This window comes from Myotis lucifugus, unplaced genomic scaffold, assembly GCF_000147115.1.
Source record: "Myotis lucifugus unplaced genomic scaffold, Myoluc2.0 scaffold_7, whole genome shotgun sequence".
Classification (NCBI taxonomy): domain Eukaryota; kingdom Metazoa; phylum Chordata; class Mammalia; order Chiroptera; family Vespertilionidae; genus Myotis; species Myotis lucifugus.
In genome coordinates, this window is record NW_005871055.1 from 9,667,581 (window position 1) to 9,739,669 (window position 72,089).

The following is a 72,089-nucleotide window of genomic DNA, read 5'->3' on the forward strand; positions in this document are numbered from 1 at the left end:
ATTAGGCTAGTTCACTGTAGACAAATTTAGTTAGGGTATAATTTGCCTTATGCATCAATAGACACTTTTGGCCTAAAAGTTCTAGGCTTCACTAGTGAAAGTTAAACAACTGTAACTCAGTATGCTACTGGTCACCAACATGTGTTCTCCTCTTTCTTAGCACACCACCAGCTTACATGTTCCACTTGGGAGTGGTTTCGTAACTGAGTTCTGGTCAATGGAATGTGAATAGAAGTTCCACTACCAGAATGTGTCATTGCCAGTCCTGCTCATGAAAATCTCCTATGTCCAGTCCTTGTTCTAACACCATCTTCTGGTTGAATGATGAGGTCTGTGAAGACTTAGAGCAGGGTAGAGCCACCTGATGAAAGGAAAATGTGTCCCTGAGAGACTACATGGAGCAATGTTCCAACTCCCTTTGCTAACCTGCATTAAATTATGTTGTGAGCAAGAAGTAAAATATATTGTATTAAGTCACTATAAATTTGGGGTGGGTTGTTAAGGCAGTTAAACCTTCCTGACTAATACTTTGAACAAAATGTGTTACAGACAAGCAGAAAAAAAATTCTGTAATTGAAGACAGGAATCCATTACAGGTTTTGAAACAGACCCAGTACATGATCAAGTTTGAGAGGATGTAAGATCAGAACTTGGAGCACGTTGGATGGAGTTGGTTGTTCTGGGACAAGCAGGAAGGCATATGGGTCCAGAGAGTAGGTCTAGAACCTGGATTCAACCCAAGGGAAGCAATTAGCATTAAAAAGGGTACAGGGACTCATTCTCCTGGAAACCAGGACTCCATGCTGAGAATCCTAGCCTGGAGCCCAGGACAGGAAGCTGGGGGAGTGGGATGTGAGGGAGGAAACTCTGCCAAAGAGAATCTTGAGAGAAATCTAATCTTTTTCTGAAATATGTTAATATAATAAGAGTTCCAGACACAGGGGCCTTGTATCATGTTTTCAAGGCTGTAATCATAGAGCAACACTCAAATAAGAGGGGTTTTTTGCAAGTTCTTACATTTTCAAAAATATGCAGAAAGATTTTTGAAGTAGGAATGGGAAATGGAAAAAGATGGGTGTTAGTTTCTTCTTTGTTCTATTTTTAAAAGATTTTTGTGTTTTGTGAAGTCAGGTTTACTCTCAGGGCAGGAAAATATATAAAAAGATCTTTAGACATTTAACTAAGGCAACTGGGCATAGATACAGATTCACTTTTCTTTGGAAAGTGCTGAGGATATTGATGTCACATATTTTATCTCTCTTTTTATATTTTTGGTTATTCACTTTAACTTATAAATTAAGTCCCTTTTAGCTAGTGAGACATAAACTAAAACCTAGGCAATTTGCTATATAATATAATTTCAGGGCAGCATGAAGCAGGCAAAGGGGTCCAGTGCAATGTCAGAGTTCTCACCGGGCACCCACCTAAACAAAAAGCTCACCCCTGTCTAAGCTCTCCTCACTTCTCCAATTACTCTCTTTCACCCAAGCTGGGGAAGTTTCATCTTTCTCCTAGAAGTTGGAATCTTTGCTTTTAATCTTCCTTGCTTCTTTCTGGTCTCCCCTTTCTCTGCTTTTGATTAACACATCCTTTCCCTGAGTCAGTAAACCACAGTCATTGAGCTTTGCCTGGCTGGGGGCAGGGCAGCAAACAGGTCAAGATGTCACAACATTATTCTGCTACACACATATGCACACGTGCACGTACTCCAGGCTCCAAATTACACAGAGATAACTACGGTCTGGATTCTCTAAATGCCCCTCTTCACTCGTCCCTTTCTGGATTCTACTCTTTGGTTTCACTGCTTTGTGTTATGTGCTGATGCTGTTTTATTCCACTTTTATCCATGTCCCAGCTTAACCCAGTAGATTGGTCAAATTAGTTACTATCAGAGTGATTTTATTGAGTACAGAGAATTCTGTCTCTCTGCAATTGTAAAAAGTTCTGACATTACAGTTTGGATTCTAAACGTTTTTTTCTTCTTTATTTTATTTCTTTCCATCACCACTTATCCTCACTATACCCTCTTCCACCTCCACCCATCCACTCACACACCCCCCCATTCAATCACCAACGCTGTCCATGAGTTCTTTCTTTCTTTTTTTTCTTTTTGTCAATCCCTCCACACCCCCAACCATCTTTCCCCTGACAGCTGTCAGCCTTCTCTTCAACTATGAGTCTGTCTCTATTTTGCATGTTTGTTCATTAGATTTTACATATGAGTGAAATCATATGGTACTTGTCTTTTTCTGACTGGCTTATTTCACTTAGCATGATGTTCTCCAGGTCCATTCATGCTGTCCCAAAGTGTAAAATTTCCTTCTTTTTTACAGCTGTTTAATATTCTGTTATGTAAAGGTACCACAGATTTTTTTATCCACTCATCAATTGATGGACACTTGGACTGCTTCCAAGTTTAGAATCTTTAAAAACTACATTTCTGTAACACCAGCTAGTTCCATTTCTAGTTGACACTGCACATATCTGGGCAAATGCAGAAACTTAGGAAGACTTGGGTCTCCTATAAATAGACTATATAAAATGACTATAAAATGTCTTCTCCTCTCTGCACTATTGTGGAGGGCAGTGATATTATAGGCCCCTTTGATTTGGGGACAGCAATTGAAAATTTTTCTGTTTAGAAACTGTCTAGAAAGGCCATCTTCTCTTTCCTCCACTTATTTGGAGATGCTTACTTTGTGATTACTGCCTATATTGTGTTGTCTTCATTCTCCCCATGACAACACAGGTTTTTTTTAATGATCTCTCTCCTCCATTAGTGAAGTTTAGCTATTTAACTATTTGATGCACACACATATGTGGGTATACACTATCAAAATGTATGCAATAGTCCAGAGGAATTATTGGGGGTGGAAAAAAGAATGATTAATTTTGCCTGAGGAAAAAGGATCAGCAAGAGATATTAAAGGCTTTATGCAGAAGGTGACATTTGAAATAGGTTTGAAGTATAAATAGAATTTCACCATTGGGGGAAGACATCTACCTTGGAGGTAGCAGATATCATAAGGAAAAGAGGGTGACAAATAGAAAGTAGAGTGAGCAAAGGCATAGGAGTGTGCTATGAAAAGAACAGAGGCAATTTCTAATAACTGAAGTGCATGGTACTTGAGTCAATAGAGAAATATCTATGGCCATTGTTTAGCCCTGTTTGAATGAGTGTAAAGAATCTGAAAATCTTCAAAAAATAAACACAAAAATCTAAAGAAAATACCAAATTCATAAACCAAGAAAACACTCCTTCTTCCATTTCAAAAAAATGTCTTTTGCTTATTGGAACTTTGAACAGGAATCGCAGGCTCTGAAGAGTAAAGAGCACTACATTACGTATAACTTTATGTTTATAACCAGTGGCCCAGTGCACAAAATTTGTGTAGGGGTAGGGGGTGTCCCTTAGCCCAGCCCGCACCCTCTCCAATCTGGGACTCCTGAGGGGATGTGGGATTGGGCCTAAACTGGCAGTTGGACATCCCTCTCACAATCCTGGACCGCTGGCTCCTAACCGTTCACCTGCCTGCCTGCCTGATCATCCCTAACAACTCTGCCTACTGGCCCTCTCGCCCCCAACTGCCCCCCCCAGCTGCTTGCCCCCAACTGTCCCACCACCAGACTGCTCGCCCCCAACTGCCCTCCCATCCTGGCCTGATCGCCCCTTACCGCCTCTGCCTCGGCCCCGCCATCATGGCTTTGTCCGGAAGGACATCCAGAAGGTCTCCCGGAAGGTCTCCTGGTCTAATTAGCATATTACCCTTTTATTAGTATAGATTGCTACCTACACCCCCAGGCATTAACAAACACAAAGAGCTGCCCTTTGATGAAAAACAAAAGCACCTGAAAATATAACCACTATCAACAAATGTGTAAAAGCCATATAAAGTGGGGGCTTTCCTGCATTTCTGCCCATCCCCGCTCTACCCCAATCACTTTAATAATGAAGACCCAAATACTAGTGCTGAATGAACCTCTGAGAGTCTAAGCATTTGATTTGGATCACTACTTTACTCCATTCTTTATACCCTCAAATTCTCAAAATATGGAGAGAAAATGTGTGACCCTTAAGGAAGAGAGAAGAAAGGTGAGATGAGGAGAGATGAGATCTGTCAATAGCCCTTTGGCATTTTCTGTCTCCTGATGCCCTCCTGATGTTAGTGAAAGCTTACAGCCCCAGCTCCTCCCTCACACTGTGAAATTCTCCACGAGTGCAGTTATCTAGGGATTAATACAGCAGGCCCACCCAGAGAGTGAACACCAGCAAGCCAGGGGTTGGCTCTGTTTGGAATGAATGTTTGAGGAGGCTTTGAAAACTTCATAGAAATAAGGATTGTGACCCTGAAGAAGATATTGGCTGCAAGAAGTTCCCTTTACTCTTGGGAAGCAAATTCCAGCCTCTCCTTGCTCTTAAAAACTCACATGGATAATGAGGAGACCAGCACACTCCCTTTGGATGCCAGAACCTCTCAGCAGACGGGATCGGGGAAGGTGTCAGTTTAACAGATAGGTCCAGCTCTCTGTGGCTGAAGCTGCGAGGACACACAGTCACCCCTCCATCCACCTTCTCGCTATGCAGCATGTGTTTTACGAGGTTGCTCCAAATGTTATCAGCTACTCCGGCAATCACTCTTAGCATCACAGAGCTGCTGCTTACACTTCAAAGGGTGTCACAGCCCCACATTTGCCATCTTCTAGTGTCCTTTCTCTGTTTCAGGAGCAAGGACTTATCTGATGTGTTAACTTCTGCATCCAGTTAGAACAAGAGATCAGTGACTCAACACTGACCTCCACTGGTTTGTGTAAAAATACCTCATCCCTTTCTCTCCAAACCTTGCACATTTTCACAGGTTGGGCAGGGGGCCCATAGCACTTTGCATTGCTACATTAGCATTTTGCTATTGATTGAAATGTAAAATGATAATAAATCCACCTTCCAGGGTACCTATATACATTCTGAAAAACTGGTACAACATAGATCTGTGGGACCACAGACCCTGGCGGGCCTCAAGCCACCCACCCCCACTGCCACAAACCAAAACAGGATGTGGTACCATTTTGCCTATGGCAGGTTTGGATGATCAAGGTAGAATTCACAGGGATCTGAAAAATCGAGGTCAACCTATTCCCATGGTGGTATCAATGACTACTCAGTTGCCAATTGACTTAATATCTTTCAAATGCCTCAAACTCAAATTGGCATTTATAACCATATTTTCAACTAGTGTAATAACCTCACCTACAGACTCAATCTGCACAAGATACCAAGTTGCCAATGCCTTCGTTGTTTGTCAGGAGGTAGGCAGGGAAGGCCTACTTAGATCAGTGCCACCGAGGGTGGGCTGTGATTCTCCCCATAGCAGTGGTCAGGATTTGGAACCAGCCAGGGTTTTCTGGTGAGGTGGTGTGCAAAGTGCACCCTGAAAAAAATGCAAGCCCATTTCTTTCCCGGAAATATTTTAGGAAATATTTACTGTAGCCCTTCAGGAATTTGAGTCCTTATTGGTTATAAATGGAAGCCTACTGAGGCTCCCCACTCAGGAGTTTACATGAGATTCAAGGAGCAATTGATAGAGGAGATTCTGACTTGGAAATAATTACCATTTGGTCCCACTGAACAGAGGAGGTCAGAAAAGTCTAAGCAAACACGGTAACAGGTGTTTCTGACTATTGAAAAACCAGGACCCAAAAAAACAAACTCTTGGAGACCAGACCTGTGAGAGGAGACACCTGGAAACCATGTATTTCTTGATACAGGAAATTACACACACACACACACACACACACACACACACACACACACACACACTTCAGAGTGTTCCAAGTGTGTGCTATAACTCCTGTACTCTTTAGCTATATTCAGAGCTAGTGTGACATATGCAGGAGGGGATGGGGTTGGTAAAACCTCATCTCTTCTCTTTGTAGCAACTAAGCCAACACTGTTTTATACTTATTTTAAGGATCATTTTGAATTTATTTTTCCACCAGAAATACTCTTTATGCTCCACAGACATTTCATAATGCTTTAAATGAAGCCATGAAGGTTATTATCAAAGCAAGAGGAATTAATTAGTGTTGACTCTGTATAGGGAAAGATTTATGCCAACCATGAAAGTGTCTCCTGACTTATGACTATAAGCATGGGGCAGATATGAGCTTGTCTATAAGCAGAGAAATTTATAAACTATGGTTCTGCTTTAAATATCACTTCTATTGAGCAAAGCATTAAACAAGTCACATCAGACAAAGATAAGCTCTCCGGTAACACACATCAAGGCTATAACTGCTGAGTGAAACCAGGACTGTGGTCACTTTGGGCTATAGAATGGACCACTGGGATCCCGATGAGGATACCTAGATTATAAAAAAAAAAAAAAAACACTTATTTGAAGCTCTGCTGAATTAAATGTCTTGAAACTCATGGATGACAGAGTTTATACTCCTCTCAGATTTATAGTCCTCTCAGATTTATCACATAAGTGATAAAGAGCATGAAGAACAATAGAAAATGGGTCCAACTTTTAGAAAGAATTTTTAGACAGGAAAGACTTAATTCTTGAAGTACTGTGTTCTGTATGAAATAAGTATCTAAATGATTTCCTACTCTCCAAAGGTTTTCATTGAAACCAAGGAAGGGAATCCACTTTGAGGAAAAACTGTGTCAGATATGTTAGGAAAGCATTTAAATGGAGGGAGAGAACTGGTTCTGAAGACATAAAAGAAAAATTATGAAAATGTATATTAAAAAGTATAACATGTGATCCCTGGCCAGTGTGGCTCAGTTGGTTGGAAGTCCTTCCATACACCAAAAGGTGGAAGGTTCAATTCCCAGTAGTTAGGGCACATACCCAGGTTGTGGGTTTGATCCCCAGTCAGGGTATATGGGAGGCAACCGATCAATGTTTCTTTCACCTCTCTCTCCTCTCTCTCTCTCTCTCTCTCTCTCTCTCTCTCTCTCTCTCTCTTTCTCTCTCTCTCTCTCTCTCCCCCTCTATATAAAGGTCAATTAAAACATTTTTTAAAATGTAGAAAGTGTGTAGTCAAGAAGATGTAGGATCAGGCTGACCTGGGAGCTCTTAGGGCTTTCAGAAAGTACAGAAGGTAGTGAGGATGAGGAAAACATCTAAAGACAAGAGAAAGGGTGGAGGCACTACTTTGTCACTTGCTTGTCAGCTCTACTTAGAAAGTTTCTGTATGGCCACTACCTTTATTCTACCACCCAGAAATCATTGTTATAGATCATTCAAACATGAGTCCAGGGCAATGGGAGGGTGAAATATCCAAGGAAGTTCAGCAGGAAAAAAATCACATGACTCAAATTTTCTCAACACCATGAAGAGACATCCACAAAGTGTACTCATGCTACTGCTCTGGACACTATATGGTTTTACATTTAAATCCGTGGCCTGACTCCAAGATGACCAAATCTCCCCAAAACACTTCTGGAACCACAAAAATTTAAGAATTTTCATTACTATTATTTTTGTTGTGATGATGATGATATATATGGCTGTGGACTAAAGCAGCCCACAATATTAAAGCTTAAAATGTTCCTTTTTAAACCTATATATATGCAGTCTTTGAGGTAAGAGAAAAGAGAAAATGTACTCTTTAGCGTGGCCTGGACAGTCATTGTTACAATGGTTACCATAATAATCTCTTATTAAATAATAGCTACATAATTATTCTTAACTCAAAACTTGACCAAAATGTGCTGATTAGTTTAACTTTTAAAATTGTCAGACTTTTTCTTTGAGTTTAGTTATTTATGAAAATATATAAGACTTGGGAAATTTCTAAAGGAATCAAATCCCAAGGTTTAAAAAAGCTTCAATGACTAACCACATGACTTGTATGTTTTTATTCATCAAATATTGATTGAGTTGCTGCTCTGGCCAGATGTTTCTACAGTACTGATGAAACAGCCACAGACAATAGCCTGTGCTTATATTCTAATAAGGAAAACAGGTGTATTTAGTTTCTTATGGCTGCTGCAACAAATGATCACAAACGGGTATCTTAAAAGCAGGAATTCTCTCACAGTTGTGGAGACCAGAAGTCCAAAACCCAGTAATCAGCAGGCAGCTCCTGTGGAGGCTGGAGGGGAGGATCCATTCTTTGCCTCTTCCAGCTTCTGTTTGATGTCAGCATTCCTTGACTTGTAGATACATCATTCCAACCTATGTCTCTGTCACATTGCTGTATCCTCTTCTGCCTATATTGTTTCCCTTTGCCTCTTCCTCATAAGGACACTTATGATGCCATATATTATAATCCCAAATCATCTCATCTCAATATCCCTAGTGTAATTATGTCTGTTACTATTTAAGGGTATATTCACCTTTGTCATATTTGGTAATTTTCCCATTTCTTCTTACCTTTTAAGGTGGCTACTAAAAACTTGGAGTTTTATATGTGGCTTGCATTATAATTCTATAGAATAGTACTATCCTAGAACGTCTACTAGACAATTCAATGCTGTCCTTGACAATTTACTCTTTAATGGGGTTGTTCCATACCTTCTCAAAATTGGTTCTTCTCCATCCTCCTCATTCTTAGCTGACAACCTTGCTTCTGATTGCACAGGGAAAATAAAAGCCATCAGAAGTGCATGTTCATCTTCACACAAGCAGATGTGCCTTATATCTGTGTTCCCTTTTGTTGTAAGGAAGACCTTTCCTGCTCCTGCTCCTACCTAAGGCTACTTCCTCTCTCTGAAATCAATAAAACAACAACAGCAACAACAAAAAGATATTACTCAGACTGATGTCAAATAATTTACTAGGAGTTTGTGGTTTCAGACCGTATATTTAAATCTTTAATTCATTTTGAGTTTATTCTTGTATGTGGTGTAATAAAGTGGTCAGGTACCATTTTTTTCATGTATCTGTCCAGTTTTTCCAATACCATTTGAAGAGATTGTAGGTGTCTATCGCTAGATAAATAGATTTTAAAAAGGTGTGGTAATATACAACACAATGGAATATTACACAGCAATAAAAAATCAGAGGAAACCAAGATGGTGGCATAGGTAAACACCTGAAATTGCTGCCTCGCACAACCACTTCAAAAATACAACTAAAAGACAAAACAGACATCATCCAGAACCACAGGAAAGCTGGCTGAGTGGAAATTCTACAACTAGAAGGAAAGAGAAAAGCACACTGAGACTCAAGGGAGGTGCGGAAGTAAAGTGCAGAGGTACGGAGGCGCACGTGGAAAGGGCTGGCAACTGAGGACATGGTTGTCTTTTTCAATCAGGAGGGAGTCTCAAGCTCCCGACTGCTCTGAACTCCAGTTCCAGGCGAGTCTCTGGGGACCCAGACTCATACGGGGAGAAACTGGACTGTCTGGCAGCGGGCAGAACTCAAGGGCAGCTTTCTCTCAGAGGTGCTTGCAGCAATTACTGGGACACTGAGATCCAGGGCCTCTTAGGGCAGGGCTGAGGATCAGTCATAGCTGTTTGCTCCACCCTGTTGATTCCCTGAGACCCCGCCCCACCCAAGCTGTGCGCAGAGGCTTTTGCATATGAAAGGCCTGGCCCTTTGCAAGCTGAAAATTACCTAACAACCTGCAGCTGGGTCAGAGAGACCCAGAACTTCCAAAAGAAGGCCCAAGGCCCCACAGCAGACTGCATTGCTTCACAGCTGGGACTCATCTGGGCACCTTCAAACCCCAAACAAAGAAGAGGAATCTGCAGATCTCTCCATAGCTCCTGCTGGGTAGCCTCAGGCAGAGGCTAAATTAGCACCTCCTTAGAGATCCAAGAGCCAGTGTACCCAGTGGTCAGAGTGGGACCATCCAGATTACAACTCTTCAGATCCATAAGGGACACACTCAGGGGGAAGACTCAGAGAGCACCAAAGCCCCACTGAAGCAAGTCTTGCCCCAGAAGGGTGTCTCCAGCACTGAAGTTCTCCCACTGTAGACACAGCTGATTCTCACAGACAATTGGCTTGGAGGTCAATTCCTCCCAGGGATACCTACAACAATCAAGGCTTAATTACAACAAGACAGTGCACAAAGCCCACAAAGGAGTGCACCAAGAGTGTCCACCTCAGGTAATTGGGGAGGCTGAGCCACTGGGCGCTATAGGACACCTAGCACAGAAAGCCACTCTATCAACACAGGGAAGCATAAAAAATGCGGAGACAAAGAAACAGGTCACAAATGACAGAAATGGAGGAAAGCAAACTACTGGATATAGAGTTGAAAATCACGGTTATAAGGTTTTTCAAGAATTTTCTAGAAACCGCCGATAAATTTAGTAACTCCCTCAATAAGTCTAGTGAGACCGCCGATAAATTTAGTGAGACCCTCAAGAAATCCAGTGAGACCCTCAAGGATATGAAAAAGGACCAACTAGAAATTAAGCATACACTGACTGAAATAAAGAATATTATACAGAGTTCCAACAGCAGACTAGAGGATTGCAAGAATAAAGTTAAAGACTTGAAATACGAAGAAGAAAAAACACCCAACTGGAAAAACAAAAAGAAAAAAGAATCCAAAAATATGAAGATAGTGTAAGGAGCCTCTGGGACATCTTCAAGCACACCAACATCCGAATTATGGGGGTGCCAGAAGAAGGGAGAGAGCAAGATATTGAAAACCTATTTGAAGAAATAATGACAGCAAACTTCCCCTACCTGGTGAAAGAAATAGACTTACAAGTCCAGGAAGCGCAGAGAACCCCCCAAAAAAAAGGAATCCAAAGAGGACCACAACAAGACACATCATAATTAAAATGCCAAGAGCAAAAGACAAATAGAGAATCTTAAAAGCAGCAAGAGAAAAACAGTTAGTTACCTACAAGGGAGTACCCATACGATTGTCAGCTGATTTCTCAACAGAAACTATGCAGGCCAGAAGGGAGTGGCAAGAAATATTCAAAGTGATGAATAGCAAGAACCTACAACCAAGATTACTTTATCCAGCAAAGCTATCATTCAGAATTGAAGGGCAGATAAAGAGCTTCACAGATAAGAAAAAGCTAAAGGAGTTCATCACCACCAAACCAGTATTATATGAAATGCTGAAAGGTATCCTTTAAGAAGAGGAAGAAGAAGAAAAAGGTAAAGATACAAATTATGAACAACAAGAGGAGAAACCAAGATGGCGGCATAGGTTTATGCGGGAGTTTGCTGCCTCGAACAACCACTTCAAAAATACAACTAAAATAGCCCGAACCAATATGCTCAATTAATTTTTGACAAAGGAGGCATGAACATACAATGGAGCCAAGATAGTCTCTTCAATAAATGGTGTTGGGAAAATTGGACAGATATATGCAAGAAAATGAAACTAGACCACCAACTTACACCATACACAAGAATAAACTCAAAATGGATAAAGGACTTAAATGTACGACAGGAAACCATAAAAATTCTAGAAGAATACAAAGGCAACAAAATCTCAGACATATGCCAAAACAATTTCTTCACTGATACAGCTCCTAGGGCAGTTGAAACTAAAGAGAAAATGAACAAATGGGACTACATCAAAATAAAAAGCTTCTGCACAGCAAAAGAAACCATCAACAAAACAACAAGAAAACCCACCTCTTGGGAAAACATATTTGCCAACGTCATATCTGATAAGGGCTTAATCTCCAAAATTTATAGGGAACTCATACAACTTAACAAAAAGAAGATAAACAATCCAATCAAAAAATGGGCAAAGGATCTAAATAGACACCTTTCAAAAGAGGACATTCAGAAAGCCAAGAGACATATGAAAACATGCTCAAAGTCACTAATCATCCGAGAGATGCAAATCAAAACAACAATGAGGTACCATCTCACACCTGTCAGAATGGCCATCATCAACAAATCAACAAACGACAAGTGCTGGAGAGGATGTGGAGAAAAAGGAACACTTGTGCACTGCTGGTGGGAATGCAGACTGGTGCAGCCACTATGGAAGGCAGTATGGAGGTTCCTCAAAAAATTGGAAATGGAACTCCCATTTGACCCTGTGATCCCACTTCTAGGAATATATCCCAAGAAACCAGAAACACCAATCAGAAAGGATATATGCACCCTATGTTCATAGCAGCACAATTCACCATAGCTAAGATCTGGAAACAGCCTAAGTGCCCATCAGTAGATGAATGGATTAGAAAACTGTGGTACATCTACACGATGGAATACTATGCTGCTGTTAAAAAGAAGGAACTCTTGCCATTTGCAACAGCATGGATGGAACTGGAGAGCATTATGCTAAGTGAAACAAGCCAGTCAATGAAGGAAAAATACCACATGATCTCACTCTTTCATGGATAATTAAGACCATTATAAACTTTCGAACAATAATAAATACAGTGGCAGAGCTGCCTCAAACCGATTGTCGGACTGCAGTGGGAAGGCCAGGGAGGGTTGGGGGACAGGAGGGAGGGGAGTAAGAGATCAACCGAAGGACTTGTATGCATCCATATAACCATAACTACTGTACATAAGACACTGGGGGGTAAGGGAGGGCAGGGGCTTGTCAAGGGTGGGGGGGAAAAAAGGACACTTATGTAATACCCTTTGTAATACTTTTAGCGAAAAATAAAAAAATAAAAAAAAATACAACTAAAAGACAGAACGGACATCATCCAGAACCACAGGAAGGCTGGCTGAGTGGAAGTTCTACAACTAGGAGGAACCGAGAATCAGAGGAGGCGCAGTGCTGAAGTAAAATACTAAGGTGCGGAGTGCGCGCAGCGCGGGCTGGTGGCTGAGGGCGCGGTTGTCTGTTTCAATCCGGAGGGAGCCTCAGACTCTGAGCTCCAGATCCGGGTGAGTCTCTAGGGAACCAGACTCAAACGGGAGAAGCGAGACTGTCTGGCTTCGGTCCCTCCAAGGTTTGCAGCGGTTGCTGGGACAGAGAGGCAGAGCCCCTGGGGACGGACTGAGAGCAACCATAACTGCTCCCTCCTCCGCCCTGTTGATCCTGTGGGACCCGCCCCGCCCAAGCCCTGCACAGAGCCATTTGCCAGATAGCCTCAGGCAAAGGCTAGATTAGCACCTCCCTAGAGGACAGAAGTTCTCCCACTGCAAACACAGCTGATTCTCACAGCCAGTTGGCCTGGAGGTCAAGTAGTAATTACCTACAACAATCAAGGCTTGACTACAAGACTGCTCACAGAGACCACAAGGGGGTGCACCAAGAGTGTCTACCTCAGGTAATTGGGACACTTAACACGGAAAGCCACTCTATCGACACAGCGAAGCATAAAAAAAATGCCAAGACAAAGAAACAGGCCACAAAGTACAGAACCGGAGGAAAGCAGGCTACTGGATATAGAATTCAAAACCACACTTTTGAGGTCTCTCAAGAGGCTTCTAGAGGCTGTCGATAAACTTGATGAGATGTACAGGAAATCTAATGAGACCCTCGATGGTGTGATAAAGGACCGACTAGAAAGTAAGCATACACTGACTGAAATAAAGAATATTATACAGACTCCCAACAGCAGACCAGAGGAGCGCAAGAATCAAGTCAAAGATTTGAAATGCGAGGAAGCAAAAAACACCCAACCGGAAAAGCAAAATGAAAAAAGAATCCGAAAGTGTGAAGATAGTGTAAGGAGCCTCTGGGACAGCTACAAGCGTACCAACATCAGAATAATAGGGGTGCCAGAAGATGAGAGAGAGCAAGATATTGAAAACCTATTTGAAGAAATAATGACAGCAAACTTCCCCTACTTGGTGAAAGAAATAGATTTACAAGTCCAGGAAGCGCAGAGAACCCCCAAAAAAAGGAATCCAAAGAGGACTACACCAAGACACATCATAATTAAAATGCCAAGAGCAAAAGACAAAGAGAGAATCTTAAAAGCAGCAAGAGAAAGAAACTCAGTTACCTACAAGGGAATACCCATACGACTGTCAGCTGATTTCTCAACAGAAACTTTGCAGGCCAGAAGGGAATGGCAAGAAATATTCAAAGTGATGAATAGCAAGAACCTACAACCAAGAGTACTTTATCCAGCAAAGCTATCATTCAGAATTGAAGGTCAGATAAAGAGCTTCACAGATAAGGAAAAGCTAAAGGAGTTCATCACCACCAAACCAGTATTATATGAAATGCTGAAAGGTATCCTTTAAGAAGAGGAAGAAGAAGAAAAAGGTAAAGATACAAATTATGAACAACAAATATGCATCTATCAACAAGTGAATCTAAGAATCAAGTGAATAAATAATCTGATGAGCAGAATGAACTGGTGATTATAATAGAATCAGGGACATAGAAAGGGAATGGACTGACTATGCTTGGGTGGGGGAGGGGTGTGGGAAATGCGGGAAGAGACTGGACAAAAATCATGCACCTATGGATGAGGACAGTGGGTGGGGAGTGAGGGCGGAGGGTGGGGTGGGAACTGGGAGGAGGGGAGTTATGGGAGGAAAAAAGAGGAACAAATGTAATAATCTGAACAATAAAGATTTAATTATTAAAAAACAAAAACAAATTATGAACAACAAATGAATATCTAACAACAAGTGAATCTAAAAATCAAGTGAATAAATAATCTGATGAACAGAATAAACTGGTGAATATAATAGAATCAGGGGCATAGAAAGGGAGTGGACTGACTATTCTCAGGGGGGAAAGGGGTGTGGGGGATGCGGGAAGAGACTGAACAAAAATCGTACACCTATTGATGAGGACAGTGGGGGTGCGGGGGTAAGGTCCGAGAGTGAGGTGGGAACCAGGTGGAGGGGAGCTATGGGGGGGAAAAAAGGAACAACTGTAATAATCTGAACAATAAAGATTTAATTTAAAAAAAAAGAAAGAAAGAAAGTCAGAGCTCCAAAGTAGTAAACCCCTATTTGACTGGGATAAAAAGCTAAAGCAAAGAGTTATTAAAAAATAAACAACCAAAAAAGAAGAGGTTTGGGAAAAAATGGGGAGTGACTACTAATGGGCACTGGGTATCTTTTTGGAGTAATGAAAATGTTCTAACATTGATTGTGATAATGGTTGCACTATTCTGTGTATATACTAAAAACCACTGAATTATACATTTTAAATGGGTGAACTGTATGGTATATGAATTATATTTTAATAAAGCTGCTATAAAATAGAAAAAATCATGAAATTTTGCCATCTGCAACAACATGAATGGACCTAGAGAATATCATGCTAAGTGAAATAAGTCAGACAGAGAAAGACAAATACTGTATGGTCTCAGTTATATGTGGAATCTGAAAAACAAAACAAAAACAGACCCATAAAAACAGAGACTAAATGGATGGTTACCAGAGAGGAAGGAGTGGAGCGGTGGGTGAAAAATATGATGGGAATATAGTCAATAATATTGTGATAAGTTTGCACTGTGATCATATTTAAGGTATAAAAATGTCAAATCATTATTTTGTACAGCTGAAACTAATATTATATATCAACTGTACTTAAATAAAAAGAGAAATTTTAAAAATTAAAAAAATAATAAAGTTTCCTTCACCAATTAAACAAAATAAACCCATGTGCAGACATGGAGTAGGCAGAGTTGGTCTTGATCAGGAATGGAGTTTACCATAGCATTCAACCAAAGGAAAATAACAGAAGGAAATTGGTGGCATATACAATCAAATGTTATACAGACTGACCATAGAAAGTAAGCTACAAAAGTAAGAATTGGGGTGGGGGGTGCAAAAAGGTGGTAAGGGCAATGGAAATTATAGTAAGGTCTAAGAACTTTTAGAACTGTAGCTGCTGTATAATATACAAAATGTCAAGATGCCTGCCCTCACCAAGCCAATCTTGGACAGCCTTGCTATAAGATAGTATATGATAAATGCCTGCTCGGTATCACAAAATGTACTTCATGTGAGTTCACAGAAGGAAGAGCCCAAGTCCTAGTAGGATGTCCCAGGAGGGTTCATGGAGGTTGGGGGTGGGCAAATAAGGTCTAGAAAGATACATGATATTTTAATTGGTCTATGGGAAACACACTGCAAAGTGGGGGGAAAGCACAAGCATGAATAAAAAAACAAAAACACTCAACATTTCTTGAGGTAAGAGAAAAAAACCTTAATATTGATGTTGATTGAGAAAGCTACAGTTCACAATTGGGAAAGCGGCCTACAAATAATGACAGGTCTTTAGCGAAGAGTCCTGGGTAATTTCCCTAGAGAAAGACTGAGCAATAAAAGACAGTAATACTCTCAGGACATGAAGTGTCCTAGGAGTAGGAGAACTAAAAGGCAAAAACTATTCCCAAGAAATAAATGCTCTTCCTTTCTGACCCACTTTCCCTCCAGTGGTTCTCAACCTTCTGGCCCTTTAAATACAGTTCCTCATGTTGTGACCCAACCATAAAATTATTTTTGTTGCTACTTCATAACTGTAATGTTGCTACTGTTATGAATCATAATGTAAATATCTGATATGCAGGATGGTCTTAGGTGACCCCTGTGAAAGGGTCGTTCGACCGCCAAAGGGGTCGCGACCCCCAGGTTGAGAACCACTGCCTTACACACACTCACACACACACACCTTTCATCTTTCATTTAGAATTGTTTCGTATATTTAATTTTCTGCTATGAAAATGGTCAGCTACATTTACAGAAAAGCAATATATTTACCTTTCATCCTCAGATTCTGGAAGAAAATATTTGGAAGCAATAGGATTAGAGTATGTGGGATTTAAAAGGCTTTGATTACTATTGTTAACGTAAAAAAAAAACATTGAAACCTGTAAAGAATTTTTGGTGAGTTTATTTGAGCCAAACTGTCGACATATGCCGGGAAGCAGAACCTCAATGAATTGAGATAGTGCTCTGGAGAATGGCGGGATTACATTTGTATTTATACATTTCAATCAAAGGAGGTACATAGGTGGGTTACATGAAATTCATTGGTGATAGATTAAGGAGGAGGGATAAAGCAAAGCAGGGAAACCCCTGGGATTGGATAAAAAGTAAAATGATGGACACATATTTAGGTGGGTGCAGGAACAATTAACATGATGATGAAGGAATTTGTGGTATCTGTCCTGGTACCTAGCGCATTTGGTTGTGCCCTAGGGGCTCCAGATACAGGGAAGTCACAAGTTACCCAGACATTTCAAGGGTATGTTATCATAGATGCAAAAAGACAGATAGGCTCAGTTAAGGTAAAGGTTGACCTTGTCAGTGAAGATACTGGCCTAGGACGTAACTGCCCACCATAACTGCTTTTAGTTAAAGTTTAATTTCAGACCATCCTTTGTGGTTACTTTAGGGCTCTGAGTTTGCAAGACTGCCATGCAGGCCTCCCCTGAGCTTGTCAGGTCAGCATGTGGCCCCTTTCGTACACACTATTAACACTTTCTTTTTTAATAGTAGATGTACTCTCACCATACAGACCCAGTTTTTCATTCCTCTAGGAAACAAGATGCACAAATACATTGTACTCTTTTTTTTCTAAATCTGATGTCATTTCTATTTTATTTTTAAGGGGAAAGTAGCATTTCAATGTACTTTGGTTTTCAACATAGTCATCATTAAACAACAAGAAATGTAGTTTCTCCTAAGCTTGTGCAGATCATTGTTGTGGAAATAGTCACCCTCTTTTTGCATAACTATAAATATTTAGGGAAACCTGCCAGTATATTCAACCCCTCCTATTTTTCACAAGAATTTCCTACTTCAAGTGGAATATTTAGAAACAGTAAGAAGGGCTAGATGTTTCCATATGACTTTAATAATACTGTAGTATTTGTATTCACATACCATATAATCCTGGTACTTCATAGCTCATTATCATTCAAAATTTACAAAGCAGTATATGAAAGCACAAGGTTTAGAAGCAGCTCTCCTCCTGCCCAACAGTAAGTTATTAATGCCAGGACTGGGACTCATAATTACCAACATATGTGGTCCTACAATAGCTCGAAATCAGTCTCATAACAAAAAATAAAGTGCTCAGTAAGTACAATTATCAATTACCAACACCCCATTTATTCAAGATAATTGAAGAAACATGTATCTTTAATCATATGAATAACCACCATATTAAACCTCATAGGTCTACATGAATATAAATATAGATTCATGTATCATTCAATTAAAGTGAATACTTAATATGGATTAATAAATATTTATATACATATAGAATCCAATTAGTTCCACAAAGTAGAATATGTTTCCATCAAAGAAAGTCATCAAATATGACAACATATTTAAAAATGTGAAGTACTGTTTCAAAAATTCTTCACCAACATGCTATAAGGGCACAGATGCCACTGGTCAGATTGCTATATATTGTATCAAGTGTCTCTTTAGTGAGAATCAAAACAGCCATTGTTTGCTGATTCAATTAGGAAGGTAAGGTCCCTAGTTTTCTTAGCAGTGCTTAGCTGTGGTTTTGATTCCAGTGTCCTGAGCACTCATATGTCTGGGAGATTCTGTAAGATCTGTCTCAACGAAGCACAGGCTACCACATGAGCATCAGAAGGAAGGTTAGCAAGTGACTGAATCAACTTCTTAACTATCGTCTTCAAACACTGGTGAGCAGCATTCAAATCTCTGTCAAACTGCTGTCCTTCGATCTGTAGAGCCAGATGACTGCAGATGTTTCTGAACTCAACACTGTCCTGAAAGGAACAGCAAAAACCAACAAGCAATTAGACAGATTGTTGAGGACATTTGTTTTATACTTTGTGTACCCAGCTTCCATCCCCATCTCTTCTGATGACAGCACTCTGACTTTTCTCCCAGAGAACTGCTCTCCTCCATTCTCAGCCTGTGTGGTTTGACCAAAGCTGACTCCACGCCACAACTCCAGGGACCAGGCTAATCAGAGCATATCACTTCTCAGCCACTTGGATTCGTTAGGGATGGACAGGTGACTCAACACAGGCCAATAAGCCACAGTCCCAGAATATTTGCGAGACTGGGAAAGAGAAACACTTTTTAACTGAAGCTGTTGGAAAATATCTTGCTACCACAGGAGAGAATCCAAATTACAATGATGCCAACACAGAGAAAACTAGACCCAAGAAATTTAAAAAGACTGATTCTAATTACATTTTCTGAACATGTCAACTTAGTCGTATATAAATAAACTCCAGGATTTTTTGTTTATCTGAGTCAACAATTATCCCTTTTTACTTAAGCCATTTGAAGTTGAATTTCTGTTACTTGTTCCTAACAGAGCTTTGACAAATACACAAATAGCCTCTGTTCCTGTTATTCTGTACTCACTTTCTTCAAGTTTCCAATAAAGGATTTAGGATTGAACAGGGTCTCAAGAAATTTCCAGTGCAAATTTAGAAAAAATAGTTCCTAGGTGGCTTAAAACAAGGAAGTAAGTGAATAGATTTTTAATCCCAAAATGTTTCATATTCTAAAATACATTGCATGTAAATGGTACACTGAAATTACTCCACATTACATGGTTTATTTTAAAATCAATGGAAGTGATTTCCCACAGACTTCTGGGTCTGGCAACATGGCATGTTTATTTTCTTCAAAACCTCTTGCTACTAAATGAATGCTAAATAAAATAGAACAAACATCCTTTTTGCACTTGCAGGAAAGTAATGGAAATCCCCCAGGGCCAGAAATAAAAGTAGATTATTTTAACTGCCCGCCAATACCCATCAGAAAAAGAAAATCAGTCTCTCTCTTAAACTGAGTTTAGGATGAGGGTAAAGTTTTCCCAAGAATGTGTAACTATGGGCCTGTAGTACACAGAAGTTTAAGTTTGGAGTTGCCCTCTACATCATATACATGTTCTGGGAACATTCATGCTAAGAAATTAACTTCAAAATTGGAACTGGGCTGAAATATCCATGGACACAAGGAAAAGCAAACAAAAACCTATTCCACAGAACGTGTCCACAACCCACGCCCCACTGTGGTATTCCCATAAAGCTCTGTCAAAGACATGCTCTGTATATGAAACTTAAAATACAATTCACCATGATATAGCAGATACAATGCAGGGCGATATTAAATTACAAAAGTTTCAAATATAAACTATAAAATATGCTTAAAATGATTAAAGATATAAAAGAAGGAATAAAAAACTTTTTAAGAAAAATCAGGCCCTAACCGGTTTGGCTCAGTGGATAGAGCGGTGGCCTGCGGACTGAAGGGTTTCAGGTTCGATTCCAGTCGAGGGCATGTACCTTGGTTGTGGGCACATCCCCAGAAGGGGGTGTGCAGGAGGCAGCTGATGGATGTTTCTCTCTCATCCATGTTTCTTACTCTCTATCCCTCTCCCATCCTCTCTGTAAAAAAAATCAATAAAATATAGTTTTTTTAAAAAAAGAAAGAAAAATCAGGCTTGAAAAAGAACCAAATACAACTTCTAGAAATGACAACTATCATGACAAATTAAATACTCAATGGACAGTTTAAACACTTGAATAAATACATCTGAAGTGAAAAATAGTAAACAGGATGATAAATGTGAGAAAATTGCCCAGAATAAAAAATAAACAGAGGGAAGATGGGGTGGAGGAATAGGGAAAGATTAACCAGGGAATTTGTATGCATATATATATAGCCCATGGACACAGACAATAGTGTGGTGAAGAACCAGAAGGGGTGGGTACAGGGTGGAAGGGGTCAATGGAAAAAAAAAGGGGGACATCTGTAATACTTTCAATAAAGATAAATTTTAAAAAAGAAAAATAACAAAACTCCACAACTCAAAAAAAAATAAGAAAAGTTAAAGACATGGGAAATATGAATGAGAGGTTAAGCAACATGGATGACAGAATGCCGAAGTACAACAAATGCATACCCAGAGAGACAAGAGAATCATGAATAATATTATCCAATTCTGATCCAAAACATGAATCCTTAGATTCAGGAAATAAAACAAGCCTTGTACAGAGTAAGTTAAATGATACACAAATCTAAACTCAATAAGGCAAAACTACTCTTAAAAGTAACCAGAGAAAATAGACAAACAGGTTTTAAGGGATGACAAGACAGACAATGAACTTCTAAGCTACAATTGAACATAGAAAAAATAGAATAATATTGCCAAATAACTTTCAACCTAGAATTTTTTTAAATCTAAGTAAACTATTAGGGCAAAATAAATATATCTTCATTTAGAAGGACAAAGGAGTTACCACAAATAGACTCTCACTGTCAGATCTTCCTCAAGATATAATTCAGAAAGAGGAAATTCAATGCAAAAGGAAAGAATGAGATACAAGAAGCAACAGTGAATGAAGAAACTTAAAAATATGTTATAAATCTAAAGAATTGATTGTTCAAAACAAAAATCATAACAACTAACTTGGAGTTTACAAAAGCAAGATGATTCAAAAATGCTGAATGGTAGTAATATGTAGGATGAAGAGATATTTTAAGGCATTGCATTTATTCAAGAGAAAGGTGGCAGATTTTTAAATTATGTACATGAGAAATGTAAGCATTATTATTAAAGTAGAGAAATAATATATACAACTTCAGAATTAGCAGAGGGAAGGTACATTAAAACTTTATTGATCCTATCTATAAAGGTAAAAATGAAAAAATACACAAACATAAAGCAAGGTGAATAGAAAGCACCAAATAAGACACCTTTGAAATATATAGTGGTAACCAGACTGTATTTTAAAAATCTATATGCTTTTAAAAATTTTTTTAAACTAAAAGTACCTAAATATTGAAAGTAAATGAATACTAACATATATACCAAGCAGAGAAGACAAAATAAAGCCAGAAAAATCATTATTAAGTATAAAATAAACCTCAATTAATAGAATAAATTATTCCCCTAAGGAGATATAACAATTTTGTACTTGTGTGTGCTTACTATGATAACCTCAATTTACATTCAATCCACAAACATAGAGACATTTTAGTTCAGCTTTCTCAGAACCTGACAGATCAAACAACATAACAATCAGCTTGGAGAGAAAAGATAGAAACACTAATCACAACCTTGGTCCAATGGAGATAAACAAAGATACATTATTCTCAAAAATATATAAAATATCTATGAATGCTGACTATATTATAATATGTCACAACGCAAATCTCAATGAATATAAAAAGTCTGTGTTATACAAATCACAATGCAATAAATGAGAAATCAATAACATAGATAACCTTCCCCAAACATGTATTACTTAACAAGCTACTTGTAAATAATTCATGGTTCAGTGAAAAAAATTTAAAATTTTAAAATACTTTATACTGAACAATTATGAAAATACTATAACACAAATTTATGGGATATGGCTACAGTGAGAAATGCTAGACTTAAATGCTTATATAACTAAAGAATAATCCCTGAAAAACCATGAGCTAAGAATTCAACTCAGTAATTCAGGAAAAGAAAATAAATAATTCAAAATAAAATAAAATAAAAGGTAGAACTAAAATTGAACCAATGTTTGATGAAGAACTAGAGTTTTCTTCCTAATTCTTAATAGAAAAACAAAGCTATTCTTCTCCCTAATAAAGACTTTGTCATGATGCTCTGATCAGGTAGCTCGGTTGGAGCATCATCCTGCACACCAAAAAAGTTGCAGGTTCAATTCCTGAGTGAGGCACACGCAGGAGGCAACTGATAGATATTTCTCTCTCACATCAATGTTTCTTTCTTTCTTTCTCTCTCCTCTGTCTCTCTTCCTCTGTCTAAAATCAAAACCATATCCTTGGGTAAAGATTTTAAAAAAAATAAAGCTTTCCCTCCCCCTAAAAAACAATAACAAAAAATAGAAAAACAAACAAACACTGTCACTTAGGTGAGAAGAACCTGGGTTTCTGGCAAAATGTTTAATAGAGAACATCTTCCAAGAAGCAAAACAAACATCCATTTCTTCAATTCAGCAAACAGTGGCAGTAGGACCCCAGTGTGAGCTAGGCGTAGGATAGAAAACTAAACATGTACAGGCCCTTTACTCAAGGCTTCACAGGCTACCACACGCTTCGGTTTCTTCTCTTTAAAGCATTCTTGCTTCCCTGCCGGTGTGTGTTACTCACTTTTCCTCAGAAGGTATCAAGGGGCTACTTAGATGATCTGCCCCATAGTTTATAGGCCAATCTATACTGCTGGAGCACATTGCTTGGGAATGGGAAAGTCTGGGGAAAATGACTCTGGACTACTTGCCATAGATCCACATCAAGCAAAATGGTCCACTTGCTTTACAGAAGTGATCCAACTCTAAGTACAAAGTGGGAGGATCAAAGACAACTTGTAAAGGGAAATTCAAAATAGAAGGAACCACTGAGATGTGTGCGGACACGTGCCTATTAGCCAGTCTGCAAAGGCATTCGTCACTCAGAGAAGATGAAAATGCCCTTACAATATATTTGTGGGCCTAATATCTGTAGTCAATGTCACACTTACTATAAAGAATCAAAGAAGGCAACGTTTGGAGAAATTATACTTAACATAAAATTCTATTGCTTGGCTGTACTGATCCCTGAGGCCCTAGGTAAACTTCAGATCTCTGGCAAACTTTGCAAAGTCTCTTTATTTTACTATTTTAATACAGTATTTCCTTTTAATCCTTTCTCAAATATATTAACAGTCAAAGAAAACAAATTAATAGGAATAGCTTTCCATGGACTCTTAAGCCAGGGAAGGGAAAAATAAAGCAAGTGGTTGCTTCTCTTCCTTTCTGGAAGGTCTGAAGGCCAACTATGGATCCAGTCACAATGGCCTCCACCCAAACCTCTAATGATTCTGCTGTATAAGGTGGGGCCACAAGTCACAGTGTTGAGGCAACAGCATATTCAGTGGCCCATGGGCTTTCAGTAGCAATTCACATGATCAATATTGGTGATGATTTCACTTATGTGCTTTCTATTCAATGGTAGAGCACATCCTCCCAGCAAGTTCTTTTATTTAGCAAGTTCCAGGTGCTTTCAGAAATGATGTAATACCCTACACTGGGATGTGGGTGCATTGCCAGAATTAGAACACGCAGCTGAGCAAACTAAAAGCGCTTTTGGAACTTCTAAAGCCTTACGTAATTTCAGAGTCTGGATATGAAATGTATTGATTGCTACAGTGGTCCAAACTGATGGCCAGCAATTACATTGTAAAGTGAGGTGGTAACTCAACTCACATACTGGGATAATGGCCTCTGCTTGTTTGATTCAGTTAATGAATCAGCTAATTTTATATCAAGTCTCCACTATCTGATTGACTACACTGAATAAAAGGCAGTAAGATATGTATTTCTTTGGATAAATACCCCAGAAGTAAAATTGCTGGGTCATAAGGTAGTTCTATTTTTAATTTATTGAGGAACCTCTGGACTGTTTTCCACAGTGGCTACACCTATTGGCAATTACATCAACAATACATGAGTGTTCCCTTTCCTCCACACCCTCACCAATACTTGTTGTTTGTTGATTTACTGATGATAGCCATTTTGACAGGTATGAGGTGAAAACACTAACTTGAAAAGATATATGGGTCCCTGTGTTCATTGTGGCATTATTTATAATAGCCAAGATGTGGAAGCAACCTAAGTGTCCATCAATAGACAATTGGAAATAGAAGATGTGGTACATATATACAATGGAATATTACTCAGCCATAAAAAAGAATGAAATCTTATCATTTGTAACAGCATCAATGGACCTAGAGGGTATTATGCCAAGTGAAATAAGTCAGAGAAAAAAATACCATATGATTTCACTTACATGTGGAATCTAAAGAATAAAATGAGTGAACTAACAAACAAAACAGAAATAAACACATAGATACAGAGAATAAATTGATGGTTGCCAGATGGGAGGGGGAAGTGAGGGAATGAGTACAAAAGGTCAATGGATTAAGAAATACAAATTGGTAGTTACAAAATAGTCATAGGGATATAAAGTACAGCACAGAGAATATAGTTGATAATACTGTAATAACTGTGTAGAGGGATCATTTCATAACATATATAAATGTCTAACCACTATGCTGTATACCTAAAACTAATATAAAATAATATTAAATGCCAACTGTAATTGAAAAATAAATAAATAAATAAAAGTAAAGGCAGTATGATATGGTACTTGTTCTCTAAAGAGTTTGTAAACTAGTAAGGAGAATGAGACACATAGAGCATATATACCAACGTCCAATGAAATGTGATGAGGGCTATAGTAAAAAACACAAAAACCCAATCCTATATAGAAACAGACATTTCTAGACTCATAATCTAAGCAATGCACTAGGTTCATACAGAGCTCCTTCGAATGTGTGAATCCTCTCTATAGCATACCTGATGTGTGGTTGTCCAAAATGATCTTGGTTACACTAGAGAAACTCACGTGCTTAGGAGGCAACCCATGGCTCTAGTTTTTAGAACATTTCTTCCAATGTTTAGCTGAAATATGCCATGTGGCTTCCCAAATATGCCCATGTCCTGGTCCTCAGAACCCGGGAGCATATTACCCTACATGGCCAAAGGGACGTTATAGGTGTTAGGTAGGACATGCAGCCTCAGGCAGCTACAAAGACCCTGAGGAAGCAGAGCTTATTCCCGCACAAGCACTGGACTTGCTATCAGAGCCCTGTTCTGTGCCTTTGATGGGCCATCTGTGGACAAGACATTTTATCTATGGGATATTCAGTTTTCTCATCTGTAAAATGGAAACAGTAATAACTGCCACATGGAGAGATGTGAATATCAAATTAGCCCATGGATTTGCAAACTCATTGTATTTATAAAGCACTCATCAGTCTAAGGTTATAAGTGAAGCACTCTGCTAGATGGAAGGTCAGTAAGAAGGAAAGGAGGGGAAGGAAGGGGAGAAAAGAAAAATATGTTCCACAGAAACTTGGAATCTAGTTGGTGATATGAAACTATTTAAATTGTTCAGTAGAGCTGTCACAATTAAATTTAGGCTCAGAAAGAGTGGTGGAGCTCACCTCACATCCATTAGGCTGGCTACCATAAAAAGAAACTGAAACTAAATTTTGGTAAGAATGTGAAAAAAGTGGAACCCTTGTGCACTGCTGGTGGGAAGGTAATATCAAGCAACCATTATAGAGAGAATGGAGATTCCTCAATAAAAGTAAAAATGAAATTAACATATGGTCCAACAATTCCATTTCTGGGTATATATCCAAAGGAACTAAAAGCAAGATCTCTAAGAGCTATTTGCAAACCCATGTTCATAGCAGCACTATTCTCAATAGCCAAGAGGTGGAAGCAGTTCAAGTATCCATGAATGGATAAACAAAATGTGGTATATACATACAATGGAATACTATTCAACCTTAAAAAGGAATGCAATTCTGACTTATGCTACAACATGAATTAACCTTGAGGACATAATGCTAAATGAAACAAATCACACTGAAAAAAGACAAATACCATATGATTCCACTTGCATGTGGTATCTAGAGTAGTCAAACACATAGAAACAGAAAGTAGAATGGGAGTTGCCAGGGCTGGGGGGAGAGGAAAATGGGGAGTTACTGTTTAATAGGTATAGAGTTTCAGATTTGCAAGATGGAAACATTATGGACATTGCTTGCACAACAATGTTAATGTACTTGACACTAGTGAACTGTACGCTTAAAATGGTAAATTTTATGTTATGCATTTTTTACCACAATAAAAAAAATTTTTAATGCAGTTGAGGCCATCAGAGTGCTGCCAAGGGCATGCAGAAGAGCATGAAGGTTTGGATGAGGCATCAGAGAAATGTTAGGTTGGGAGGATTGTACAGACACTATAAGTTAGGTGGTGTTGAGAAAGGCAGTATTTGATTTATAAGGAAAAGAGATGGCCCCTGCAATTAGAATGAATAACATAAGCAAAGGCCTAAAGTCAAGTAGGGGCTAGGACTGGGAGGAGATCAGTCTGAAAAAAACAGAGAATCAGGATATAAGCTAGTGTGAAAAGCTGCAAGTGCCCCAGTAAATTCCCTGGAGATTTCCAAGCATGAGAGCAACATGGCAAACCAGCATTTTAAGAACACTAGTCTGGCCCCATGAGCCTGAGCACCTACTGTAGGAGACGCCAAGCTCCAAGTGAGGCACCTCTGCACCTTGTCTCACTCAAAGAAATGCGGCTTGGCGAGATTAAACGATGTACCTAAATCACACAGCAAGTGAGTGACAGAGCTGGCATTAATCTCCATTTCAAATTTAAATGTTCTGCAAAAACCTGCCTCAAATCAGAACCCGGGCCAGCTGCCCTGAGGACTCAGACAGCAGAACTCACCGTCCAGGACAGGAGACAGACGGGCAAACAGGAACGATGGAGTTGTGGATGCCACAGTGGGATGAACAGGGACACCATGGGAGCAAGTAGAGGAGGCACCAAACTAACTTTGGCGATGAAACACAAATGTTTACAAGTGAATTGTTGCATGTTTCTTTTTGGCCATAGTCACACTGTTTTTTAAGGTTAACGCAGTGTTATGAGTGTTACAACACTCAAATTGGCCTTGGACACATCTAAATTGAGTATTAGCCTGCTGGCCCATCCTTCTTTCCTGCAACATAATTGAGAGCGGTTGGCCATCTGGAAGATATTCAAGGCATGAAACCTTCTGCACCCCATGTAAAGCTGGAGCTCCCCCTTCTTCTGCTCTGTTCTCTCCTATCCAGTGTAAGGGAGGTCTCTTAGAAAAACTTTTCCGCATTATGCATTGTGTTTATTTAGAATGCACACATATGGGACCCTTGAGCAACTTTCCATGCACCTGCAAAGTCCAAACAGGGAAGAAAAGTTAAGCTTTTTTTTTTTTTTAGCTTCTTACTGAAAATAAAACTGAAGGCTTGAAGGCAAAAAGAATCTGGCTGCAGAAGTCAGTTTCAAAGCTTATTTCCTGAAACCAATACCAATGGATAATAAATTCAAAACACAATATGACTTTATAGGTTCCAAAATGCAGACAGCTTTTCAACAATCCACCAGGACAGTTACTGTTGTTTTCCTATTATGTCACCTTCAAAATTACTTCTAGATCTACATGAACCATAAATCAGTTCATATTCCCTTAACCACTGGCTTTAAAATAAGTTGGTTCTTTTCAAAACAGTCACATCTTGAGCTATATTGTCTTACAATGGCTTCCACAAATCTATTTCTTCTCACTTTTTCCCCTCTCATTCTCCCTGAATTCCTAATGTCCTCTACAGAGAGTAGTAAAGAAAGAAAGAGCTTTTCCCCTGCTTTCTGTCCTGGGGCCTGGCTGTAAGGAGCGTCAGTATGGCCAGCAGAACATTCTCCACTAAAGCCACCCAGTGCTAGGCACTACAAAGGAACACAAATCCTCTCCCCAAGCCCCTTACAACCCTCCAACTGGATGTGTACCTAAAATGAGAACGTTCCTCTATGTAGAGAGATGTCATGAAAACCATACTATCAGGATCAGTATGCTTCAGATTGCCCCAACTTCACTCGGTTCATCAACATCTGGCTTTGAGCTACAAATTCACAGGGCCCAGATCAGTCACCAGTTACCTGAAACCCAGATCAATCTCAAATAGATATGTAACTACACACTAATAAAACACCCAATGAAGAACCAAAGTATCTGCCATTCACCATAAAAGTCTCTCATCCACAGGAAATTAAAGATTTTTACTTGTGCTGTACCCAGTGTCAATGCCCCACAAGTAACTAAGGTTCCTTATGTATGTGCTTTAGGTACGTCATCATTTTCATTAGGAAAGTCTGTGAAAAGCACTTTGTGATGGATACAAGCACTTGATTCAGGTATGCTCACAAGGCAACCCCCAAACTGTAAAACAGAGCATGGCAGCATTTCCACCAAGATGTTAAACATAAGTAATTTTGTTTTAGGGCCTTTCTGCAATATCTGTTGCAAAATTTTAATTTCAGAAAGTTTATATGTCCTGATTCTTATATTATTCACATAATAAGGAATTACAAACTATAATTAAGCTACTTCTATAGCAGTCACTGGGCCTTTTTCTAAAACATAAGCACAATTTTGTCTCAAGTCAATAGCAACCTCCTGGCTTTGGCTATTAATCATATGATCATAAGCATTTTTTTCTTCAAAAGTATGTGGATAATTTTTGAAGAAACAATTTTCAAATTTGCAGAAACTGGCTCCACTAATTAAAGAGCATTACAGCGATGACTGTGCAACCAAAGCCAATGGTTTCCTAACCACTGGCTTTGCTTTGTAGAATGAAAAAACAGCGAAGGCTACTAAACGTGACGGAATGATTGGTACCAAAATTAGCTAAATGAAACGGAGAACTCACAGGCAAGTTAAATCTGCAATGTCAGGAAAGTTCTTTTTCCTCTGAAAGTTGGCATCAGCCATAGTTTCCATGAAACTTGCTTCAGAACAGAAAGAACTCTTGGCAACTATAAATATTTTTAACTCTCAAAGGAAGACAGACAAAACTCAATCAGTGGCCTCATAATTGGCTGTTTAATAGTCTCTATGTGAGTGGTCATTTTGTGGAGTTTTTAAATCCTAGCCTTCCTTCTGGTGTCCCACACATTTCTATGCTCCCTTTAGGTTGCAGGTGCCTAAAGCATTCTTGCTAGTATTACTAGTTTGACAATGTTTTCCTACATTTGCCTGGTACTTTTTGTCACTATGTAAAGCCGCCATCATGGAAGGAGGCACACAAATCACCCAGTGCTATGGATTGAATTTTGTCTCCCCACCTCCTCCTGCCTTGCCCTACCCAAAAAAAAAAAAATGCATATATTGAAAACCTAACCCCCTTGTGACTGTATTTTGAGATAGGGCCTTTAGAGAGGTAATTAAGGCTAAATTATGTCAGAGAGTGGGCCCCAGATCCAATAGGATTGGTGTCTTTTTAAGAAGAGGAAGAGTCCTAGCCGGTTTGGTTCAGTAGTTGGAGCATCTGTCCATGGACTGAAGGGTCTCGGGCTTGATTCTGGTCAAGGGCATGTGCCTCCATTGCAGGCTCAACTCCCAGCTCAGGTCAGGGCATGAGCAGGAAGCAACCAATCGATGTGTCTCTCTCACATCAATGTTTCTCTGTGATTTCCCCTCTCTTATACTCTGTCTAAAAATCAATGAAAAAAAATCCTCAGTGCGGATTAACCAAAGAGAGAGAGAGAGAGAGAGAGAGAGAGAGAGAAAGAAGAAGAAGAAGAAGAAGAAGAAGAAGAAGAAGAAGAAGAAGAAGAAGAGACACTTGAGATCTCTCTCTTTCCACATGCACAGAGGAAAGGCCATGTGAGGACACAGTGAGAAAGTGGCCATCTACAAGCCAGGAAGAGAGCCTTCACCAGAAACCAAATTTACTACCACCTTGCTTGATCTTGGACTTCCCAGCCTCCAGAACAGTGAGAAAATAAATGTTGGAGGTTTAAGCCACATAGTCTGTGGCGTTTTGTTGTCAGCCGGACCTAAGAGTCTATAATGTGACTGTTACATCCCAAGTGGTGTGCAGTGCAGGGCATGCATGACTGTGTTCTGTCGACTAAACACTCTCACTATTTTAATGTGATGTCTTTAATACCCCTTTAAGCTAGCACTGTGATTTGGTAGAGTCACAAAAAACCATGTTTTGGCCTCAAACATGTTTGACACTCACTCAGTGGTTGAGTGTCAATCCATAACCAAGAGATCCCCAGTTCTATCCCCAGTCAGGGCACATGCCCAGGTTGTGGGTTCGATCCCTTGTAGGGGGCATGCAGGAGGCAGCTGATTGATGTCTCTCTCTGATTGATGTTTCTATATCTCTATCCTTCTCCCTTCCTCTCTCTCTAAAATCAATAAAAACATGTTTGAATCATGGGCCATCACTTCTCAGAAGCAGGATCTTCAGCAAAGTCTTAATATTTCTCTGAGCCTCAGTTTCCTGCTATAAAAAAATTTGTCAAACTGGTCAACTCCACCTTCTCCACCAAATTTAACAAGACTCAGAACTATTAAGCACTTTTTATCCACCACAAAGAAACTCATTTCATGTTTTTTCTTTGCATATGTTTGATAAACTCTAAATGTTCAAAAAGAATATAAATTATTGGTTTCTTTAAGAAAAGAGCAAAGACACCATCTTGAAGGGGAGAGCAGCTAAGACTGAGAGCCCAGCCTCACCTCCATCCGGGGAGACCTCGGACACCACCGGGGACCCTACAGCCACACCGGCCAGGGACCAGCTGCCTCGGCTGCGAACCCAGGAACACGGAGACTCCAGCCTCCCTGGCCACGGGCTCCTAAAAAGTTTGTCCAGGGGGAGACAAAATGGTGGCCAAATAGGCAGATGGGTCCTGCACCTTCTCACGGAGCAGGCAGAAGAAACAGCTGAATCGAATAACATCCACCCGGAATTGGTGAATTAAACACAGCTGGTGAGACAACTGTGGACGGAAAGGTCAGAGGTCGCCTGGAGAAAGGTGGGATTGGGGTTCTGGGCTGGAGGGAGAGACGCATGCAACCGGGACTAGAGTCTCAGAGGGAGACTGTCCTGCACCAAGTCCGTGTCCCTTGGGACAGTGTAGTGCTTGACTGTGGAAGGGGTCCACAGGGCTGCTGGCAGCTAGGGACTCTAGATCTAAGCACACAGCCATGGGAGGCTGCACTCAGAAAGGCAGCCTGAAGTTCTGCATCATCTGTGCAGTGGGGAAGGGGGGGCGGGCAGGGGGAGGGGGGAGGGGTAGAGACACGCAGCGGCATGTCTTTATATTTTCTGTCTTTATATTTTCCTTGCTTTTACTCACTAAACCCAGTGCATAGGATCTTTCAATTACAAACACTCACCAAAGCTGCGGTGCAGGGGAAGGTGGCTTTGTGGAAGCTGGGGAGCAAAATAGGGAGAGGTGATCAGGAGGCCAGCTCTGGGACAGTCCGATCCCTCCAACCCTGAACCAACATGAATCAACATTTTTCTCCTGAAGACCAGACCCCCTCCTAGCAGCGCAGCCACACCCAGCCTTGAGCTCAGCAGGGAAACAAGATTTCTGAATACCCTCAGGGAGCCCTCATGGCAGGGGTGGGGGGGCCATTTGGTCCCAGAAAGTAATACAGAAACACCGCCACCTAGAGGCCATGTCAGAAATAGACTCTTGTGTAAATACAACTGAAAGCAGGCAGGAAAACAAAGTGGGCAGATTGATCCTAGCTGCCTGAAACCAAGGCTGTGGAGTCTGACACAGAGGAGCAGTCAGTCGCTGGGAACTAAACACGGTGCTGATTACCTAAGAGGAAACTGAGACGTGGCAGACAGAACAGTAAAGAGGGGTCTTAAACCAGCCCCCATGGGACATTAAACCTCAGCTGAAGCAAATAAACTTCACTACTTCACTTTTTAATTTTTTATCTTTTACTTAAGAAACTAAATTTTTTTCTCTTTACTTATTTTTAGTATTATTATTATTATTATTATTTTAAGCTTTCACTATTTTTTGGATTAGTGTTCTGCATTCTATTTTTTTTATCATTATTTCACTCTATCTCATTTATCCCTTTATGCCAATCCTTTCTTCCTCATTTCTCTCTTTTTTCTTCCTGTTTCTCTTCTCCTGTCCCTGCTTTAGTTTTTCTCTCTCCTTTCTTTTTACTCCTTTGTAAAAATTGATCTTTATCTGCTGTATTGATGTGTTAGTATTATAGTAGTCTCTGTTGGCTTACTCATATATCTAATTTCCTGTCCCCTGCTCCATGTACATGCACCCTTCTCTTTTCTCTTTCTTCGCTAGCCATTTTTTTCTTGTTGTTGTTGTTTATTTGATTGTTTATTAGTTTGTTTTTTTGTGGTTTTTTTATTTTATGCTTTGTTTATCCTCTCCTCGCTTGTTCTCTTCTTCTACTAATAGTTTAATTAGTTTCACTCACCAAACTCAGGCCTATCTGTTCTCTACTTTATTCTCCTTTTCCAAAAATAGATAAATAGATAGATAGATTAAAGAAAGGGGAAACTTTTTAATTATTTTATATATATATGTTTATATATATATATGCTTTTTAATATATTTTTAATTATTATTTATTATTTTTTTAATTGAGTATTTTGTTTTTTCCTTTTCTTCTTATACACTCATTCTCTTTCTACCTCCTCTATACTGAATTGTGGCCATTCCCCCATTCATTCAATTCCTTTACCTTACCTTCTGGAAATAAGCTCTGCCTCTCCTCTTTTCTTGGGGTGTTTGTTGTTTCCATTTTTTGGTTTAATTGTTGGTTTTGTGGAGTTTTCTCCCCATATATGTATATTTTCCGCTTATTTTTTCTTCTTTGCTTTTCTCTTTTACCTTTTTTTCTTTTCTCAATATCATTTTTGCACTCTTTTCTCTCCCCTAATTCTCTTTTCTCTGGTGGTCACCTTTATTTTGGTTATCAGTGTTGTGAATACATTTGTGTTTTGTTCCCTCTGTGTGGTGTCTTGTTGAGTTGTATTTTGTGCCTTTTGGTCAATGTGGTAGATACTGAGCCACATAACCAGACACCCTGAGAGGAGCGAAAATGGGGAGACAAAGAAACAGCCCCCATATGAAAGAAAAGGAGGAAATCACCAGAAAAAGAAGTAAACAAAATGGAGGCAAGCAATTTGTCAGAGAAAGAATTCAGAGCAATTGTCATAAGGATGGAAGACAAAATCAACAACATGTGTAAGAATCAAGAGGAAATGAAGAAGAACCAAGAAGAAATGAAGAATGACATAGCTTCAATAAAGAACACAATAGAAAGCATCAACAGTAGACTAGAAAAGCTGAGGACCCGAAACAATAAGCTAGAACACAAGGTAGGAAAAAACACCCAAGCAGAGCAGCAGTTGGGAAAAAAAAAAACTTGAAAAACAGAAGAGCCTAAGGGAGCTATGAGACAACACAAAACAAAACAACATCCGCATAATAGGGGTACTAGAAGGATAGGAAACAGAGCAAGGAATAGAAAACCTGTTTGAAGAAATTATGACAGAAAACTTCCCCGATATTGGGAAGAAAAAACTCACACAAGTCCAAGAAGTTCATAGAGTCCCAAATAAGATAAACCCAAAAAGACCAATGCCAAGATACATCATAAGTAAATAGGCAAACACCGATGACAGAGTAAGAATCTTAAAGGCTACCAGGGAGAAACAGAAAGTTACCTATAAGGTATCTCCCATTAGACTATCAACTGATTTCTCAACAGAAACACATCATGCCAGAAAGGAATGGAATGAAATATTCAAAATGATGTAAAGCAAGGGACTAAATACAAGAATACTATACCCAGCAAAGCTATCATTCACAATTGAAGGTGAAATCAGGAGCTTCACAGACAAAATAGGGCTAAGGGAGTTTATTACCACCAAGCCAGCAATGCAAGAAATGCTAAAAGGATTGCTGTAAAAAGAAGAAATAGGAAGGGAAGAAGGAATACAGGCACAGAATATAAAAATGGTGACAAACAAGTACTTATCAATAATAACCTTAAATGGAAATGGACTAAATGCTCCCATTAAAAGACATAGGGTAGCTGAATGGATAAGAAAACATATATCTGCTGTCTACAAGAGACCCACCTCAGAACAAAGGACTCACACACAGAATGATAGTGAAGGGATGGGAAAAAAATTTTCTGGAGAATAGAAATGAAAAAAAGGCTGGGGTAGCAGCTCTTATATCTGACAAGTTAGAACTCAAAGTGAAGGCCATAACAAGAGATAAGGAAGGCCACTTCATAAGACTAAAGGGGGCAATTCTACAAGAGTATATAACTCTGGTAAACATATATGCAGCCAATACAGGAGAACCCAAATACATAAAAAACTTCTGGAAGATATCAAGGGAGAGATAGACAGCAATACAGTCATAGTAGGGGACTTCAATATCCCATTGACACCACTGGGTAAATCCTCTGAACAAAAATCAGCAAAGAAACATCAATCCTAAATTAATCACTAGATCAGATGGAATAAATTGACATTTTCAGAATATTTCACACCAAAGATACAGAATATACATTCTTCTCGAGTACACATGGGACATTTTCAAAGATAGACCACATATTGGGACACAGGCAAAGTCTCTTCAAATTCAAGAAGATAGAAATCATATCAAGCATCTTCTCAGATCACAATGGCATAAAATAAGAAATGAACTACAATAAAAACAATGAAAAAAATCAAACAGAGGCTAAATAACATGCTATTAAGCAACTATTGGGTTACCAAAGAGATCAAAGAAGAAATAAAAAACATCCTGGTAACAAATGACAATGAAAGCACAACAATCCAAAATCTATGGAACATGGTGAAAGCAGTCTTGAGAGGGAAGTTCATAGCTCTACAGGCCTACCTCAAAAAAACAAGAAAAAATTGTAATAAATTATCTAACTCTACAATTCAAAGAATTAAAAAGAGAGCAACAAGAAAAGCCCAGAGTGAGCAGAAGGAAGGAGAAAATAAATATCAGAGCAGAAATAAATGACATAGAGACCAAAAAATCAATACAAAAGATCAATGAAACCAAGAGCTGGTTCTTTGGAAGGATAAAAAAGATTGATGAACCTCTAGTCAGGCTCACCAAGAAGAAAAGAGAGAGGACCCACTAAACAAAATCAGAAATGAAAGAGGTGAAGTAACAACAAATCCCATAGAAATACAAAGGATTATGAAAAAAAAATACTATGAACAACTCTATTCCAACAAACTGGACAACCTAGACGAAATAGACATATTCCTAGAAAAATACAAGTTTCCAAAACTCAATCAGGAAGAATAAAAAAACCTGAATAGGCCAAAAACTACCAAAGAAATTGAAGCAGTAATCAAAAATCTTCCAGCAAACAAAAGCTTTGGTCTGGACAGCTTTACAGGGAGTTCTACCAAGCATTCAAAGAAGAACTAAAACCTGTCCTCCTCGGACTGTTCCAAAAAATTCAAGAGGAAGGAACACTTCCAAGCTCTTTCTATGAAGCCAACATTACCCTAATTCCAAAACCAGATAAAGACACCACCAAGAAAGAGAATTACAGGCCAATATCCATAAAGAACATAGAGGCTAAAATCCTCAACAAAATCCTAGCAAATCAGATTCAGCATTACATTAGAAAGATCATACACCATGACCAAGTGGGATTTATTCTGGGGATGCAAGGATGGTACAATATCCACAAATCAATAAATGTGATTCATCACATAAACAAATCGAGAGATAAAAATCACATAATCATATCAATTGATGCAGAAAAGGCATTTGACAAAATCCAACACCCTTTCTTGATAGAAACTCTCAGCAAAGTGGGAATAGAGGGATCATACCTCAACATAATAAAAGCCTGATATGGCAAACCTACAGCCAACATCATACTCAATGGGAAAAAACTAAATCCATTTCCCCTAAGAACAGGAACAAGACAGGGATGCCCACTTTCACTACTCCTGTTCAATATAGTATTGAAAGTGCTAGCCATAGCGATCAGACAAGAAGAATAAATAAAAGGCATCCAAATTGGAAAAGAAGAGGTAAAACTGTCATTATTTGCAGATGACATAATCCTGTACATAGAAAACCCGAAAGACTCCATCAAAAAACTAGTAGACTTAATAAATGAATTCGGCAATGTAGCAGGATACAAAATCAACACCCAGAAATCTATGGTTTTTTTATACACCAACAATGAGCTCACAGAAAAGAAACTAAAAAAACAATCCCATTTACCATTGCACCAAAAACATTAAGATACCTAGGAATCAACTTAACTAAGGAGGTAAAAGATCTGTACTCAGAAAACTATAGGACATTGAGACAAGAGATAGAGGAACACATAAACAAATGGAAGAACATACCATGTTCATGGATTGGTAGAATCAACATCATTAAAATGTCCATACTACCCAAAGCAATTTATACATCCAATGCAATCCCCATTAAAATACCAACGGCATATTTCACAGACTAGAACAAACTCTCCAAAAATTCATCTGGAAGAAAAAAAGATCCCTAATAGCCACAGCAATCCTGAGAAAGAGGACCAAAGTTGGATGGATCACAATACCAGATATCAAGCTATATTACAAAGCCACAGTTCTCAAAACTGCCCGGTACTGGCACAAGAACAGACATATAGACCAGTGGAACAGAACAGAGAACCCAGAAATAGACCCAAGCCTTTATGCTCAATTAATATTTGACAAAGGAGGCAAGAGGATACAATGGAGTCAAGACAGTCTCTTCAATAAATGGTGCTGGGAAAATTGGTCAGATACATGCAAAAAAATGAAACTAGATCAACAACTTATTCCATATACAAAAACAAACTCAAAATGGTTAAAGGACTTAAATGTAAGATGGGAAACCATAAAAATCTTAGAAGACGCCATAGGTAGCAAAATATCAGACATATGTCGTAGTAATATCTTTACCGATAAAGCTCCTAGGGCAATGGAAACTAAGGAGAAAATAAACAAATGAGACTACATCAAAATAAAAAGCTCTGCACAGCAAAAGAAACCATCCACAAAACAACAAGAAAGCACACTGCATGGGAGAACATATTTGCCAATGTTATCTCTGATAAGGGTTTAATCTCCAACATTTACAGGGAACTCATACAACTTAACAAAAGGAAGATAAACAACCCAATAAAAAAATGGGCAAAGGACCTAAATAGACACTTTTTCAAAGAGGTCCTACAGAAGGCCATGAGACATATGAAAACATGCTCAAAGTCACTAATCATCCGAGAGATGCAAATCAAAACAACAATGAGGTACCAGCTCACACCTGTCAGAATGGCTATCATCAACAAATCAACAAAGGAAAAGTACTGGCAAGGATGTGGAGAAAAATGAACTCTAGTGCACTGCTGGTGGGAATGCAGACTGGTGCAGCCACTCTGTAAAACAGTATGGAGTTTCCTCAAAAAGTTAAAAATGGGGAGAAACCAAGATGGCGGCATAGGTAAACACCGGAGATTGCTGCCTCGCACAACCACTTCAAAAATACAACTAAAAGACATAACAGACATCAACCAGAACCACAGGAAGGCTGGTTGAGTGGAATTTCTACAACTAGAAGGAAAGAGAAAAGCATACCGAGACTCAGAGGAGGTGTGGTGCTGAAGTAAATACAAAGGTGCGGAGGTGCATGCGGAGAGGGCTGGCGGCTGAGGACACGATTGTTTTTTTCAATCGGGAGGGAGTCTCAGGCTCTGAGCTCCAGTTCCGAGCGAGTCTCTGGGGACCCAGACTCATACAGGAGAAACTGGACTGTCTGGCATCGGTCGGAACTCGAGGGCAGCTTTATCTTGGAGGCACTCTCAGCGATTGCCAGGACTCTGAAGGCAGGACTGAGAGCAGCCATACTGCTCGCTCGGCCCGCCCTGTTGATCCCCTGGGACCCCGCCCCGCCCAAGCCGTGCATGGAGGCTTTTGCATATGAAAGGCCCGGCCCTTTGTAATCTGAAAATAACTTAACAAACTGCAGCTGCCCCAAGGCTCCAGGGCAACTTGCATGGCTTTACAGCTGGCTTCTGCTGGGTAGCCTCAGACAGAGGCTAGATTAGCACCTACTTAGATCCAAGAGCCAGTGTACCCAGTGGTCAGAGTGGGACCATCCAATTACAACTCCTCAGATCCATTAGGGACACACTCAGGGGGCAGACTCAGTGAACACCAAAGCCCCACTGAAGCAAGTCTTGCCCCATAAGGGTGTCTTCAGCACAGAAATTCTCCCACCGTAGACACAGCTGATTCTCACAGCCAATTGGCCTGGAGGTCAAATCCTCCCAGTTTTACCTACAACAATCAAGGCTTAACTACAACAAGACTGTGCACAAAACCCACAAGGGGGTGCACTAAGAGTGTCAACCTCAGGTAATTGGGACACTTAGCACAGAAAGCCACTCTATCGACACAGCGAAGCATAAAAAATGCCAAGACAAAGAAACAGGACACAAATGGCAGAAATGGAGGAAAGCAAACTACTGGATATAGAGTTCAAAACCACACTTTTTAGGTTTTTCAAGAATTTTCTAGAAACTGCCAATAAATTTAATGAGACCCTCAAGAAATCTAGTGAGACCCTCGATGTTGTGATAAAGGACCAACTAGAAATTAAGCATACACTGACTGAAATAAAGAATATTATACAGACTCCCAACAGCAGACCAGAGGATCGCAAGAATCAAGTCAAAGACTTGAAATACGAAGAAGCAAAAAACACCCAACCGGAAAACCAAAATGAAAAAAGAATCCAAAAATACGAAGATAGTGTAAGGAGCCTCTGGGACAGCTTCAAGCGTACCAACATCCGAATTATAGGGGTGCCAAAAGAAGAGAGACAGCAAGATATTGAAAACCTATTTGAAGAAATAATGACAGAGAACTTCCCCTACCTGGTGAAAGAAATAGACTTACAAGTCCAGGAAGTGCAGAGAACTCCAAACAAAAGGAATCCAAAGAGGACCACACCAAGACACATCATAATTAAAATGCCAAGAGCAAAAGACAAAGAGAGTATCCTAAAAGCAGCAAGAGAAAGCAAGTCAGTTACCTAGAAGGGAGTACCCATATGACTGTCAGAAACTTTGCAGGCCAGAAGGGAGTGGCAAGAAATATTCAAAGTGATGAATGCCAAGAACCTACAACCAAGATTACTTTATCCAGCAAAGCTATCATTCAGAAGTGAAGGTCAGATAAAGAGCTTCACAGATAAGAAAAAGCTAAAGGAGTTCATCACCACCAAACCAGTATTATATGAAATGCTGAAAGGTATCCTTTAAGAAGAGGAAGAAGAAAAAGGTAAAGATAAAAATTATGAACAACAAATACACATCTATCAACAAGTGAATCTAAAAATCAAGTGAATAAATAATCTGATGAACAGTATGAACTGGTGATTATAATAGAATCAGGGACCTAGAAAGGGAATGGACTGACTATTCTTGGGGGGGAAAGGGGTGTGGGGGTGCAGGAAGAGTTTGGACAATAATCGTGCACCTATGGATGAGGACAGTGGGTGGGGAGTGAGGGCGGAGGGTGGGGTGGGAACTGGGTGGAGGGGAGTTATGGTGGGGGAAAAAAGAGGAACCAATGTAATAATCTGAACAATAAAGATTTAATTTAAAAAAAAGTTAAAAATGAAACTTCCATTTGACCCAGTAATCCCACTTCCAGGACTATATCCCAAGAAACCACAAACACCAATCAGAAAGGATATATGCACCCCTATGTTCATAGCAGCACAATTTACAATAGCTAAGATTTGGAAGCAGCCTTATGTGCCCATCAGCAGATGAGTGGATTAGAAAACTGTGGTACATCTACACAATGGAATACTACACTGCTGTAAAAAAGAAGGAACTTTTACCATTTGCAACAGCATGGATGGAACTGGAGAGCATTATGTTAAGCGAAATAAGCCAGCCAGAGAAAGATAAATATCACATGATCTCACTCATTTGTGTGATATAATGATCAATATAAACTGATGAACAAAAAGAGACAAGGTAGCACTGAACAGACAGTCTACCCTCAGAAAGAAGGCAGGGGAGGAGGGGTGGTTAGAAATCAACCAAAGGACTTGTATGCATGCATATTCGCATAACCAATGGACACAGACACTGGGGAGGTGGGGGCTTACCTTGGGGGGTGGGAGTAGCAGGGGGGGGGTCAATATTGGGAAAGGGAGACGTATGTAATACTTTAAACAATAGAAAAAAAGAGTAAAGTACTACAAAGTACCCATTGTTATTATGGAGATGGTTTCTCTGCCTTCATGCTATTTTTTGCCTTCTGCCATAGTGAACTAATTTTAATTCCCCCAAACTCAGGCCCTTGCATTGCTTCTGGATCTTAGATCATACAGCTCCCTTAAAATGTGTTTTCCCTTTAATGCCTGGAGAGCAAACATTCACTTTTTTAAAAGGTTACCTCCTACAAGAAACCTGCCAGGATCACCTTAGGTAAAACTGATCACTCAGTCTCTCCTTTTGCCAGCCTATATGTCTTGTATATGCTCCTAGTATCACACAATGCTTCCTATTTCATCAATTCTAGGATGTACATTTTTTCCCATTTCAAAAAAATCTCTGAAATGAGACTATCTTACAATCAAAGGTCTGTCATAATATAATTGGCAGGATTTTTTTTTATTTCTTGGAAGTACATAAAAAGGTGCATCTTAACTCAAGAGCATTGGTGAAATGCAGCTTCATTTTTTAATTTTCTAAGGTGAATGGAGCAGTGCTTTGCATCTGGAGGCATTCCAGCTTTCCCTCTCATGCACGCACATTTGGCAATATTTGGTTTTATCAACTCAAGGTGGGGGGGTAGGGTGCCAGGGAGGTATGCTGCTGGCATCTACTGGATAGAGACACAGGACAAACCCCCATAACAATTGTCCAGCACAAAATGTCAATAAAGCAGAGGCTGAGAAACCCTAAGGTAGAGTAATAATGCTTATTTGGATGTATGATATGCTTTATTATGTTTGGTTTTTAAATCAGTCTTTTATAGTGAGTATGCAATCTAATATGTAGCAATTTTTTTCCAAACCTTGGCTTGTAAAGCATGAATAGCAATTCTTGAGAAGTGCTCTAAGCTTTCTTCATCACCCCTTCCCAGTTCCTTCTGCTAGACTCCCAAGGGAAATGAATGATGCAATACTCCAAGTCAAAACTGGAAAGCCACAAGGCCTCCAAGAGATTGTGACCTTAAACCACCAGTTAGGTTAATTAATGTCAAGACCAACACTGTAACCCAGACCCCCAGATTTCCAGGATCCTTCTCAGCCTGGGAGGCAGCTGCTCTGTTTCCTGACAGTTGGGTATCTTAAGAAGAAAATGCACTCTATAAACATGAGGTGCGTGACTTAGTAGGAGGTTAGCATTAGAATTCACGCTTTGCCCCTGGCCAGTTTGGCTCAGTGGATAGAGTGTTGGCCTGTGGATGGAAGGGTCCCAGGTTTGATTCTGGTCAAGGGCACATGTCTGGGTTGCAGGCTTGGTCCAACGTGCAGGAGGCAGCCAACCAACGATTCCCTCTCATCATTGATGTTTCTATCTCTCTCTTCCTCTCCATTCCTCTGAAATCAATAAAAATAAACTTTAAAAAAAATATAGTATATGATAAAAAAAAATATAGAATTCACGCTTCAACACTGGGGATCCACCCCACTCTTATCTGTGATTCATAAGTTTCAAAGGACTTTAAATTAATGTAGGTGATTTTGTCATACAGGAGGCAGTGGTGACTTAATACGTGTATTTACAGCCCTGGAAGAAGGGTTAAGTTGGAAGGGGGAGTAGGGGAGCTGTCCTCCATGCCTGTGGAAAGGGCCTTCAGCTGGAGCAGGAAGCTGATTTACTACATAAGAGAGGAAGGAGTTCCAGAGGCCTTTGGCAAGGCCTCTCCCGCTTCTCTGCTCCATACTCAGGCGGCCCCAGGTGGGCACCTCCGCACCCACCCCTCACTCCCCACTCTGAGTTCCCTGCCGTAAGTGCGGAGTCCTCCTCCTATCCCCACCCACTTCACTCTCCCAGGCGCAGTGAGCAGCTCAGCTTGGGATCCTGTGACCCCACCCAGTCTCCATCTGGGCCCTGCAGCCCCGGCCAGCAGGGGAATCCGGCTCCCAGCAGGGGAATCCGGCTCTCGAGGGGTGTGCTGGAGGCCAGACTCACCTTCAGGTGGATGGGGAAGGATCGCTCCTGCAGCAGGGGACTCAGCAACGTCTGCTCCACACTGACCAGCTCTGAGGTCGAGTCCACCACACGGGCCAGTGCACTGCGCATTGCCATCCGGGCCAGGGTGCATGGCCGCGGCCCTGGGGGCAGGGCAGCAGCTCCGCACCCCCCTCGGCGCCTGGCACTACTTCTACCTCCGGGGAGCTCGCCTGCCCCCAGAGCTCCCCATTCCTCAACCCCCGGCCTCCGCTGCCCTCCTCCCGCCCCAGCCCCGCCCGGGCCCGCCGCAGGCCTGAGCGATGCGCTGGAGTGGCAGACACGTGGTCCGGGTCGCGCGAATTTCCACGGGCGCCCGGTCCGTCCCCCCAGCCCCACTCCTGCTGCAGGAGCTGCAGGGTCTGCAAAGCCAACATTTGGTGGCTGATGGAGGCCACTAAGGGCGCGGGGCTGGCCATTGTCTCCTTGGCTGGCTCTGTGCGCTCCGCGGGCAGGTGGGGCAGCGATCGAGGGAGGAGGTGGGTGTTTGAGGTCGCCGGGGTCACATTTCCTAACCCGCGGCTCCCAGGCTTCCAGGCCTCTCGACTTGTGGCGCTGGCCCCGCCCCTGGCCCGCGGTCAGTGATCCGCGCTGGCCAGTGCATTTGCTTAAAGTCCAAATCGCCTTGTTCAGATCCAGGCTGCTGGAAGCGCTGCTGCACGGGCACTTGAAAATCAGCCAGATGCTGAGCTCTAATTCATCCTCCTCTCTGGGGTCCTGCTGAGAAAACATGCCGCTATGTGCATACATATCTGCAGCATTACCCCACCCCCATCCCCTTTGAAAGATGCTTGCCAATGTCCATTAACGCTCTGGGGCTGGGGGTGGGAGGAACATAAAAGACCCTCCTGGGAGTGAAAGTGTAAAGAACCAGAGAAAAGCTCACAAAGGAAGACTGTGCCTGATTCTTCTCTCTCCCTTTCTCACAGCCCTAGGAGAATTTGCAAGAATTTCTTGAAGTATCCTTAAAGGCTGCTAGGCCCCCCAAACAAAAGAAAATGACTGTGTCTCAAAGTTCTGCCGTTCTCCGCCTTGCCCCATGCAACAGGTGCTTGGAGAGCCTGACCATGGAAGTGGCATCAGGGCGAAGCCCTCCAGGCCTGCTCCTGACGTGACTGGTGAAACTGGGGCAGGCACTGCCCAGGTGGCACGTAAAGGGTTTTGTGTGAAACTCCCAAAGGACTTAGGCAGCAGGGTTTGAAGCTAAATTCTTTTACAAGCCATGAACCCAGGGACAGCTGTACAAATAATTGTGGTTTTAATTAAACCTAACTTCACTACTTCCTTAACTTATGTTTTGATAGATTAGAAACTATTGGTGTGCAATTGCACTTTAAAAAAAAAAAAGACATTAGAGGGAATGATATGGAGGACTGTCCCAGAGGGGCATCATTTCCACTTCCTTCCTGTGTGGGAAACCAGTGAAATAACCTAACAACACAGTAAAGCAAGGGGCAAAGGTATAGGCCCATGGCAGACAAGTGGACCCTAGCACACCTAAAGGATGGATTTCATTTTTCCTTTGTAAGGGAGGGTCCCCCCTGGGTGTTGTGGAGTGAAATTGGGAGAGGTCCTTGCTCGCTTGGGAAAGCTGCTCCGGTGACTATCAGTCTAAAAAGGCAGTCATCAAAGATGTGGGGAGGGGTTCAGGGTCCTTTACGGTTTCTTTAACTCTGGGAGAGTATGACCCCACATATTCCTCCCAACTCTCCAGGGATGATTCCTTCTCCTTCTCACTGATTTTTTTTTTCCATCTATGAAAACAAATCAGAATGCCAAGGTAAAGAAAACCTTTCTTAAACAAAAATTAGTATGCTCACACTAATTATAAGTAAATGAAAATCCATGTCTGTCAATTGACAAAGAGAAAATTACTGTGGAGACAATAGTTCAATGTTGATTAGATTCTCTTTCCATGAAGTTGCTTAACTTCACAATAAAAAAATAAATTATTCTGTCTCTGTGTGTGTGTGTGGCGGGGCGGGGGGGGGGGGGGTGTGTTTTATCCTCAAGTGTTGGAATACATTAGGTTCAACAGAGACTAACCAGGAATAGCTAAAACTAACTCCTAATTTTCTCAGAGCATGTCAGATCTCCAGGGGTGCTCCTGTTTCCAGATATGCAGGAAGTCCAGTTTCATGGGCTAACCCTACTGCTATCGAATGGCTGACTGTAAAACCTACTTGACAGATGGAATTCCAGCCAACAGCACAACTGAAATCACTAGACACAACCTGACCTGAGACCCCACTGTTCTACATACCAGGCTGAGTCTGAGAGCCATGAGACCAAATGAATTTCAGGGGTATGAGGAAAAGGGCCAGAAAAAAACACCGGGCCTGTGGGATGGCACATGCCACTTAAAAGCTGCCCGGGTTTCCCAATATCCTTTGAGAGTACTAGATTGTTAAGCAACCCAGCCTTTGTCTGTCTTGGCCATGAGCCACTTTCCTTGAAATGGCTGATGTTCCAAAGCTCGAGATATGAGGCCCTAATTGAGGAAACATATTGATTCATAGGCTAACGAGATGATTCAATAGCATAGCATCTCTGCCTTTGATTTAAAACCTTCAAAGTTATGTATTCTGGGCTACCAGACCAAGTAACAAATCACAACTCCTTAATTTACTATACTGACAATTTCAGGCCACTCTGTAATAAAAGGCACATTCAAAAGGATAAAGTACTGGACACATGATGTTTTTCCTTCACAGTATCTATTTCACTGTTTAATGGAAACCATACCCTCATTTCCCAGTAGATATTCTTCCCCTTTCTCCACACTCAGTCCATGTAGTCGGATGGGATACACTCATCCCCCTGCAGAAGTGGACGGGGGCATTGAGGCTGAGGCCAATCACACAGCACATTCCCATTATGTGTGGTCAGTGATGCATATATGACCCAATTAGAGCCAGTATGACAATGATCAGTTAGGATGCTTTCTGCTGAATGAACCAAATAAGAGAAACAATGGAACTAGAAGAAAATGTAGGCTAAAATATGAAAGAGTAAAAAAGATAATTTCCCGCCCTAGCTGGTTTGGCACAGTGGATAGAGCATTGGCTGCGGACTGAAGGGTCCCAGGTTCGATTCCAGTCAAGAGCACATGCCCAGCTTGTGGGCTCGGTCCCGGGGTCATGCAGGAGGCAGCCGATCAATGATTCTCTCTCATTGATATTTCTATCTCTCTCTCTCCCTCTCCCTTCCTCTCTGAAATCAATAAAAATATATATTTTTTAAAAAGATAATTTCCCTTATAACAAGAAAACTTAACATAAAATAGTTTAATCAGTAAGAATAAGTTATTGTTTCCAATCACAAGTCCTGAGGTAGGATGGCTCCAGGGTTAGTTAATCTCCAGGAGTGTCAGATCTCCAGCAGTGTTCCTCTTTCCAGAGCCACTGGTGATCCAGTTTTATGAGGCTGACCCTTCTATTATCAAAAGTCGGCCTGCAGTGATTCCTTATGGATGTGAAACAGAGAAGATATAAGTTCTGAAGCTTCTGCAGCCAGATTGTGAGTCTGAAAGGAGAGCTTGCCTATGAATGAGCCAACACTAAAAGATTTATAAAATGAGAGAAATCAGTGGCCTTATATCACCTGAGCCCCACATTTTAGCTACATAAGAAGACAGCTGCAACTCTGAGCTTTTCATTTATACAAGCCACTAAAATCTCTTTCTGCTTGAACCACTTTGGGTTGAGTTACTGCCTCTTGCACCAGAAAGTTACAACTGAAGCAAACAGCCTAACACATCTAGTAGGATAGACAGGATGTTCATGGAGTGACCCTGTGACCCAATGCCCCTCAGGCAAAACACTGTAAAAGAGTCCCTTCTACCATTTCCAGCAGGGCCTTTGTCATACACCTACTCTTTCTACTATTAACAGTAATTGTGGGAAAAGCTCTTTGAGCAACTTTGGTCATTGTTGACAATTGATTGATGGGACCATTAGAAAATGATCAATGGAACCATTCATGACCCTGGGTGCTGTGGGATGGAAAGTAGAAGAGTAGAAAACTCAGTAAGGTAAGAAACAATTTTCTACCTGTTAATGGACAAGTTAGAGTGTTGTTGCATAAATAACGATTCTGTTGCTTCTATTCATCCAAAGGTTCTTTTTCCATATGAGCAAATGATAAAAGGTCGTGTGTGGAATCATGAAGAAGCCAGGCCCAGTGAGAACAGAAGGGAGCTGGCAAAGGTGCAGCTCTGTGGAGCCTTCCTCTCAGGACTTGGCAGAGTCCAGATACATTTGAGCCCTCCTTATATACTTTGGCACTTTGCTCCAAAACGGATCCAAGAGAATTCCAGAAATGGAGCTGTTAACCTTCAACACATGCCGGTGAACTTCATAGGTGGGGGCAAAACAAAACATGTCCAAAGAGGACAAAGAGTTATTATTTTTGAATGAGAATTGTTATTGAGGAGAAACAGATGCTGAATAGATATACTAAGATATGAAAATGTTCTGTAAAAGAGAAAACAATGGAACTAGGGAAAGAAGGAGTTCCAAAGAAGAAAGAAAAAAAGATTAAATTCCCCTTTTAAACACACAATTGTAACGTTTGAATATGCCAGTTCATAAAACTGCACATGTAGTTCTAACTTTGGCCTAAACATTTCATTTTGAGGAGGGAAAAGATGCAATCCTGCCACGAAACCTCCGAATTGCCAAAAACAATTGTTTACATAGGGCAGTGTGTTTTCAGGACATCACATATGTGCTGCCTGCCCAGACCCTAGTCAGCTGGTGAAGCAAAGTGAAGCTTAGTAAAACTAAGTGCAGAAAACCAGGGACGTCTCATAAAGGGAGAAAAAGGAGAAAGAAGTAAAGAATGTTGAATCTCACCTGCCTGTGCTGACATAACCTGCTGTGTAACTCACCTCCTCAACACAAAATACTATTTCCCCTGGACTATAAATAGCTTTACTGAATTTTGTCTCAATAGTTATTATATTTCCAAAAGGAATTCTTAATGTTGGCAGAAAAAAATCAAAAGTGGATTTTTAAAGAGTATATTTAATCTTTCCTAATTCTTGTTGCTTTGGTAGGTAATTTGGTTTTTAAGAGTGACAGACTGGCCATGGATTTTCATGCTGCCTACATATAATTTCAACAAGACAATCTTGCTGGGTTCTCCCCTCCATTTCTGATTACAAAATGTAATCTCTAAAGAATATCCTTTCTCTTGGAGGGAAAAATTAAAAAGCTGCTTGATTTCCTGAGCTATCGCAATTATCTGCGTAGAAATGGCTTATAAAATTTAAACGGGGGGGGGGGAAGTAATAGCAATAAAATGAGGAAGGAATAAATGTGGAAGTGTTTTCATGCAACTATATTCCAAGGTCTGCAATCTAAGTGAAAAAATGGGACCACCCTCCTCACTGTCCATGATCAACCTGTATGTATTTCCAAGTTCCAGTGGGTACCTTTTTAATATGATAGAAATAAATGTTCGACTTGGATTGATATATTTAAAACTAAAAGAAATCTTTGCACTCCCTTTCCACACTTTTTATATTAAGAAATTCTATTCTTGTTCCTCAGTACCTGTTCTACTGTGGTAATTGTAAAAAAAAAAGGGTGGGGTCATGGAGGAGGGATTGGGAGCACATGGTCTTTTGTTTAAAGATCACTATGCCTATGCTTGCATGAAGTGAAACGTTCATACTTGGAAATTCAATAAGCATGTTGTTAGTCTAACTCTTAAACCCTGAGTGCATCAAGAAAGAACTAAATCAGTTTCGAGAACTGGATTAGTGCCTTCCCATGTTGGCTCTCTGTGCTAGGAAAACAAGAGAGACCAACAGATGGGCTTGTTTTATTTGTTTGGTCATTTTCTTCATTTTTGTTTCAAAATATTATTGAGAATGGTCAGAAGAGTTGAAATAAGGTAACAGCCATTTTAAAAACAAAAATTTGTTGAACATAACTGAAAGACCCTTATTTTTCCCTTGGAGGAAAAAAATGTGTAATATTTTAAAACTTATGTTAACATAAAATTATGGCATTACATATTTTAGCATAAAGAATGTATTTTTTTATTTTCATCATCTGTTTCTCTAACAGTTCACTGCTATTTAGCAAGTGGGATTTTATACATGCTGATCTGACCATAAAACTCAAATGGCCCATACAAATGATCAAATTTCAAGCATATAATCAAGAAAATAATTTGTAAATTTTATTTGGTCTGTAATTCCCATTTGAAAATTGAAACCACATTCAGTAGGATCTTTAACTCCTCTGTTCAAATATATAAGCTTTCTTAGAAGCTTAAATAGTAGCCTCTGATGGATCACCCCTAGATAATGGTAGATAATTTGTTAAAGAAGCATTGAAGGATTCTTAATGTCCTATTCATTTTAGGTAAGAGTAAAATCTAATACTTCCTAGGTGAATGCTAATTTTAATACACAATTCTATTTAACTATGGCTTATTTTTTTAATTTTAAGTAACCATCATTTCAAAGTCAAGGTAAAATATAAAATAACAGATGATAAGTAAAAAGTATACCTTGAAATATCTTATTTTATTTATCACAATTAATGCTATGCTTTAACTTAAAACATTTTTAGTTCCCTTAAATTTTCATGCTAATATTTTATTTATTTATTTATTTATTTATTTATTTATTTATTTATTTTTGCTTTTTTTTTTTTAATATATTTTATTGATTTTTTACAGAGAGGAAGGGAGAGAGATAGAGAGTTAGAAACATCGATGAGAGAGAAACATCGATCAGCTGCCTCCTGCACATCCCCCACTGGGGATGGGCCCGCAACCCAGATACATGCCCTTGACCGGAACCGAACCTGGGACCCTTCAGTCCGCAGACCGACGCTCTATCCACTGAGCCAAACCGGTTTCGGCTCATGCTAATATTTTAAATTAGCAAATTTAACACTCATGGGGGAAGCAACGCCATATGGAAACTAACTGATTAGGCTCTTGTGGATGGTAGAAACATCTGCCTGGAGAATCCAAGAAAATCAACTGAAAACTTGAGAGTTTACTTCAGATATATATAGTCAATATACAAAAACTGATTAGCTTTTGTGTGTACCACAATAACTGATTAGAAATGTCAGGGGGGAAATGGCCTAATTCATAATTACAACAAACCTACAAAATAGCTGGAAATAAACTAAGCATAAACATTTTCAATACTTATGTCAAAAAAAACTGTATGTAAAACAAAATTACTGAAGCTATAAAAAAGATCTAAATACATGCAGAAAAATAATCCCTTTCTGTTGACCAGTTCAAATTTATAAAGTTATCAATTTTCTCTAAATTAATCTAGAAACTCAATGTAATCCCAATAACATGTCAGTAGGATTTTTATAAAACTAAGCAAAATCATTCTCAAATTCATCTAGAAGAAAAAGCATCTAATTAGCTAAAAAAAATTTGAAATAATAATTAGGAGGGAGTTTCTATATCATATATCAAAATGTACTGCAAGTTATACCACTTTAAAAAAGGGATAATGGTACTAAAATGGACAAATAGAACAATAGAGTCAAAACCAGGTAGGTATATATGTTCTAGAGCAATGGTTCTCAACCTTGGCTGCACATTAGAATCAACTGGGAATCTTTTTAAAATCCTGATTTCTGGGCTTCATCCTCCAGAAATTCTGATTCTTTGTTATGGGGTGGGGCCACAACATTAGTAACAAAGAAACCACTATATTAGAGGTTGCACCTGTGGAAAGGGCCTTCAGCTGAGAGAGGAAGGAGTTCCAGAGACCTTTGGCAAAGCTTCTCCTGCATCTCTGTTCCACAGTCAGTGGGCCCAAGTTCTCTGCCCCAAGTGCCAATTGTATATTTTATGTCAAATCAGTGAAGAACAAATTAGTGATGTAATAATTGGCTATCCATTTGGATAAAAACAAAGTTAGATCTATTTCAACTTCATATCCTATATAATAAAAGGCTAATATGCAAATCGACCAAACAGCAGAACAACCACTCACTATGACACACACTGACCAACAGGGGGAAGACGCTCAATGCAGGAGCTGCTCCTTGGTGGTCAGTGTGCTCCCACAGGGGGAGTGCCACTCAGCCAGAAGCCGGGCTCTGGTGAGCACAGTGGTGGTGGCAGGAGCCTTTCCCGCCTCCACGGCAGCACTAAGGATGTCCAACTGAGCGGGCCTAAGCCATCAGTCGGACATCTCCCAAGGGCTCCTGGACTGCGAGAGGGCACAGGCTAGGCTGAGGGACCCCCCCCCCACGAGTGCATGAATTTTGTGCACCAGGTCTCTAGTGTAAGTATAAATAACAGATGGACTAAAGTGCTTAATGTAAAATATCAAAATGATAAAAAAAAAAATTAGAAAAAATACTGTTGAATATATTTATAATCACTGAGATGAGATGTTTCTAAATAAGATACAGTATGTATACATCATAAAGGAAAAATTGGATAGTTTTTATTACATAAAATATTAAAACTTTTATTTGATGAAAGATGCCATAAATAACTTTTGAAAACAAATGCAGTCTGATACAATATATTTGCAACATAAAAAGCTGGCAAAGGATTAATCTATAAAGGTAACAATAAATTTTGTAATGATATAGATTTGATTAAATTAGGCAAAGGATATAAAAAAATCAATGATCCAATAAACATATAAAAAGATAGTCTCACTAGTTGTTAGGAAAATGCAAATGAAATCAACATTAAGATATAGCCTTCCTACTCCTCAACCCCTCAGACTGGCAGAAATAAGAGTTGATTAATATAGGCTTGACCAACAATGTAGGATAGTGGCTAGTCTCATATGCCATTGGTGGAAGTATATGGAGTCAGACTTTTTGCAGGATAATTTTTGTCCTAAAGAAATAGTCACATGTGAGCATAGTTGTATGTACAGTATGTATTAAAAAATAAGGAAAACATGCAAATAATTGAAATGCCTGTCTGCAGGGAAGTGGATAAATATAATCATGGGACACCCTGTTACAAAGAATGTTGATGCAAAAAAATAGGTAGAACTATAGCTACTAACATGGAAATAAGCAAGTTGCAAAGCAATGCACTTACTTGACAAATGTTAATACTGAATAAGTATCTTAACTAGTCAGGCAGTTCTAGATGCTGGGACACAGAAAAAAGTAAAACATCAAATTCCTCCCTCAAGAAACTTACATTCTAATATAAGTTTGACAATAAACAAATCAACAAATAAATATAAATCGTAATATCCAATAATGAAAAGTCCTGTGAAGAAAAATAAAGCATGGTGTATCATTTTTACTGTGTTTCGTGTATGAGAAAACCTCATTAGCTGAGGTTTACATAAATAAGGATTTATTTATCATGTGGAACAGAAATGCAGGTGAGGGGGAGAAAGCTGGGGGTAGATCATGAAAGAATGAAGCTCCTTTTAGCTTCCTGCTCTACTACCGTATCTTCAGGATGTGGTTTCTGCCCCTCTATGCAATAGATCAGCATTCCAAGCATGAAGGAGGAGGAAGAAAAAACATAGGCAACAAGAGAGTTCTTTTTACTTGTTATTGGCCAGAACACTATCATATGGCCATCTTTAGTTGCAAAAAAGACTGGGAAATTAAGTGTTGGTTTTAGTAGCATGAAGAGTAAAGGCAGAGAAAATGTGGAGTTAAAAATGGAAAACGTGTCAGGCAACCTATAGTGTGCCGCACACAGTAAGGAGATAGAAAGTGGTAGGGACTCTATTTTAGAGATGGCAGGCAAGGCAGTGACCTTTAAGCAGAGGCCTATGTGAAGTGAAGAGTGAGCCATAAGATGTTGGGCCCTAGGGAAAGCCTAGCGATGATACAGGGCAAGAGAGTTCTCATTGTGTTTGAAGAACAGCAAGGAGCCTTGGTGGCTTGAGCAGAAGTTCTGGGGACAGTGTTGGAACAAGAGAGAATTCTGAGGTCAGATTACGTAGGGCCTTCTGTAAGGACATTGGACTTTTTTTACTTAACATTTTATTTTGAAAAAAAAATTCAACAAAAATCTAAGAATAGACAAAGTATTATACTCTTCACCTAGAATCTTGATTTATGGTTAACACTTCGCCACTTTGATTTATCTCTCTCAATATCTCTCTTTCGCTAAATATTTTTTCTTAAACTTACTCAAGCATAAGTTGCAGACATCATGACTTTTTTTAAAAAGTTTTTTATTCATCTCAGAGAGAGGAAGGGGAAGGGAAAGAGGGACAGAAACATCAATGATGAGAATCATTGATTGGCTGCCTCCTGTATGTCCCCCCACCCCCACAGGGGATCAAGCCTGAAATCCAGGCATGCAGGCATATCCCATGACCAGGAAATGAACCGTGACCTCCTGGTTCATGGGTCAAAGCTCAATCACTGACCCACACTGGCTGGGCAGACATTATAACTCTTAATACCTAAATATTTTTTATGAATCTCCTAAAAACGACATGCTCTTATATAACCACTAGTGGCCCAGTGCATGAAATTTGTGCACATTAAAAGGGGGTTAATTAGAGGAACTATTTTAATATTGCTATTTGCCCTTTCTCTATAATAGAAGTGTCAGAGATGAAAGAAAATTAGTAAAATGTATATGAAAATCTTCCTCCTGTCAGAGTCTGGGGCACGCCGCAGGACCCAGAGTCAAGCCCCACCCTTGTCAAACCCCACCAGGTGGGGGGTTCAGCCTCAGGTCCCCTGGCCTGGCGCTGGGGTTGGGGGGTGCGACCTGAGGTCCCCTGTCAAGGCCTGCCGATGGGGGACACGGTCTGAGGTCCCCCCAGTCCAGGCCAGGGGGGGGGGGGGCATAGCCTGAGGTCCCCCATCAAGCCCCACCAGGCAGAGAGCGTGGCCTGAGGTATCCTGGCCTAGTGCCCGCTGGGGCAGGGGGAGCGGCCTGAGGTTCCCTGTCAAGCCCCACCAGGCAGGGGGGCGCAGCCTCAGGTTCCTGCTGATTGCTTGTTAAGGCTCATTAGGGGAACTCGGCCTCCACTGTGGGTGCAGCTGGGAGGGGGGCATAGCCTCAGGGCCCCTGTCAAACCCCGCCTGGTGGGAGGTGCAGCCTCAGTTCCCCCAGCACCTGGGTGGGGGGTGTGGCATGAGGTCTCCTGGCCCGGTGCAGGGGGAGCAGCCTGAGGTTCCCTGGCCCAGCATTGGGGGGGGGTGCACCTTGAGGTCCCCCGTCTAGTCCTGCCAGGTGGGGGTGTGCCCTGAGATCTCCTGTCAAGCCCCACTGGGTGGGGGGGGTGCAACCTCAGGTCCCTTGGCCTGGTGCTGGGGTGGGGGGTGCAGCCTCAGGTCCCCTAGCCCAGTGCTGGGGCAAGGGGGCACAGCCTGAGGTCCCCCGTCAAGCCCTGCTGGGCGGGAGGCATGTCCTGAGGTCCCCTGTCAAGCCCCACCAGGCAGGGGGCGCAGCCTGAGGTCTCCTGGCCTGGCGCCAGGGCAGGGGGCGTGGCCTGAGGTTCCCTGTCAAGCCCCACCAGGCAGGGAGTGCAGCCTCAGGTCCCTGCTGATTGCTTGTTAAGACTCATTAGGGGAACTTGGCCTCTGCTGTGGGTGCAGCCATCTTTGTGACTGTGTGACGGTCAATTTGCATATTCCCTCTTTATTAGATAGGATGGCATAATTATCAAAGTCTGGACATTGTGCATTGATAAAATACTGCTATCAAATACATACAAATTTCAACAATTGCCCCAGTAATGTCCTTTATAGAGGCCCCCGCCTCATTTTTTCTGAACCAGGATTCAATCCTTTATCACACTTTACATTTAATTGTCATGTGTCTTTAGTCTTCTTTAAGCTGAAACAGTTCCTTGTCCTCTCTTTGTCTTTCATGATATCAATATTTTTAAGAGTATAAGCAAGTTTATTTTGTAGGCTTTCCCTCAGTTTGAGCTTACATAAAAATTCTCTAATGATTAAATTTCGAGCTCACACATTGTACAGTGACACTATACAAATGATGGACTCTTGTAAATGTGCTGCATCAGGGGACACCTGATGTCACCTTGTCTCATTGCTGGTGGTGGACACTTCTGATCACTCCATTCAGATGATTTCCTTGCATAGATACTTTTCTTCTTTGTAATTAATAAGTCACTTGTGGGGAGATAGTTTGAGACTGTGTAGATATCCAGTTCCCTAATAAATTTTGACCTGATGGTTCTGAGGACCTTGGATTTTAAATGATGATGAGCCATTAAAAGGTAATAGCATTATTCCAACATTAAATGCTCAGGGGAAAGACTGGGAGGATCTAAACCAAATGATTAACAGTGGACTTCTTGATTGTTTAGGTATTTTATGGAGAACATGTCCATGAATTATCTGTGCAATTTTTTTTAATCCTCACCTGAGGATATATTTTTATTGATTTTAGAGAGAGAGGAAGACAGAGGGAGATACAGAGAAACATCGATGTGAGAGAGAAACATCAATTGGTTGCTTTCCCCTATGCGCCCTGAATCTGCAACCTACATATATGCCCTGACCAGGAATTGACCCTGCAACTTTCGGTGTATGGGATGGTGCTCCAACCACCTGAGCCACCCAGCTAGGACTGTCTGTGTAATTTTTAAAAACATTTTTAAAAGTCCTAAACAATGTCTGGAGTTATACAGACATGGATTTAGAGCCACAATACCTACTACTAGCTGTAAATTGAGGAACTCAAACTCTCTGAGATTCAAGTTTCTGATCTTTAAACTGGGGATAACATTAGTATTGTATGAATTAAATAAGGAAAACTATATAAACACTTAGCATACAATCACTGAATTCTTTTTATTTTGTTTTTTTCTCTCATAAGTTTCCAGCTTTACTCTATATACTTTCAATCAAATATGCTTGTTATTTTTCACAGCTTAAAAATTTTGTTTTTCCCTCACTTCCATCCTTTACTTCTGAAGCAAACTTCATTAACGGCCTGTCTATTCCCTCTGTGTTTGCTTCCTCACTTCTAACTTTATTCTCACCCTCCAGCCCTCCTCCATTCCAGCAATGGAACCCTTCCCAAGGTCCTGTCAGCCTCCTAGTTGTCAATTCAGTGACCACTTGTCCGTGTCTTAAACTTTCCATTCTTGAAAAGCCCTCTTCTAGTGGTTTCTGCTACCTTTGTCTGTGGATGTTCTCTCAAGTTTCTGGCCGGTCCTTTCTAATCTTCTTTGTGGATCCTTTTTCTCTTCAGCTTTTAAATGTCAGTTTTCTTCTGTCTTCAGTCCTTGACCCTCTTGTCTCTTAGCTCCAATGGTACAACATCTCAGAGAAGTCTTTCTCTGACCACTGGGTATAAAACACACAGTAATTCTCTGCCATAATGTTTATTTTCAGTAATTCATGTTATTTATTTTCTTTTTACCACTAGAACTATCTGAAGATCTTATTTATTGAAGTGTTTACTTGTTTATTATTTGTCTCCAGAGGCTTCCCTATGGATTAAACTTCAGTGAGGAAAGATCTTGTATCTTCACTGCTTACCCCCACCCCCATGCTGGCACTGAAGGAACAATTTGATGAATGAATAAACTCTATGCATTCATTCTGAGCCATTTCTCTATTTCAAGCATTACTTACCATCTTCATGATAATGACTTCCAAAAATAGAATGGTGACTTATCTCTCTCCAGAGCTCCATGGACACATGTCAACTTGCTAAGAGACATCTCTCCATGGATATACCATAATTACCTCAAATTCAACCTATTCAGGACCGAACTAATTTTCTTTACTCTTCATACCTGCTCTTCCTCCTGTGTTTCAAGCTCCTAGTCCAGTGTCCCAAACAAAGCTAGGTGTCATCCTTGTATCCTCCCCTTTCTTCATGAACTCAACCACTGTGACTTGTCCATTTACCTCTGAAATAGATCTACTTCACTGCACAGAAACTAGCTAATATCTAGCTGTGTGCTAGGGAAGGAGAGAAGACAGGTTGATGAATACCTACTAAATTCTGCCACAAGCTCTTATCACACACAGTAGCAATGACTTGTTAACTCAGCTGTCCCTCCCATTAAATGGTTAATTCAGGGAAGACAAGAATCATGTCTGTTTTGTTTGCCATTTTGTACTCAGTGCCAGGCACAAAACTGTAAAAGTAATAGGTAATTGGTAGCATATATTTGAATGAATTAATAAATGGCAGAACCAAGTTTCAAATCTAGATTCTTGTTCTATCCGTTATATTATAATCATTTCCAAATAAGTACAGTAGTCTCTCCCCCTCCCCCATATTTATGGTTTCTCTTTCTATGGTTTCAGTTACCTGAAGTCAACAACAGTCCAAAAATATTAACTGGAAATTTCTAGAAACCAAGAATTTATAAGTTTTAAATTGTATGCCATTCTAAGTAGCATAATGAAATCCCATGCTGTCCCACTCTATCTATCCAGATGTTAATCATCTCTTTGTCTAGCATCTATACTCTGTATTCACTCTCTGCCTGTTAGTCACTTAATTGTTTATCAGATGAACTGTCCTGGTATCACAGTAATTGTGTTCAAGTAACCCTTACTTTACTTAATACTATCCCCAAAGCACAAGAACATTGTTGCTGTTAGTTCAGATATACCAAAGAGAAGCTTTAAGGTGCTCTCTTTAAGTGAAAAGATGAAAGTTCTCAACTTAATAAAGAAAGGAGGGAAATGTATGCTGAGGTTGCTGAGATCTACACAGTAAGAACAAATCTTCCATCTGTGAAATTGTAAAGAAGGAAAAAGAAATGCATGCTAGTTTTTCTGTCACACCTCAAACTGCAAATATTATAGATAGCCACAGTGCATAATAAGAGCTTAGTTAAGATGGAAAAGGCATTAAATTTGTGGGTGGAAGACATGTTTCAATTTATGGCATTGTGTAGTGTTAGAAACCATTGAGCTTATTAGAAGACCCAGCAAGGGATTCCATGATAGTGACACCAAGCCATTTTTTGCAGATAAGGATGGTTACACAGATTCAGGAATAGGTTTGGCATTTTATCATCTTACATTATAACAAGAAAAAGGATGATTAGAGTACAATAAGGTATTTTGGGAGAGAAAGAGACTACATTCACATAACTTTTATTACAGTATATTGTTTTTTTAAGTTCCTATTTTTTAATGTTTTCATTGATTTTTTAAAATATTTCTTTATTGATTTCAGAGAGGAAGGGAGAGGGAGAGAGAGATAGAAACATCAATGATGAGAGCGAATCATTGACCAGCTGCATCCTGCACGCCCCATACTAGGGATCGAGCTAGCAACCCGGGAATGTGCCCTTGGCCGGAATCGAACCTGGGACCCTTCAGTCTGCAGGCCGATGCTCTATCCACTGAGCAAAACCAGCTAAGGCTGTCTTCATTGATTTTTGAGAGAGAGAGAGAGAGAGAGAGAGAGAGAGAGAGCGAGAGATCAGTTGCCTCTTGTATATCTATTAGTTGCCTTCTATATGCACCTGACTGGGGACTGAACCCACAACCTGGACATGTGCCCTGACCAGGAATTGAACTGATGACCTTTTGGTGCAGAGGGTGGTGATCAACAAACTATGCCACACCAACAAGGGCATTTATTATTAGTCATTGTTTTATATCTCTTACTGTGCCTAATTTATAAGTTGCACTTTATATGAAAAAACCCACAATATATAGATGGTTCAGTACTATCCATGATTTCAGACATCCACTGGGGGTCTTGGAATGTATCTTTCATGAATAAGGGGGGAGCACTACTGTAGCTCTATCAGTGATAGCAGATAGTGGTATTCTATATGTGATATTAAAATCTACACATCTATTTACATGGCCAAAATTCAGAACACTGACAATGCCAAACACTGGTGAGAATTCATCACTGATGGAAATACAAAATAGCACAACCACCGTAAAAGACAGTTTGGCAGCTTCTTACAAAACTAAATGTACATGATCCAGCAGTCACAATCCTTATACTATTCTCTTTCACTTTTATACATTTGAAAATACTCAAAATATTTTAAATTAAGAACTAAAATGTTAAACTTTAAAAGCATAATATTTCTAAAAGGAAAATGTAAAATGTTGTCTCTAGACTCAAAGCTCAAACATATGTACACAAGCAGCAGAGTAAAAAGGTAATCTATGGAATTGAAGAAATATTTATAAATCATATATCTGATAAGAGTATATTTTTTTAAAACTCCTATAACTCAACAACAGAAAAATCAAATAACCTGATTAAAAAATGGTCAAAGGACTTGAATAGACATTTCTCCACCAATAATATACAGATGACCAAAAAGTATATGAAAAAAAAATGCTCAACATTACTAATCATCAGAAAAATGCAAATCAAGATGACAATATCACCTCACAACAATTAAGATGCCTACTCTCAAAAGTAAGAAAGAAGGAAAAGAGGAAAGGAAGAAAGGAAAGAAGGAAGGAAGAAAGGAAGGAAAGAAGGAAGGAAGGAAGGAAGGAAGGAAGGAAGGAAGGAAGGAAGGAAGGAAGAAAGGGAGGGAGGGAGGGAGGGAGGAAGGGAGGGAGGGAGGGAGGGAAGGAGGGAGGGAGGAAGGAAGGAAGGAAGGAAGGAAGGAGGAAGGAAGGAAGGAAGGAAGATACATCTTTTTAAAAAATATATATTTTATTGATTTTTTTTACAGAGAGGAAGGGAGAGGAATAGAGAGTTAGAAACATCGATGAGAGATAAACATCAATCAACTGCCTCCTGCACACCCCCAACTGGGCATGAGCCCGCAACCAAGGTACATGTCCCTGATAGGAATCGAACCTGGGACCCTTCAGTCTGAAGGCCGATGCTCTATCCACTGAGCCAAACTGGTTAGGGTGGAAAATACATCTTGATAAGGATGTGAAGAAATTGGAAAACTTGTGCACCTTTAGTGTATTTTTTAAATGGTGCAACTATTGTGAAAAGCAGTATAGAAGTATCTCAAACATTAAAAATAAACTACCATATGACACAGCCATCTCACTTCTGGTAATATATCCAAAAGAATTAAAAATAGGGTATTGAAAGATATTTATTTGCTCACCCATATTCCTAGCAGCACTGTTCACAATATCTAAGAGGTAAAAGCAATTCTAATGTCTATTAGTGGATGAATGGATAAATAAAATGTGGCAAATATATACAATAGAATATTATTTAGCCTGGAAAAGGAAGGAAATCCTGTCACATGCTACAATGTAGATAAACTTTGAGGACATTATGTTAAGTAAAACAAGGTAGTCACCAAAAGACACTGTATGATTCCATTTACATGAGGTATCTAATGCAATCAAACAAAGTAAACTGGTGATTTCTAGTGGTTTTGAGGGAGAGGCAAGTGGGGAGTTGTTGTTTAGTGGGTTCAGAGTTTCAGTTTTGCAAGATGAAGAAGTTCAGGAGATGTTTCACAACAATGTGAATATATTTAACATTACTGAGCTGTATACTTAGACATGGTTAGGATAGTAAATTTTATGTTATATGTCACAATAAAAAAAGAAGAACACCGCCCTAGCTGGTTTGACTCAGTGGATAGAGCATCGGCCTGTGGACTGAAGGGTCCCGGATTCGATTCCAGTCAAGGGCACATGCCCGGGTTGTGGGCTCAATCCCCAGTGCGGGGCGTGCAGGAGGCAGCTGATCAATGATTCTCTCTTATCATTGATGTTTCTATCCCTCTCTCCCTCTCCCTTCCTCTCTGAAATCAATAAAAATATATTTTTTAAAAATACCTTTTCCCCCTGCAAAAAAAAAAAGGGGGGGGAGGGAGAGAGGTAACTTCTTTCAATCAAACTATGTATCAAGAATGCCCTTCAGAAAAAGATAATCTGAACACAGATAATCTTTCTTTGGTGTATTATAAACCAGTGTTGAAGAATTTACTCTGACACAGATTCACTCGTGGGAAAGTGTGTGTTTGGAGTCATTTTGGGGCATTAGGTGATAGTTTATAAATATTGTAGAAGGAGCAACTTCAGGTGCCTGTAAAAATAATAGTTGTGGAGATGTTTAACATCCCCAGTAACTTTGAAAGCACCACAGGAATATAGCACAGATTTCCATCTCAGATACGCTGATATTGCATTTTAGTTCTGTAGGGATATGAGATGCTTTCTATTATGAAATTTCAGCTGCAGCCTAAAATTTTAGTATGTTTGTGCTTTTGAAGACATGGCTAAATATTTTATCTAACATAGAATGTCAGATATTAAGGTACCAATCAGATAAAAGTGATATTCATTGCTAAGGAAAGACATGGGAGTATCTAGCAGAGTGGGGTAGGATAGAGAAATTTTACAATACTCTAAGCCACCCTCATCTATAAGCTATAATAAGGAAAATAGCTAATATGTAAGGAGACCTACTGAAAGCCATCTCTCTTATCCCTCACTTCTTAGGAACAGCGACAGGAAATAGAAAGACAAGAGGAGCCATGGAGAAGCAATTGATTTTTGCTACAAAGAAGCTACCATCCTTTTGATAGTCAAGGACATTTTTCATATATAAACACAGTGATGGGTACATATGTGCATGCTATATGTATTTTTGTTAGTACATTATATAATGCCAAATTATTAATTGACGTAAGGCTTGGTAATTTGGTAATTTATTTTGTAAAGCTTAATTTCTTTAGACTCATCCACATGGCCTCTGACTTTCCAGTTTTTGAATGGATACTCATGAAGCCTGCGATTCAGCTGTGTCCTGCGGTTCACCAGGTGTGAGATCTTAGGCAGGTAATTAACTTTTTGGTCTTCATCTTACCCATTTGCAGCAGTTAAATTGGTAAACCCCAATATTCCCGCTGGTTCTGACCTACATTTTGTCAGGTATTTATTTTTTTGTTCATTCACTCAACAACTATTTACTGAATGTCTACTATGTGTTAGGCACTGTTCTGTGGATAGAGCAGTGAACAAAAACAGACCAAGTTCATGCTTTCTTAGAACTTATAGTCTATGAATCTACTTCTTTATTATTCGTGAAATATAAATTATAAGTGGTCAGAATGCAAATTTTTGATTCCCTCATTGATTATGACTTACAAATCTTGATTATATCCTGGTTTAGTGAGGATGTAGAAAAGTGAATGAGCACTCTTAGTCTATCTAGTTAGGGTGTAAATTAATTCAGCCATTTTGAAGGATAATTTGGAAATATCCAAATTTTATATACACCTATATTTTGATCCAGCAAATTCCCTCTGAAGAATATTTGTTATGGAAATAATCATACATGTTCAAAAGAACCATAAGTATCACTTATAATATCAGTGTTTATTGTAAAAAAACACACATTTGGAGATTCTCTATTTGTATTGAGATAAATGGATAAATGAGTATATTGTATTAATAAATCCACTGAAACCATTAAAAAATGATATAAGTGCTAAAATGGAAAAAATAGCCAAAGCATAATTTATTTAGTAAAAAGTCATAGAAGGTGTATACAATGATCTCAAATATATTTGTTTGTTTGTTTGTTAATCCTCACCCAAAGATAATTTTTCCACTGATTTTTAGAGATAATGGAAGGGAGTGAGGGAAAGGGAGAGAGAGAAAGAAACATCAATGTGAGAGAGACACATTGATTGATTGCCTCCCACATAGGCCTCGACAAGGGCTGAAATCTAACCTGCAATTCAGGTACATGCCCTTGACCGGGAATTGAACCCGTGACCCTTTAGTCAGCGGGCCAACCAACCAGGGCTCAAATATATTTTTTTAAATTATACAGAAAGATATTTTCCAACTGCTACTTCTGATAATGGCAGAGGAGTGAACTAGTCACATGAACCCTCCTTTCAAATAAAAATTAGACAAACTGCATAAAATAAAAATTAGACAAACTGCATAAAATAAAAATTTTAAGATAGTGGAGTATGCAAAAGTAGTCTGAAGCTGTAGGAGAGTTCAAGCTAAAATTTTTCAATTAGAAAGGGTAAGAATTATGAGGATGTGGCTTTCTGGGCCAAATGTACTGCCCAATACTAGGGTCTATGGCTTCAGAAAATTGTATAAGAAAACTACATCTTTATTAGATAAAAGTACCAGAGATAAGCATTGATGAGTGGAAAAGCAGGTGGAAATTTAACAAGGAAATCTTGGCAATGAGAGAGCAAGAGAAAAAGTAAAACATATATTGTTCCCAAATCTTCAACTAACAGTTAAAATCCAAGGGTATTGGAGGAGACCTTAAGGATCCAACAAATAAGCATGGAGAAGGAACTCTACTCTTGAAGGATAAAATTACTTTAAGTCATATCTGTGATTTTTCTGCTTTTAAAAATTTATTTTTTAACTAACACACTCCTCAACCATGCAACAACTGGGCTGTAAAAAAGTGAAGCCTTATGCATCTGCAGTGCACAGGACAGAGCCTACAGATGGCAGTGCAGCTGGCTGTGAGATCCCTAGAAACAAGGAAAAAACTGAGAAGGCAAGCCCTATCTATGCCCAGAGACTTGGCTGACTGACAGATAATGCAAACACAAAAAGAGGCTATGCTAGAAGCCAGCAGTGGGAAATCATTAGAATAGATCAAGAAATCAGCTGCTACATTATAAGAGGAAAGATTGTAGTTTGAATTCACACAAGTTAACTGAAAAATAGAATAAAAAGCAGTAATCCTCAGAAGAATATAACATAATCCAGAGTCACTACAAAGTATTAAATAAAATGTCCAATCTCAAAGCAGAAAATAGTAAACATGCATAGAAACAGGAAAGTGTAACCCTTATTAAGGAAATAAAGACAATCAATAGAAGTTGACACCAACTGGATCCAGGTTTGGGATTTAGCAAAGACTACAAAGCAGAAATTATAAATAGACTTAAAATTTTAAAGGTAAATATGGCATTAATGAATAACAGAATAGGGTATCTCTTTATAGAAATAAACATTCTAAAATAATAAAATTTCTAGGAGTGGAATGTATGAAAACTGAAATAAAAATTTAGTGTGCAGACTCAATAACAGATTGGAACTTGCAGGAAAAATAGAGTTTACCCACACCGATACAAGCAGAAAAAATATTGTGTAAAAATGAATAAAACCTCAAAAACATAATGTGAAAATATCAAGCAGCAACATCTGTATAACTAGAATCTTAAGAAAAGAGGAGAAATAAAACAACAAAAATTTGAGGAAATTATGTCTGAGAACTTTCTACAGTTTATGGAAAATATGAACCCATAGATCCAAGAAGTTCAACTATTTCTAAGTAGGATGAACTCAAGTAAAACCATTCTTAGATACATGAGAGTCAAACAGCTAAAAAATGAAGAGAAAGATAAAATCTTGAAAACAGGAAAAGAAAAACCACATTTTACATATGGGGAGACAATAAAAAGATTATGTAACAACCAAAATAAGGAAGCAAGAAGACTGAAAAAAAATGTCAACTAAGAATTCTATACCCAGTGATATCATAAAAGAAAAGAAGGCAAAACAATGACATTTTATTTACACACACACACACACACACACACACACACACAAATTTTGCTGCAAATAGAGCTACACTACAGTAAATGCAACAAACAAATCCAAAAATCAAAAAAAACTTTAGATTAAAGGAGAATAACATCAGATAACAATTAAAATATTTAGGAAAAAGATAAAGAACAACAGAAATGGAAATATGTGGGCAAATAAATACTGTTTTTTTTATTTCATTAAAAGACGTAAAGCTAGTTAAAAAATTATAATAGGTAGATGGCTTAAAACATATAAATGTGTCATGTATGTAACTAAAATAGCTCAAAGAAGAAATAGTAAAAGAAAAGATATTGTTGTAATATTCCTATATGATACCCAAGTAGCCAGGATATACTGTAATACATATGCAAACAATAAAAATAAAGCAAAGACTTTTAGATAAAAAGCCAATTAGAATAAAAAATGAAATGCTGCAGAATATCTGATTTAAAAATAAAAAGATAAAAAACATAAACAATGATGACTTAAAAGAATAGCAAAATGGCAATTCTAAATACAATTACAACATCACTATACTACTGCAGATTCTACAAACATTAAAAGTATAATAAAAAAATTATGAACAACTTTATGCCAATAATTTCAATAGCTTAAATAAGATATATAAATTCCTCAAAAGAGACAAATTACCAAAGCACATTTTTTACATATATTTATTGATTTCAGAGAAGAAGGGAGAGATAGAGATAGAGAGACAGAAACATCAATGATGAGAGAGAATCATTGATCAGCTGCTTCCTGCATGCCCCACACTGGGGGTTAAGCCTGCAACCCAAGCATGTGCCCTGACTGGGAATCAAACTGTGACCTCCTGGTTCATAGATCGATGCTCAACCACTGAGCCATGTCAGCTGGGCAATAAGCACATTTAAGAAGAGATAAATAACCTGATTAGAGAAAATTATTAGAGAAATTAATCTATATTTATTAGAGAAAATGAATGTATAGTTAGAAACTTTCCCATAAACAAAATTCCTTGTTCAGATGGTTTTACTAATATATTCTATCAAGTAATTAATAAAGATACAATGTTGATTCTACACAAATTCTTCCAGAAAAATAAGAAGACAAAATATTTTCTAATAGATTCTATGATGCAAGTATCCTGATACTAAAACCTTGCAAAGATACCACAGGAAAACTACTAACCCATGAACATAAACAAGCCTAAAAAATTTGAATAAAAATTTTAATAAATTGAAATTAATATATAAATTTATAAATATACAAATTATTAATTTCAATTTAATAATATATACATTGATAATAAATTATAGCAATTGAGGTTTATTCAGGAATGCAAGGTTTATTTAATATTTGAAAATTATTCAGTTAAATTAACATACTGTCTAAAAAAAGAAAAACTATATTATTATATTAATAGGTACAGAAAAGTCATTTGACAAAACCCAACATCTATTGCTGATTTAAAAAAAAACAACAACAACACAACAACAACTTGCTTTAATCTAGGAATGGAAAGAAACTCCCTCAATCTGAAAAAGTGTATCCATGAAAAATGTATAGCCACACCATACTAATGGAAAAAGAGTGAATACTTTTCCCTTAAGGATTAAGACAAGAAAAAAATGTTCACTATGGCCACTTCTATTTAACATTGTCCTAGAAGATTCTAACCAGTGTAATAAGGCAAGAAAAATAAATTAGGCATCTAAATTGGAAAAGAAAAGGCAAAACTATCCTTTTTGCATTCAACATGATCACATACTGAAAATCCATGTTTTAAGGATAGAAGTCAATTTTCAAAAATCAATTGTCATTGCTATTCAGGGTGTGGTATAAGTAGGTTGTGAGTATGCAAAACACAGAGTTTATTCTTATATTCTTATTTATTAATTATTGTATTTTTTTCATATGAACAACTGTAAACTTACTTTTACACAACCTTGTATATTAGCAACAATTAGAAATTAATACTTTAAAAGATGTGCTATTTATAATACATCAAATAGTAATAAATAATTAAAGATAAATTTGCAATACTTATGTGCTGAAAATCATAAAACATTGCTGAGAAAAATTAAAGAATATCCAAACAAATGGAGAGATATATCATGTTCATTGATCAGAAGCATTAAATATTGTTAAAATGTCAATTCTTCCTAAATGAATTTGTACAGAATCAATACAATCTCATTCAAAATTTTAGCAGGTGTTTTTATATAAATTGACAAACTGACAATAAAATTCAAAGGCCTAAAATATCCAAAATAATTTTGAAAAAGAACAAAGTTGTTTTCAAGATTTTTTATAAGCCATAGTAATCAAAACAATGTGATGTTGGAATAAGCTAAGCAAATAGATCAATGAAAAATAGAGACCAGAAATAGACCCACATATATATGATCAATTAATTTTTTTAAAATATATTTTTATTGATTTCAGAGAGGGAGAGATAGAAACATCAATGATGAGAGAGAATCATTGATCAGCTTCCTCCTGCATGTCCCCTACTGGGGATCGAGCCCACAACCTGTGCATGTGCCCTGACCAGGAATAGAACCATGACCTCCTGGATCATGGTCGACCCTCAACCACAGAACCACCCCACATCTGGACTATGATCAAATACTTTTTGACAAAATTGCTAATGTAGCTACACAGAACTTTTATTTCTTTAATGTAGCCTTTTCTTTTTCTTTCCTTTTGATTCAAACTGGCCTTTTCCAGCCTAGGAGCACCCTGACTCACCCTCCTCCCTCTCCCTTGCACGTCCACTCCCTTAAACATTAAGCCTTCAGGACACGAGGTTCTGGTCAGCATCATATAATCTTAGGAACAAAGCCTTAGATCTGTTGACCACAGAGACAGAGTTTTAATAAACTAAAGATAACATCTAGGCCTCCGATGTATTTCAGCTCCAGACCCAGAAAAGCAGAAGGACCCCAACAATCACATCCTTATAAAACCAGACAAAGTGATGCCATGGCTGACATCAGGACCAGATGCAATGATCAACTACCCACTACCTAGTGCCGACCAATCAATAGAGACCATGACCCTAACTCCACCATGATTAATGATTTCCCCCCATATAACCCTGCCCTAGAAGCCATCAGGGAGCCAGGTCTTTGAACACAAGTTCACCTGTGACTCCTGGTTTGGCACCATTTCCTAAACTAATAAACCTTTACTTTTTTTTTTTTTTGCAAACTCCTGTTGGGGTTTGATTTAGCTCAAATGAACCCCTTTAGTTTGGTAACACTAAGGCAATTAAATGGGGAAAGAAAATCATTTCAACAGATGTTACTGGTATACCTGCAAAGAATTTAGAATAGTGACAACTATTCTGAAAAATAAGAATGGAGCTAGAGAATTTATACAACACATATATATTCAGGTGATTTTGGACAAAATTAATGAATGGGGTAAGGAAAAGTCTTTTTAATAAATAGTGCTAGAAAAAATGGATATCTACATTAAAAAAACTTTAATCCTCATGCCACTCTATAGAAAAAAATTAATTTAGGAGGGATCATATCCTTAAATGTAAACACTCTATAACCATATAGCTTCTAGCAAAAAATCCACATAGATATTTTTAGACAAGTAACAGTAACAATAGTAGCAAAAGAATTGATAAATTGGACTTCATCAAAATTAAATTTTCTGCTATTCAAAAGCCATTATTGAGAAAATGAAAAGGCAAGTCACAGACTGGAGAAAATATTTACAATAAATATCTGACAAAAGACTTGTATTTTGATATGTACAAAGTAATAGTTGAAAAATCTTATTTTTAAAGTGGACACAAAATTTGAACAGACATCTCACAAAAGAAAACATGAGTAACCATTGAGCTCTAGGAAAGTAGTTGGACATCGTTAGTCATCTGGAAAAGGCAAATTAAAACCACCATGTGCTACAATGTTACATTCACTAGAATTACTTTGAAAAATACAAGACTGACAACAACAAATGTAGGGAGGTTATGCAGCAGTTGAAACTCTCATATATCACTGGCAGGAGTGTAAAAAATGGTGCAAACAACAGGGAGAATTATTTGGCAGCTTCTTATAAAATTAAACATACATGTCCCCTGTGACTCAGCAATTACATTCTAGGTACTTACTAAGAGAAATGCAAACATATGTTAGCTAAGGACTTATAAAAGAATATTCATAGCATTCTTACTCACAATGGCAAAAAAAAAATGAAAAAACACATGCTAGTCAACTAAGAGAATGGATAAACAAACTATGTTATATTCACAGAATAAAATACTTCTCAAGAAAGAAAAATTTTAAATTATTGATAATTGCAAATGTGTCTGAATCTTACAGATACTAATCTGATTGCCGCAAATGAACAACAACAATAAAAGTGTACTTACTGATGGTGGCAAAATTTTGGCCCCATGACCTTGGTCATGTTGTTATGTCTGTGAATATGCTACATTACATGGCAAAAGGCTCTTTGGAGATGTAATTAGGGTTTACTCATTGGTTGACTTTAAAATAGGAAGATTATTCAGGATTATCCTGGTCCAATCCTCTATACCAGTGGTCGGCAAACTGCGGCTCGCGAGCCACATGTGGCTTTTTGGCCCTTTGAGTGTGGCTCTTCCTAAGCCTTAGGAGTACCCTAATTAAGTTAATAACAATGTACCTGCCTATATAGTTTAACAAATTTGGCTCTCAAAAGAAATTTCAATCGTTGTACTGTTGATATTTGGCTCTGTTGACTAATGAGTTTGCCGACCACTGCTCTGTACTAATAAAAGGGTAATAACCTAATTAGACCGGACATCTTCCAGACGTCCTTCCGGGTGCCAAGGCGGGTGCCAGTGGGGGGCCCCCCCAATCTCCCCGCCAGTCGCCCTGCAGAAGGAGGCGACCGGCGCCAGTGGCGGAGGCGAGGCTGGGGAGCAGGCGGCGCTAGGCTGGCCAAGGCGGGTGCCAGTGGGGCCCCCCCAATCACCCTGCCAGTTGCCCCACAGATCCGCCCTGATCACCGGCCAGGCCTAGGGACCCTACCCGTGCACAAATTTCATGCACGGGCCTCAGTTAATCATATTGTTTGGGTGGAAGTGGGTTATCCTTTTCCCCACTGTGTGCTGGGGGTGGAGTCCTTACAATATCTCAAGAAAACATAAGAGGATGAGTGGTTTTTATTTGCATGGAATTACATCTCTGTGTTTCTGAAGTCCCATTTCCCTTAATCCAGTCCTGGAAAAGTGTAATTGGGGTTTCAGCAGAGCTAAAAGCACAGCCCATGTCCAGAGTTTCCGTTCCATGTTGCAGCCAGGTCCAGTTCAGCATCGGGCTAGTTACAGTCCATTAGTGTAGGAAATAGGCCTCTGTGATCCATCTCCAGCATAGTCAACTTTTAATGAAAACGGTTATTGAATTTCCCCAGGGCAAACAGGATGTAGGGAGGAGGGAAGAGGATATAAGAACAAAGAACTGTGTATGGGAGCCAGCATCACGGTGAAAAACCCCGTCTCCCAGAACAAGACTCCTCCCACTGGCCTCAACTAGACAGGGGGAGGTGGAGACAACTAGAAAAGGCCTCAATCCATTTTTTAAAATAACTCAGTCAGAGACAATAAGACCTAGGTGACATATGAGCAAACTATTAACCCCAGAGTACTCAGCCAATGAGGAACTGGAGGAGGAACTCTCGCACCCTAGGGATAAACAGCCTGCGATGGCTACTCCATGTGTGCTTATTCGAATGTATTAAAAGTCTCATTTTTCACCATACTTCTGTCTCTGAGTCCGTTATTTGAATTCGGACAGGTGAGTATTTCTCACGTTAGTCCAGTGTGTGGGGGTCCACACGGCCATAAGCCACATAGGAGAATGCAGGGGAGCAAGAGCATAAGAGCTCCGCAAGCCAGGCGTCAACCCAGAGAAACCCAGGGGGCCAGGGGAGCGAATTCCTTTGTAGGGGATTAAACATCCCACATCTTCCTGTGCTTGCAGCGGCCATGCCTATTCTGGCCAATGACCTGTTCCTAGGTGTGACTGACAGCTAGCACTTTCCCTATGTCACCCCAGCTTTACTGGGCATGCATCTATCTCCCGCTTGTCCAGGCCCTTCCCCCAGTGATCTGCAGGGAATGGCTCCCTGGGGAGTTATAAAGTAACAACTTCTTGGCAAAGCTGCTCAAATGACATGCCTATGATATTTGGCCTTTCCCCTTTGTTCCTTTCCTGCTATTAATAACTGGGTTAATTACAACCGTATCAATATGAGTCCTTAAATGCGGAGGCTGAAGGGGAAGTCAGAGATTCGAAGCTTGAGGATAATTCAAGACTAGCTTGGAAATGAATGAGTCCATGTGGAAAGTGTGAGAAAAAAATGGATTCTACCTACAACCAGTGCTTGGAAGATGACCTTGAGACCCATTTGAGAACTTCCTCAACCGATTTTTATAAGACCCTGAGCAGAGAATTAAACCATGCAGTACCGAATTCCTGACCTTTAGAAATTGTAAGATAATAAATGTATTTTGCTTTAAGCTGCAAAGTTTGTGGCAATTTTTCGTGCAAAATAGTTAGCTAATACACTGTATGATTTCATGTATTTTAATTACTAGACCTGGCAAACTAATCTATGAGAGAGGTCAGAAAATAATTGCCTGTTATAGGAGACTGCTAAGTAAAAGGGACACAGGGGAATTTCTGGGGTAATATAAATGTTCTATATGCTTCTATATGGTGATTACATGGTTTATAAAATCATCAAAAGTCTAACTATATCTCCATCATAAACAAACACAATGAGACATCACTACATGCACACTAGAATGGCTAAAATAAAAAAAGACTGACAGTAAGTGTTGATAAGGATGTGGAGCCACTAGAACTTGTAGGCATTGCTGGTGAAACTATATCCAGAGAAGCTTTTGGCAGCTTCTTATCAAGTTGAACATGCATTTTCCCCATAGTCCAGCAATTCCACTCATGGAAATTTATCTAAGAAAAATGAATACTATGTTCACAAAATACTATGTGCAACAATGTTCATCCAGCCCCATTCATAATTGCTCCAAATTGAAAAAAAATAACCCAATGTCTACCAATAGGAGAATGGAAAAACAAGTTGCAGTACTAGTATATCCATGCAATGATATACTAGTGGTAAAGGGAATGACACTCACAGCACTATGATTGAATCTTTGAAATATTATATTGAGTAAAATAATTCCTCACAAAAGAATTCATTCTGTTGGTTTAATTTACTGGAAATCCATGAATAGTAAAAGTAACTATGATGGTAAAAATTAGAATGTGATTATCTCTGAATTTTGGAATTAGGAAATTAATTGAAAGGGCCAGATGTTGTTTTGGGTTATGATGACACAGGAGAAATTGTCAAAATTCATCAGACTGAATAATTAAGTCCTGTGTGCTATATCATATGTAAATTATATCTCATTAAAAATGAAAAATAATATCCTAAGGAATCATTTACTCTGTTAATGTAGCTAATTGAGTTCCTTCTATGTGCGCAGCCCTGTGCCGAGCCCTCACACTGGAAGACCGTTTTGTTTTGACATTCTCTGTCCTATTATCTTGACAGATGGGCTTCAAACCAGTTAAATTCCATTTCTTTTTTTTAAATATATTTTATTGATTTTTTTACAGAGAGGAAGGGAGAGGGATAGAGAGTTAGAAACATTGATGAGAGAGAAACATCGATCAACTGCCTCCTGCACACTCCCCACTGGGGATGTGTCTGCAACCAAGCCCCTTGACCGGAATCGAACCTGGGACCCTTGAGTCCGCAGGCTGACGCTCTATCCACTGAGCCAAACCGGTCAGGGCAAATTCCATTTCTTAAAGGCATATTTCATCATTTCAAACACGTCCTTATTACATTAATAGTGGAAAGTTACATATTATAAATACACGAAATTCTAAATTCATCCAAACCTTATGGGTTTGAAGCTTTGGGATTAAACTGAAGGAAGATGTTAAGATTTATATTCCTTTTTCACTTAATGCTCTTCTGGTAGCTTCTATCTACCATGGACTATTTTTTAAATGCTTTCATCCTTGCTGATGCCATTTGTGATATGTTTTTAATGTTATATTGTGGTTATTCTAAATATTTGAAAGTTTTATAGAAAGTA

At 39.3% G+C, this 72,089-nt stretch overlaps 1 protein-coding gene across 1 annotated transcript; it reads right to left on the bottom strand.

Moving 5' to 3' along the window:
• Nucleotides 1–18,364: 18,364 nt before the first annotated feature.
• DLEU7 (deleted in lymphocytic leukemia, 7) lies at nt 18,365–42,943 on the bottom strand. Its single transcript, XM_014450338.2, is given in 3 exon segments — nt 18,365–18,571; nt 42,486–42,622; nt 42,625–42,943. Coding segments are annotated over 3 exon segments (663 nt in total).
• Between the last annotated feature and the right edge of the window lie 29,146 nt (nt 42,944–72,089).